The following is a 72,089-nucleotide window of genomic DNA, read 5'->3' as shown; positions in this document are numbered from 1 at the left end:
TAAAACCGAAGAGTCAGCAACAAACGGTTTGAAGGAGGTACAGTATTATTACTAAAATATTGATGAATTTTACATTAAATAATAACAATTAACAAATTAGTTACGTCATGGATGGAGGTTTTATTACATCTTCTATTTGATTGAAAAGGTGATGAAAAATTTTTTCGAGAGACGAAATCTCGTCATAAATTCAACATCTGACTGAATATTTAAATGTTAATTATTAATAGTTTTTTATTTAAGTTTATATTACTTTTCTTATTTTAACTAAAATAGTAAAACGCTCGAATTTGTGACGTCAGTATAAATTCTATTTGAGGTTACTTATCCGCAGTTATCTCTTAGATAGCAACTTATCCGATACCTAATCCACGGGTTACAGATATTTCAAAAGTTATCCCTTGGATAGCGGTATCTATAAGATAAATACAGTGGTAGTAACCAATTTTTAAGCTATCCGATAGATAACGCTATCAGAGACTTTAATTATGAGTGGTAGTAGTGGGCCTAAGATCTATCTATCGGATAAATTTATCAAGAGGTGGTCAAAGTGGTTCTAAGTAAGTCTAAACATAACATTAATAGTGTGAAATTATTGATTGGATTTGGTGATGATACTCTTATAAATAAGTATAAGAGCAGGTGAACGGTTGGACATGAGAGAATTTAAAACGTCGTCGGATAAACTGGTTTTAGGAATACGGGCGCCACCGTGTTGCGATTTTTCCGGCACGCAAATTAAGATCTACAGCTCAACCGGTACGTCCAACGTAAATTGCCGCATTACGTCGTGCAAGTTGTAGTACGTACCTGAGGAGCCCAGGTACCACCAGTGTGATTTACAAGTCCCAATCAGGAAGCTGTAAATTCTATTGCGTTCCGTACGTTCGGTTCGGTCCTTCAAGTTTCAAGTTTTCCTTTTTTTCTCTTGTAAAAGACCCGCATGCATCAACCTTAATGGTTTTCTGGTCGTGTTTACAAAGCGATTATTATCTATCATTACCGGATCATTAACTAAACGTTTTTTTTGCTTATTAACTATTAAATACATTTCGGTTCTTGTATCCATTAACTTTCACCAAACTAAATATATCTTTAATTTCAGTCTAATGAATAACAATTTCTCTATAATTAAAAAAAAATCTTATTTATACAAGTTCAAGAGGTTTTAAGATTCCACCGGAAAAGTTACCACAACCTCAATTAAAATGAGGTGATTTGAAATGATATAGAGTCATAAATAAGACTTTTATACTGAGGCAATGAAGTTTTGTCTTTAATGGGCGATACAGTTCAATTGAGACTATTAATCGAGGCACCTACTTTTATTTTTGATGGATAATAAGGATGGTAGCCGAGGTCGTTTGCGATCAAGGAAGTGTATTGAAATGGATATACTATATTTTGAACAGGTGAGAGGGATAGAAACCGAGGCAGTAGAATAAGACGATTTATACTCATATATTTTAATAGGTGATAAAGATAGTAGTTGAGGTTGCTTGCGATCGAGGCAGAGCAATTGTGATGATTGTTACTCATATAAATAACTATTAAACACTGATGAAACAAGGTTGTAACTTAAATGGGCAACAGAGCTAGTTGTCAAGGTCGCTTGAGGCTGAGGCAGTACAATTGTGACATTTATATTAACACAAATATCTGCTAAGTACCGAGACAACCTAGTTTTATCTCTGATGGGGGATAGAGATAACAGCCGAGGTAGCTTGCGACCGAGGAAGAGCAATTGTGATGATTGTTACTCATATAAAAACTATTAAACACTGATGAAACAAGGTTGTAACGTAAATGGGCAACAGAGCTAGATGCTGAGGTCGCTTGAGGCCGAGGTAGTACAATTGAGACCATTTATATTAACACAAATAGCTGTTAATTACTGAGGCAACCCAGTTTTATCGTTGAAGGGGGATAGAAATAGCAGCCGAGGCAGTGCAATAAGACGATTTATACTCGTATATTTTAATAGGTGATAAAGATAGTAGTTGAGGTTGCTTGCGATCGAGGCAGAGCAATTGTGATGATTGTTACTCATATAAATAACTATTAAACACTGATGAAACAGGGTTGTAACTTAAATGGGCAACAGAGCTAGTTGTCAAGGTCGCTTGAGGCTGAGGCAGTACAATTGTGACATTTATATTAACACAAATATCTGCTAAGTACCGAGATAACCTAGTTTTATCTCTGATGGGGGATAGAGATAACAGCCGAAGTAGCTTGCGACCGAGGAAGAGCAATTGTGATGATTGTTACTCATATAAAAACTATTAAACACTGATGAAATAAGGTTGTAACGTAAATGAGCAACAGAGCTAGATGCTGAGGTCGCTTGAGGCCGAGGTAGTACAATTGAGACCATTTATATTAACACAAATAGCTGTTAATTATTGAGGCAACCCAGTTTTATCGTTGAAGGGGGATAGAAATAGCAGCCGAGGCAGTGCAATAAGACGATTTATACTCATATATTTTAATAGGTCATAAAGATAGTAGTTGAGGTTGCTTGCGATCGAGGCAGAGCAATTGTTATGATTGTTACTCATATAAATAACTATTAAACACTGATGAAACAAGGTTGTAACTTAAATGGGCAACAGAGCTAGTTGTCAAGGTCGCTTGAGGCCGAGGCAGTACAATTGTGACATTTATATTAACACAAATATCTGCTAAGTACCGAGATAACCTAGTTTTATCTCTGATGGGGGATAGAGATAACAGCCGAGGTAGCTTGCGACCGAGGAAGAGCAATTGTGATGATTGTTACTCATATAAAAACTATTAAACACTGATGAAATACGGTTGTAACGTAAATGGGCAACAGAGCTAGATGCTGAGGTCGCTTGAGGCCGAGGTAGTACAATTGAGACCATTTATATTAACACAAATAGCTGTTAATTACTGAGGCAACCCAGTTTTATCGTTGAAGAGGGATAGAAATAGCAGCCGAGGCAGTGCAATAAGACGATTTATTCTCATATATTTTAATAGGTGATAAAGATAGTAGTTGAGGTTGCTTGCGATCGAGGCAGAGCAATTGTGATGATTGTTACTCATATAAATAACTATTAAACACTGATGATACAAGGTTGTAACTTAAATGGGCTACAGAGCTAGTTGTCAAGGTCGCTTGAGGCCGAGGCAGTACAATTGTGACATTTATATTAACACAAATATCTGCTAAGTACCGAGACAACTTAGTTTTATCTCTGATGGGGGATAGAGATAACAGCCGAGGTAGCTTGCGACCGAGCAAGAGCAATTGTGATGATTGTTACTCATATAAAAACTATTAAACACTGATGAAATAAGGTTGTAACGTAAATAGGCAACAGAGCTAGATGCTGAGGTCGCTTGAGGCCGAGGTAGTACAATTGAGACCATTTATATTAACACAAATAGCTGTTAATTACTGAGGCAACCCAGTTTTATCGTTGAAGGGGGATAGAAATAGCAGTCGAGGCAGTGCAATAAGACGATTTATACTCATATATTTTAATAGGTGATAAAGATAGTAGTTGAGGTTGCTTGCGATCGAGGCAGAGCAATTGTGATGATTGTTACTCATATAAATAACTATTAAACACTGATGAAACAAGGTTGTAACTTAAATGGGCAATAGAGCTAGTTGTCAAGGTCGCTTGAGGCCGAGGCAGTACAATTGTGACATTTATATTAACACAAATATCTGCTAAGTACCGAGATAACCTAGTTTTATCTCTGATGGGGGATAGAGATGACAGCCGAGGTAGCTTGCGACCGAGGAAGAGCAATTATGATGATTGTTACTCATATAAAAACTATTAAACACTGATGAAATAAGGTTGTAACGTAAATGGGCAACAGAGCTAGATGCTGAGGTCGCTTGAGGCCGAGGTAGTACAATTGAGACCATTTATATTAACACAAATAGCTGTTAATTACAGAGGCAACCCAGTTTTATCGTTGAAGAGGGATAGAAATAGCAGCCGAGGCAGTGCAATAAGACGATTTATACTCATATATTTTAATAGATGATAAAGATAGTAGTTGAGGTTGCTTGCGATCGAGGCAGAGCAATTGTGATGATTGTTACTCATATAAATAACTATTAAACACTGATGAAACAAGGTTGTAACTTAAATGGGCAACAGAGCTAGTTGTCAAGGTCGCTTGAGGCCGAGGCAGTACAATTGTGACATTTATATTAACACAAATATCTGCTAAGTACCGAGATAACCTAGTTTTATCTCTGATGGGGGATAGAGATGACAGCCGAGGTAGCTTGCGACCGAGGAAGAGCAATTATGATGATTGTTACTCATATAAAAACTATTAAACACTGATGAAATAAGGTTGTAACGTAAATGGGCAACAGAGCTAGATGCTGAGGTCGCTTGAGGCCGAGGTAGTACAATTGAGACCATTTATATTAACACAAATAGCTGTTAATTACAGAGGCAACCCAGTTTTATCGTTGAAGAGGGATAGAAATAGCAGCCGAGGCAGTGCAATAAGACGATTTATACTCATATATTTTAATAGATGATAAAGATAGTAGTTGAGGTTGCTTGCGATCGAGGCAGAGCAATTGTGATGATTGTTACTCATATAAATAACTATTAAACACTGATGAAACAAGGTTGTAACTTAAATGGGCAACAGAGCTAGTTGTCAAGGTCGCTTGAGGCCGAGGCAGTACAATTGTGACATTTATATTAACACAAATATCTGCTAAGTACCGAGATAACCTAGTTTTATCTCTGATGGGGGATAGAGATAACAGCCGAGGTAGCTTGCGACCGAGGAAGAGCAATTGTGATGATTGTTACTCATATAAAAACTATTAAACACTGATGAAACAAGGTTGTAACGTAAATGGGCAGCAGAGCTAGATGCTGAGGTCGCTTGAGGCCGAGGTAGTACAATTGAGACCATTTATATTAACACAAATAGCTGTTAATTACTGAGGCAACCCAGTTTTATCGTTGAAGGGGGATAGAAATAGCAGTCGAGGCAGTGCAATAAGACGATTTATACTCATATATTTTAATAGGTGATAAAGATAGTAGTTGAGGTTGCTTGCGATCGAGGCAGAGCAATTGTGATGATTGTTACTCATATAAATAACTATTAAACACTGATGAAACAAGGTTGTAACTTAAATGGGCAATAGAGCTAGTTGTCAAGGTCGCTTGAGGCCGAGGCAGTACAATTGTGACATTTATATTAACACAAATATCTGCTAAGTACCGAGATAACCTAGTTTTATCTCTGATGGGGGATAGAGATAACAGCCGAGGTAGCTTGCGACCGAGGAAGAGCAATTGTGATGATTGTTACTCATATAAAAACTATTAAACACTGATGAAATAAGGTTGTAACGTAAATGGGCAACAGAGCTAGATGCTGAGGTCGCTTGAGGCCGAGGTAGTACAATTGAGACCATTTATATTAACACAAATAGCTGTTAATTACTGAGGCAACCCAGTTTTATCGTTGAAGAGGGATAGAAATAGCAGCCGAGGCAGTGCAATAAGACGATTTATACTCATATATTTTAATAGATGATAAAGATAGTAGTTGAGGTTGCTTGCGATCGAGGCAGAGCAATTGTGATGATTGTTACTCATATAAATAACTATTAAACACTGATGAAACAAGGTTGTAACTTAAATGGGCAACAGAGCTAGTTGTCAAGGTCGCTTGAGGCCGAGGCAGTACAATTGTGACATTTATATTAACACAAATATCTGCTAAGTACCGAGATAACCTAGTTTTATCTCTGATGGGGGATAGAGATAACAGCCGAGGTAGCTTGCGACCGAGGAAGAGCAATTGTGATGATTGTTACTCATATAAAAACTATTAAACACTGATGAAATAAGGTTGTAACGTAAATGGGCAACAGAGCTAGATGCTGAGGTCGCTTGAGGCCGAGGTAGTACAATTGAGACCATTTATATTAACACAAATAGCTGTTAATTACTGAGGCAACCCAGTTTTATCGTTGAAGGGGGATAGAAATAGCAGCCGAGGCAGTGCAATAAGACGATTTATACTCATATATTTTAATAGGTGATAAAGATAGTAGTTGAGGTTGCTTGCGATCGAGGCAGAGCAATTGTGATGATTGTTACTCATATAAATAACTATTAAACACTGATGAAACAAGGTTGTAACTTAAATGGGCAACAGAGCTAGTTGTCAAGGTCGCTTGAGGCCGAGGCAGTACAATTGTGACATTTATATTAACACAAATATCTGCTAAGTACCGAGATAACCTAGTTTTATCTCTGATGGGGGATAGAGATAACAGCCGAAGTAGCTTGCGACCGAGGAAGAGCAATTGTGATGATTGTTACTCATATAAAAACTATTAAACACTGATGAAATAAGGTTGTAACGTAAATGGGCAACAGAGCTAGATGCTGAGGTCGCTTGAGGCCGAGGTAGTACAATTGAGACCATTTATATTAACACAAATAGCTGTTAATTACTGAGGCAACCCAGTTTTATCGTTGAAGGGGGATAGAAATAGCAGCCGAGGCAGTGCAATAAGACGATTTATACTCATATATTTTAATAGGTGATAAAGATAGTAGTTGAGGTTGCTTGCGATCGAGGCAGAGCAATTGTGATGATTGTTACTCATATAAATAACTATTAAACACTGATGAAACAAGGTTGTAACTTAAATGGGCAACAGAGCTAGTTGTCAAGGTCGCTTGAGGCCGAGGCAGTACAATTGTGACATTTATATTAACACAAATATCTGCTAAGTACCGAGATAACCTAGTTTTATCTCTGATGGGGGATAGAGATAACAGCCGAAGTAGCTTGCGACCGAGGAAGAGCAATTGTGATGATTGTTACTCATATAAAAACTATTAAACACTGATGAAATAAGGTTGTAACGTAAATGAGCAACAGAGCTAGATGCTGAGGTCGCTTGAGGCCGAGGTAGTACAATTGAGACCATTTATATTAACACAAATAGCTGTTAATTACTGAGGCAACCCAGTTTTATCGTTGAAGGGGGATAGAAATAGCAGCCGAGGCAGTGCAATAAGACGATTTATACTCATATATTTTAATAGGTCATAAAGATAGTAGTTGAGGTTGCTTGCGATCGAGGCAGAGCACGTCTGAAGACGCACGGCTAAACCCGAAACTTTCTAGTTCTAGGTCTAGTGTTAGTTCTAGTTTTAATTGTTACTAAGTGTTAAATTGTTGTCTATTTTTACTGAAATAGAACTAACATTAGACCTAGGACTAGAATCATTCAGGTTTAGCCGCACGTCTTTAAAGACGGCAAAAATTTTCTGATATAAGAGTACTAAAATGTTACGTCATCGTAAAGAGAAAAAAATTTCTATCAAAGGAGCCTAACGAAAGGATACATTGCCATTTAAAAAACTTCAACTGTTATTCGTTGCTCATTTGTTTTCTGAAATAAAAACAATTGAATGCCTTATTATGGCAAACAAAATATTAAACAACTTTTGCATAAATTGTTTTTTTATAAAGTTGATACTTACCAAGATATATACTATATTCCATACATAGTGGGCACTCTGTATATTATATTATACTTTTCTTCCAATGACGTCACGTTTCCTACCTCACTTTGTCAACGTCAATTTATTCGACTTGGATAACAACGGACCTTGGTACCCACGACCCTGTTATCTACGAGATAAATTATTGTATCTTATAGATAGCTTAACTGACAGATAGCATTGGTTTGGTAGCAACGGGCCTTAGCCAATGAGAGCGCTTAAAACCGCTGTAACCATGGTAATTATCAATCGGTTAAATTTTTCAAGAGGTGGTAAAAATGGACTCATTTATAAAGAAAAATATTGGTCACTGTGTACAACCGGAACCGTTACGTCAATTAGTACAAATCGAATACGAAAGGATCAAAGAAGACCCCATGGGGACTTGGGTAATGGAATGGGGAACCCTTCACCATCAAAACAACAAAAACCGTAGGTGGAGAAGACATGTGCGGAACGGGTTGAAGCCTTTAGAGGTCAGACGGACACCGCTGGATGTCCCAATGGGATCTTCCGAGTTCCATTCCAGTTATTATTGCCGTCATTATGTCCATTTTTCATTTCCGCCCAACACAAAGACTCCATTTAACCGTTACACGTACATAAATAAAGACATTTGGTGATGATTATTCAAATAAAAAAAAATTTATTCGAATACAAATAGATATTTTACGTGCTTGTCTTAAATGACTTTCTGGACGTTCACCATTCACTCAATAACTTCGTTTGTTGTAAGTATACCTTCGGTAGTAAAACGAATATAAACCTCCACAATGTGGTGAAAGAAAACGTGGCCTTACAATAAACGTTACAATTTATTTAACCCGTCTCTATTTGCGTACACTTGTTGCCACGTGTGCTTGATGTATGTCTCATCATTTTAAAGCATTCAAATTAAAGTAGGAAAGAAACGTTAAAATGCACAAACGGTTTTGTTAGAAAACCGCACGCAGAATTCGAAATAATCGTTGAACATGAATCATTCTAATAGACAAAGAACAATAACAACAAAAAAAACGCCAGCAGAGGTTCTCGTTTATGGTGATGGACGCATGGGTGCATGCATAACAGTCGCGTTAATCACACCTGTTTGCATTCAGCGATGAGTAACAGAACGATAATTGGTTCGTACACCTCAATCTCTTTGTTATATCGAGGCTATTAACAATCAATTTTGTTTTATATGGGTAACGCCTATTGTTTTTAAATTCATAAAATGATTCATGTGGTTGTTCGTAATAAAAATCATAATCCTTTTATAATTAAATTAATCATTGTGTGTTCAAATCGGAATTCGATGTGAATCATTTTAATTTTTACTCATAAATGTATTCAAAATATAAACATAAATTCGCATCTATATTTACACCGATTTCATACCACGGGAATCATCTTCAAGATTTTTTTTAATGATATACAATTAACATTTCTTATTTTAATTAGAACCTAGAATTTTAACCTTGGTCTTTATCTATTACAGGGCTCTCACTGCATTTGAAGTCTCTACCGCTTCATCCGATAGAAATTGATTCAATCGTGCTTCACTAATTAATAGCAAATAGGTAAGTCTTCTTACTACTGTTATTGTATAATGCCAAAAGGGTAAATAAGTGTCTAAATATGTCAAAATTGTGCAAAAAGTATCAAACAGTAAGATACTGTAAAAAGGAGGTGATAAAAACTGTTAGATTAGACAAAATGAAATTTCCCAGAACGAGTTTTACCATTTTAAGGTTCAAGTTTTCTTTTATGCTTTGTAAACATTACATAAAAATTTTCCAAGAACTTGATTTTTGACAAATTGATAAATTAATTGAAGTAAATCGTTAACATCAGAAAATTGCAATCAACTTAAAATAATTGAAAGTCAAAAACTAAATGAGATTTCCCGAAACGAATTTTCCCATTTTAAAGCTCAGGTTTTCTTTTATAAGTTGTAAATATTACAGAAAAATTTTCCAAAAATTCGATTTTTGACGAATTTTTAAAATAATTAAAGTAAATCGTTAACAACAGAAAATTGCAATCAACCTCAAACTTTTGTAAATTAAAAACTAAATGATACTTCCCAAAACGGGCTTTACCATTTTAAAGCTCAGATTTTCTTTTATGATTTCTAAATAATACAGAAAGATTTTCTAAGAAATTGATTTTTCACGAATTTATAAATTAATTGAAGTAAAGCGTTAACAACAGAAAATTGCAATCAACTTAAAATAATTGTAAGTCAAAAACTAAATGAGATTTCCCGAAACGAATTTTCCCATTTTAAAGCTCAGGTTTTCTTTTATAAGTTGTAAATATTACAGAAAAATTTTCTAAGAATTCAATTTTTGACGAATTTTTAAAATAATTAAAGTAAATCGTTAACAACAGAAAATTGCAATCAACCTCAAACATTTGTAAATTAAAAATTAAATGATATTTCCCAAAACGGGTTTTACCATTTTAAAGCTCAGATTTTCTTTTATGATTTCTAAATAATACAGAAAGATTTTCTAAGAAATTGATTTTTGACGAATTTTTAAAATAATTAAAGTAAATCGTTAACAACAGAAAATTGCAATCAACCTCAAACGTTTGTAAATCAAAAACTAAGTGATATTTCCCAAAACGGGTTTTACCATTTTAAAGCTCAGGTTTTCTTTTATGATTTGTGAATATTACAGAAAAATTTTCCAAGAACTTGATTTTTGATAAATTTATAAATTAATTGAAGTAAATCGTTAACAACAGAAAATTGCAATCAACTTAAAATAATTGTAAGTCAGAAACTAAATGAGATTTCCCAAAACAAGTTTTCCCATTTTAAAGCTCTGGTTTTCTTTTATGATTTGTGAATATTACAGAAAAATTTTCCAAGAAATTAATTTTTGACGAATTTTTAAATTAATTGAAGTAAATCGTTAACAACAGAAAATTGCAATCAACCTCAAACATTTGTAAATCAAAAACTAAATGATATTTCCCAAAACGGGCTTTACCATTCTAAAGCTTAAGTTTTCTTTTATGATTTGTGAATATTACAGAAAAATTTTCCAAGAAATCGATTTTTCACGAATTTTAGAAAAAATTGACGTATATCGTTAACAACAAAATTGCAATCAACTTCCAACATTTGTAAATCAAAAACTAAATGATATTTCCCAAAACGAGTTTTACCATTTTAAAGTTCAGGTTTTCTTTTATCATTTTTGAACTTTACAGACAAATTTTCCAAGAAATTAATTTTTTGGCGAATTTTTAAAATCATTGAAGTGAACCGTTTACAAGAAAAAATTGTAATCAACCTCAATCATTTGTAAAGCAAAAACTTAATGATATTTTCTAAAACGGGCTTTACCATTTTAAAGTTCAGGTTTTCTTTTATGATTTTTGAACTTTACATAAATATTTTCCAGGAAAATTGATTTTTAGCGAATTTTTAAATTAATTGAATTAAATCATTAACAAAAAATTGCAATCATCTTCAAATATTTGTAAGTCAAAAACTAAATGAGATTTCCCAAAACTAGTTTTTCCATTTTAAAGCTTAGGTTTTCTTTTATGATTTGTGAATGTTACAGAAAAATTTTCCAAGAATTTGATTTTTGACGAATTTTTAAAATAATTAAAGTAAATCGTTAACAACAGAAAATTGCAATCAACCTCAAACATTTGTAAATCAAAAACTCAATAATATTTCCCAAAACAGGTTTTACCATTTTAAAGCTTAAGTTTTCTTTTATGATTTGTGAATATTACAGAAAAATTTTCCAAGAAATCGATTTTTCACGAATTTATAAATTAATTGAAGTAAATCGTTAACAACAGAAAATTGCAATCAACTTAAAATAATTGTAAATCAAAAACTAAATGATATTTCCCAAAATGGGTTTTACCATTTTAAAGTTCAGGTTTTCTTTTATCATATTTGAACTTTACAGACAAATTTTTCAAGAAATTAATTGTTTGGCGAATTTTTAAAATCATTGAATTGAACCGTTTACAAGAAAAAAATGCAATCAACCTTAATCATTTGTAAGTCAAAAACTAAATGATATTTCCCAAAACGGGCTTTACCATTTTAAAGCTCAGGTTTTCTTTTATTATTTTTGAACTTTATAGAAAATTTTTCCAAATAATTGATTTTTGGCGAATTTTTAAATTAATTGAATTGAACCGTTGATAAGAAAAAAATTGCAAACAACCTCAAACATTTGTAAGTCAAAAACTAAATGATATTTCCCAAAACGGGCTTTACCATTTTAAAGTTCAGGTTTTGTTTTATCATATTTGAACTTTACAGACAAATTTTTCAAGAAATTAATTGTTTGGCGAATTTTTAAAATCATTGAATTGAACCGTTTACAAGAAAAAATTGCAATCAACCTTAATCATTTGTAAGTCAAAAACTAAATGATATTTCCCAAAACGGGCTTTACCATTTTAAAGCTCAGGTTTTCTTTTATGATTTTTGAACTTTATAGAAAAATTTTCCAAATAATTTATTTTTGGCGAATTTTTAAATTAATTGAATTGAATAGTTGATAAGAAAAAAATTGCAATCAACCTGAAACATTCGTAAATAAAAAACTAAATGATATTTCCCAAAACGGACTTTACCATTTTAAAGTTCAGGTTTTGTTTTATCATATTTGAACTTTACAGACAAATTTTTCAAGAAATTAATTTTTGGCGAATTTTTAAATTCGTTGAATTGAACCGGTGACAAGAAAAAATTGCAATCAACCTCAAACATTTGTAAATCAAAAACTAAATGCCATTTCCCAAAACGGGCTCTACCATTTTAAAGTTCAGGTTTTCTTTTATCATTTTTGAACTTTACAGACAAAATTTCCAATTAATTAATTTTTTGGCGAATTTTTAAAATCATTGAATTGAACCGTTTACAAGAAAAAATTGTAATCAACCTCAATTGTAAATCAAAAACATAATGATATTTTCCTAAACGGGCTTTACCATTTTAAAGTTCAGGTTTCCTTTTATGATTTTTGAACTTTATAAAAATATTTTCCAAGAAATTGATTTTTGGCGAACTTTTAAAATTATTTGAATTAAATCGTTAACAAAAAATTGCAATCATCTTCAAATATTTGTAAATCAAAAACTAAATGAGATTTCCCAAAATGGCTTTTAACATTTTAAAGTTCAAGTTTTCTTTTATGATTTGTGAATATTACAGAAAAATTTTCCAAGAAATTAATTTTTGACGAATTTTTAAATTAATTGAATTGAACCGTTGACAAGAAAAAATTGCAATCAACCTCAAACATTTGTAAGTCACAAACTAAATGATATTTCCCAAAACGGGCTTTCCTATTTTAAAGTTCAGGTTTTCTTTTATCATTTTTGAACTTTACAGACAAATTTTCCAACAAATTAATTTTTGACGAATTTTTAAAATAATTAAAGTAAATCGTTAACAACAGAAAATTGCAATCAACCTCAATCATTTGTAAATCAAAAACTTAATGATATTTTCCAAAACGGTCTTTACCATTTTAAATTCAGGTTTTCTTTTATGATTTTTGAACTTTACAGAAATATTTTCCAAGAAATCGATTTTTGGCGAATTTTTAAATTAACTGAATTGAACCGTTGACAAGAAAAAATTGCAATCAACCTCAAACATTTGTAAGTCACAAACTAAATGATATTTCCCAAAACGGGCTTTACCATTTTAAAGTTCAGGTTTTCTTTTATGATTTTTGAACTTTACAGAAATATTTTCCAAGAAATGGATTTTTGGCGAATTTTTAAATTAACTGAATTGAACCGTTTACAGGAAAAAATTGCAATCAACCGTAATCATTCGTAAATAAAAAACTAAATGATATTTCCCAAAACGGGCTTTGCCATTTTAAAGCTCAGGTTTTCTTTTGTGATTTTTGAACTTTACAGAAATATTTTCCAAGTAATTGATTTTTGGCGAATTTTTAAATTAATTGAATTGAACCGTTGATAAGAAAAAAATTGCAATCAACCTCAAACATTTGTAAGTCAAAAACTAAATGATATTTCCCAAAACGGGCTTTACCATTTTAAAGTTCAGGTTTTCTTTTATGATGTTTAAACTTTACAGAAATTTTTTCCAAGAAAATGATTTTTGGCGAATTTTTATATCCATTGAATTAAACCGTTAACAATAAACGGCCGTGAGCAACTTTAAATATTAATAAGTCAAGAACTAAACAAGATTTCCCAAAACGAGCTTTACCATTTTAAAGCTTAGGTTTTCTTTTATGATTTTTGAACTTTACAGACAAATTTTCCAAGAAATTGATTTTTGGCGAATTTTTAAATTCATTGAATTAAATCACTAACAATAAACGGCCGTGAGCAGCTTCAAATATTAATAACTCAAAAACTAAATGAGATTTCCCAAAACGAGCTTTACCATTTTAAACTTCAGGTTTTCTTTTATGATGTTTAAACTTTACAGAAATAGTTTCCAAGAAATTGATTTTTGGCGAATTTTTAAATTCCTTGAATTAAATCATTTATTATAAAAAAATTGCAAACATTTGTAAGTCAAGAATGAAATGAGATTTTCCAAAACGGTTTTCACCATTTTAAAGTTCAAGTTTTCTTTTATGATTGTGAACATTGCAGAAAAATTTTCCAAAAAATTGGTTTTTGGTGATTTTTTTCAGGAAATCGTATAAAATCTAATTCTTAATGAAACGTAATAAAATTATCACCATTTATAGAATTAACTATAAGCTTTTCAACAGAAAAGACCAATTTTGAAAATACCATATAGTTTTTGAGATATCAACGTTCAAAGTAAAACTTTTTTCAGGTTATATTTAATTCTCGATCACTTTTAAAAAATCGCGAAAAATCGATTATTTAAGATATCACAACGCAAATTTCAGCAATTATAGAAAAAAGTGTCAGCTTTTCAATGAAGAGAATAAAATTTCCAAAAACCTTTTAGTTCTTGAAATAAAACACAACACTTTTTTGTCACTTTTAGGGTAACAATTATTTTCAAAAAATCGTATAAAATCTAATTCTCAATGAAACAAAATGAAGTTCTCACCATTTATAGAGTTAACTATAAGCTTTTCAACAAAAATGATCGTTTTTGAAAATATTATTTAGTTTTTGAGATATCAATGTTTAAAGCAATCTTAGTTCAACTCATCATATTTGTGTTTAACACTTCTTTCTTAGTTATGAAACTGCTTAAATTTAATGTCATCGTTATTTTTACAGATATTATTATCTTATTATAATTAATTTGATAATAATTGGTATAAAATTTAAAATTATTATTAATGAGCGTTTAAAAATTGAACGTTTAATAATCTTTATCGCAATCACAGTGTAAATTGTGAAACTATATAGACGTTAATTGCGGATACATAGAGGAAACGTCCGTAACTAATGAGGAACATCAGTTGTACTGTACACAATTTACTCGAGTCGCGTGTTTACATAATTATTAATCTTACATTCCCGAATAAATTGCCGTGTAATATGCAAAGGTAGGAGTACGTAATTATAATTACGGGAGAACTGAGATGATTTCTTAAGGAACGAGTAAGAAGAAAAAGGTGCGGAAGGAAAAATGTACGTTGCTACTTAAAGTACGTGATTTCAATTACAGGGATCACGATCTTTCTCTTTTGGTTATGGCTTGGCGTGGAATTACGTGGTATTACCGGGGATGTAATTTTAACGGTTTTCCCTTTTAAATTATGCACAACGTCGAGCCATCATCGTCCCAACAATCATTTTATTTATCGCAAATGAAACAAATAAATCTTTTCGTTAATTAATTAGAATTTCACGACAAATTAGTTACATCCGACGTCATGCCATCAATTCAATTTGGTCTTCGGTTGACATTATCACCCACCCCCGTATAAAAGGGGCCTAAACACGTGATTCCGGCAAATTGAAAATGGCTGTACATGCAAATGAGGCTTGGGCACAAGCGTAATCCCGAGAACCCCGACCGTTTCATGCCTAATTAAGAAGGATTGCCGTATTTGCCGTCTCTGCCAATAGAATCCAAATGAGATCCAAGAAGATTTAAGTCCTATTTCGATGGATTTACTTTTATTTAGACAACACAATTTTGGTTATTTGGAAATAAAAGTGACTTATTTCTTTTTGTGTAATCGAGCAGGTAGAATTTTTGCAAATTCACGTATCCGAAGGTCGAAAAACCCCCCTGCAAAGTCCCCATCAAAACACAATAACGACCAAAACAGACAGGTAGATTGCTCGATTACCGTATATGGTGAACCGAAAAAACGAAATACACACCTGTATCTCCGTTTTTTCGTTTGGCGAAAATATCACAAAAGACCCTTCGAGATGACGTTAATGGTTTGTTTGGGTGTCAGGTAACTTTTAAAGAATCAAAATTGACATTAAACTTAAAACATTATTTTGGTGTATTGAATCTTTATTAGATTTGCTTTAAAATGTTTCTTATTTTATTGCGATATCTCAATTAGTTTTTGAGATACTATGTTTTTTTTCAATCAAACTTCTATAATTATAAAGGCAGAGTTGTATTCAAAAAATTATAACGTCGAGATTTATGGGAGCAAAGAAATGATTTTTAACACATTAAATATGAATTAAATTTGATTCAAAATGATGTTTATTTTATGATGATATCTCATCTTGTTTTTAAGATACGATTATTTAAAGATTGATTATTACAAGATAATCTTAAGTATGCAGAGTCAAATTTAAAATATTGTTACAACTAAATTTATGGGAATGAAAGAATAATTTTTGGTGTGTTGAATCATTATTAGATTTGCTTTAAAATGCTTCTTATTTTATCTTGATATCTCAATTAGTTTTTGAGATACAATGTTTTAAAATTCGTTCTTTTTTAACCAAGCTTCTATAATTATATAAAAAGAGTTGTGTTCAAAAATGTATAACATCGAGATTTATATGAGTAAAGAAATGATTTTTAGCGCATTAAATATTAATTAAAATTGCTTCAAAATGATGTTTATTTCATGATGATATCTCATTTTGTTTTTAAGATACGATTATTTAAAGATCGATTATTACAAGATAATCTTAATTATGCAGCATCAAATTTAAAATATTGTTACAACTGTATTTATAGGAATGAAACAATAATTTTTGATGTATTGAATCATTATTAGATTTGCTTTAAAATGTTTCTTATTTTAGCTCGATATCTCGATTAATTTTCGAGATACGATTTCTTAAAAATCGTTTTTTTTTTTCAATTAAACTTTTATAATTGTAAAGACAGAGTTGTATTCAAAAAATTATAACATCGAGATTTACGGGAGGAAAAAAAGGTTTTCCATCACGTTAAATATTAATTAAATTTGCTTCAAAATGATTTTTATTTCATACGCTTCTTATTTTATTTCGATATCTCAATTCATTTTTGAGATACGTCTTTTAAAAATCGTTCTTTTTCAGTCAAATGTCTATAAGTATATAAACAGAGTTGTATTCGAAAAATCATAACATCGAGATTTATGGGAGCAAAGAAATAATTTTTAACATATTAAATACTAATTAAATATGCTTCAAAATGGTTTCTATTTCATGATGATATCTCATTTCATTCTTAAGATACGACTTTTTAAAGATCGATTATTACAAGAAAATCTTAATTATGCATTGTCAAATTTGAAATATTGTTACAACTAAATTTATAGGAATGAAAGAATAATTTTTGGTGTGTTGAATCATTATTAGGTTTGCTTTAAAACGCTTCTTATTTTATCTCAATATCTTAATAAATTTTTGAGATACGACTTTTAAAAATTGTTCTTTTTCAATCAAACTTCTATAATTATATAAACAGAGTTGTATTCAAAAAATCATAACATCGAGATTTATGGGAGCAAAGAAATAATTTTTAACACATTAGGGGAAGGTGGGGCTACTTCGTACACGTTTTACTTATTGGGACATAAAAATGAAATGAGTTATTTTTTTAAATTGACACAGATATGAATGGATAGGTAGTGTATTTGGCTTAAAAATTCGATAGTTACGTTTTAAGTATGATGTAGCACTTCAGACTTATAAGCGATTTACCAAAACATGGAAATTGTGCGAATGTACCCCACGCGTGGGGTACATTCGTACATATGGTGGGGCACATTCATTCGCAGTGGGAAACATTGGTACACAGTAAAAAATAAACACAAAAATCACCGAAAATAATAATTTATTTACTAAAAATGCACTCTTAGTAAACAGTCATAGTCATATTTGACATATTATATTTATTTGTTAATATACTTATCTCTCAATTCAGACTTTATGAGATGAATTAATAACGACATTACAGTAATCAGCCTCAAAATCAAATAGAAAACTTAAAATCTAAAAACAAAGCTTAGGCACACATTCGCATTCTAAATAATAAGAACACTTTTATTACAATAATTTATATCATATGATATAATCTAGTTAAACTTTTTATGAAAACAAAAACCTAACGACCCTCCGTCTAACGAAAAAAAAAAGCCATCTCCTTATTATGTAAGCAACAAATTATTAAAAAAGAAGAAATCAAACTTAAACATTACGCAACTATTGGATATTGTATGGCGAAAAATCTTTTCCAAAGTTAAAAATACGGGCCGTCCTCGCTGTGGCAGCAGTTTTGGATTTTGGCAGTATAAGAATGATATCTGAAATAAGAACAGATCCTTCATCTTTCGTATTTGGATACACAAAATTCCAAGAACCGGCCTTTCCCTGCTTTTTTCTTAAAAATGAGATTTTATATTCTGATGGACTATATTTTTCAACGATTTCTCCAACGTAATGTAAAACTGACTTCTTTTTATCAAATTTCACTACAACAAAACTCCCTTTCTTAATGTTGTGAATCAAAACAGGTGTTTCTGTTTCTAATTCTTCACAGATGTCTTCAACCGGAGAAGCAGAACTTTCTCTCAAGCTCATATCAGTGTTAGTCTCACTCTCAGACTCTAAATCCTTCTTTTGTTTTTTTGACTTATCAACTTCGGTCGATACTAATTTCAGCGCACGTTTCACCTCCTTCACTCTATTTTTTCGTTCTTTCTCAATTTTCTTCGTTTCTTTTGCTCGTGCAATGTCTTCAAGTCTATTTTTTTCAGGTGTGTCGGTATATATTCTTGATTTGCCAATTTTTCTTTTCTTAGCTGTTGCAGACGTAGTTTTATGTATTTTAGGATAGGGTCGGATCATCTCTGGAGTTACTATTCCTAAAGATGTCGATGGTGAAGCCATTGCGTAACTGGACGATGAACAAACTACAGGCAACACAGGAGATGCAGGTGGTGAAGTTTGCGGAGCCTCTTGAGGCGCAGCTTCATCATTGGTTGCTTCGGCATTAGTCACAGATGGTTCTGGCGCAGAGTCGTTGTGGTACACTTGCACTGGAGCAAAATCTTCGTCGCTGAAAACAAGTTTGTTGAATGGCCATATACCGGTCTTCTCGAAAGCAGCAGTAATATTCTTACCATTGAAAGACTGAAAATAGGCTAATTTAGCCAGTTTTGGAATGCTGTAGATGTTAAGAGATTTCCCTGGATGAGACACATGCCAGTCGTTGAATGCAGTTTTCAGCTTTGATTTGAATGGGCCAAAGACTCCAACATCCAACGGTTGGAGACGGTGCGTGGTATGTGGAGGGAATGACAGATAAATAATTCCATTCTCACGTGCATAATTTATTGCATCAATGGTCACGTGGCTTTCGTGATTGTCACACAGAAGTAAAATTGGGTTTTCTTTTGAGCACACCGTATGTCTCTGCATATGTTTCAGGACATCTAAAAAAATGACTGAGTTAATCCAACCGCTCTTCGTAGCCACTCCCAAACTTCCTTCTGGTGCACCATCAATGAAATGGTCCTTGTAATGCACCCTTGGAAACACAAATAAAGGTGGGATAGTATTTCCGTTTGCGCAAATAAAGCCCCCAAAGGTAACTAGCTCCCCTCTTTCAGCGGACACGAGTTGACCCACTTGTTTTTGAGTTTTTTCAGCTAAAACTCTGGGCGTATTTAATACTGTGGAAATACCAGACTCGTCAAAATTGTAAATACGATCTCCAGTAAATTTGTGCTTCTGTAAGACTTGTTCCAGGTTCTCAAAAAATTCGCCAACAGCTGACTTATTAAATCCAAATGACCTAGCTGCACTAGTATTCTCGGGTTTTCGTAAACTTAAATTGGCGTTTCGTTTACGATAGCAGGCCAACCAATCTTTACCGGCCATTTTGTTTTCATCCCAGCTGGGCGGGTATCGAAAGTTATTCAATTTTGCAAATTGGTAGGAAAGTTTCCTAATTTGTTCCAGTGTTAAACCGTAGTGCCTCTTGGAACTGATTATGATATACTCATTTAGCATATCTTCTTCTTCTTTGGTAAAAACTTGATTGGCAGTATACTTTGAGTTAAACAATCGATTAGATGTAGTAGGTTCTCCAGATTTGGCTTTACGAATTTTATTAATACGAGTTTCAAGGGTTGATGGCTTTATACCATATTTATTTGCAGACTTTCTAGTAGATAGGTTTTTATTTAGGACCTCCTTAATTGCTGATGTCATAGCCTCTTCATCCACTATACCGCTTCTGGTATTCTTCCGTTTGTAGTTGCGCACCATCTGAAAAGAATTATGATAAGCTTGCTAATTAGATTAAGATTTCGTAAGGGGTACATTCGTACAGTACGAATGTGCCCCACGTATTAGTGAACGAACGTACCCCAACCAACATAAAAGTAACATTTTATAACCTAGAAAAAAAACCATTGAGAAGATGGTAAAACTAATGAAAAACACATAAAACCAATACATTTTCAGTGATTATGACAAATAACCAAAACATCTGTGACGTTATCACGAGAGTTAAATGAGTTTAAGTTAACAAGAAAAAAATACTTACGGTGACGAAAAACACGTTGCGGCTTGCCCCGATGCCGGCGACGCTCGCACTGCCTCTTCACTCCGCGAGCCGAGTGTCCGTAAGTGTGCGCATTACGCACTCAAAGCTGAATTCTCTAGCACTATCTATAGGCTATATATAGCTAGTGTCCGAAAGTGCCCCGCGAACGAAATAGCCCCCCCTTCCCCTAAACACTAATTAAATTTGCTTCAAAATGGTTTCTATTTCATGATATCTCATTTTATTCTTAAGATACGATTATTTAAAGATCGATTATTACAAGATAATCTTAATTGTGCAGAATCAAATTTAAAATATTGTTACAACTAAATTTATAGTAATGAAAGATAAATTTTTTTAGCTTATTAGATTTGCTTTAAAACGCTTTTTATATTATCTCGATATCTCAATTAATTTTTGAGATACGATTCTTTACAATTCGTTCTTTTCCAATCCAACATCTATAATTATACAGACAGAGTTGTATTCAAAAAACCATAACATCGAGATTTAATGGAGTAAAGAAATGATTTTCAACACGTTAAATATTAATTAATTCATTCATGATGATATCTCATTTTATTCTTAAGATACGATTATTTAAAGATCGATTATTACAAGATAATCTTAATTATGCAGAGTCAAATTTAAAATATTGTTACAACTAAATTTATAGGAATGAAAGAATAATTTTTAGTGTGTTGAATCATTATTAGATTTGCTTTAAAATGCTTCTTATTTTATCTCGATATCTCAATTAGTTTTTGAGATACAATGTTTTAAAATTCGTTCTTTTTTAACCAAGCTTCTATAATTATATAAAAAGAGTTGTGTTCAAAAATGTATAACATCGAGATTTATATGAGTAAAGAAATGATTTTTAGCGCATTAAATATTAATTAAAATTGCTTCAAAATGATGTTTATTTCATGATGATATCTCATTTTGTTTTTAAGATACGATTATTTAAAGATCGATTATTACAAGATAATCTTAATTATGCAGCATCAAATTTAAAATATTGTTACAACTGTATTTATAGGAATGAAACAATAATTTTTGATGTATTGAATCATTATTAGATTTGCTTTAAAATGTTTCTTATTTTAGCTCGATATCTCGATTAATTTTCGAGATACGATTTCTTAAAAATCGTTTTTTTTTTTCAATTAAACTTTTATAATTGTAAAGACAGAGTTGTATTCAAAAAATTATAACATCGAGATTTACGGGAGGAAAAAAAGGTTTTCCATCACGTTAAATATTAATTAAATTTGCTTCAAAATGATTTTTATTTCATACGCTTCTTATTTTATTTCGATATCTCAATTCATTTTTGAGATACGTCTTTTAAAAATCGTTCTTTTTCAGTCAAATGTCTATAAGTATATAAACAGAGTTGTATTCGAAAAATCATAACATCGAGATTTATGGGAGCAAAGAAATAATTTTTAACATATTAAATACTAATTAAATATGCTTCAAAATGGTTTCTATTTCATGATGATATCTCATTTCATTCTTAAGATACGACTTTTTAAAGATCGATTATTACAAGAAAATCTTAATTATGCATTGTCAAATTTGAAATATTGTTACAACTAAATTTATAGGAATGAAAGAATAATTTTTGGTGTGTTGAATCATTATTAGGTTTGCTTTAAAACGCTTCTTATTTTATCTCAATATCTTAATAAATTTTTGAGATACGACTTTTAAAAATTGTTCTTTTTCAATCAAACTTCTATAATTATATAAACAGAGTTGTATTCAAAAAATCATAACATCGAGATTTATGGGAGCAAAGAAATAATTTTTAACACATTAAACACTAATTAAATTTGCTTCAAAATGGTTTCTATTTCATGATATCTCATTTTATTCTTAAGATACGATTATTTAAAGATCGATTATTACAAGATAATCTTAATTGTGCAGAATCAAATTTAAAATATTGTTACAACTAAATTTATAGTAATGAAAGATAAATTTTTTTAGCTTATTAGATTTGCTTTAAAACGCTTTTTATATTATCTCGATATCTCAATTAATTTTTGAGATACGATTCTTTACAATTCGTTCTTTTCCAATCCAACATCTATAATTATACAGACAGAGTTGTATTCAAAAAACCATAACATCGAGATTTAATGGAGTAAAGAAATGATTTTCAACACGTTAAATATTAATTAATTCATTCATGATGATATCTCATTTTATTCTTAAGATACGATTATTTAAAGATCGATTATTACAAGATAATCTTAATTATGCAGAGTCAAATTTAAAATATTGTTACAACTAAATTTATAGGAATGAAAGAATAATTTTTAGTGTGTTGAATCATTATTAGATTTGCTTTAAAATGCTTCTTATTTTATCTCGATATCTCAATTAGTTTTTGAGATACAATGTTTTAAAATTCGTTCTTTTTTAACCAAGCTTCTATAATTATATAAAAAGAGTTGTGTTCAAAAATGTATAACATCGAGATTTATATGAGTAAAGAAATGATTTTTAGCGCATTAAATATTAATTAAAATTGCTTCAAAATGATGTTTATTTCATGATGATATCTCATTTTGTTTTTAAGATACGATTATTTAAAGATCGATTATTACAAGATAATCTTAATTATGCAGCATCAAATTTAAAATATTGTTACAACTGTATTTATAGGAATGAAACAATAATTTTTGATGTATTGAATCATTATTAGATTTGCTTTAAAATGTTTCTTATTTTAGCTCGATATCTCGATTAATTTTCGAGATACGATTTCTTAAAAATCGTTTTTTTTTTCAATTAAACTTTTATAATTGTAAAGACAGAGTTGTATTCAAAAAATTATAACATCGAGATTTACGGGAGGAAAAAAAGGTTTTCCATCACGTTAAATATTAATTAAATTTGCTTCAAAATGATTTTTATTTCATACGCTTCTTATTTTATTTCGATATCTCAATTCATTTTTGAGATACGTCTTTTAAAAATCGTTCTTTTTCAGTCAAATGTCTATAAGTATATAAACAGAGTTGTATTCGAAAAATCATAACATCGAGATTTATGGGAGCAAAGAAATAATTTTTAACATATTAAATACTAATTAAATATGCTTCAAAATGGTTTCTATTTCATGATGATATCTCATTTCATTCTTAAAATACGACTTTTTAAAGATCGATTATTACAAGAAAATCTTAATTATGCATTGTCAAATTTGAAATATTGTTACAACTAAATTTATAGGAATGAAAGAATAATTTTTGGTGTGTTGAATCATTATTAGGTTTGCTTTAAAACGCTTCTTATTTTATTTCTATATCTCAATTAATTTCTGAGATACGATTTCTTAAAAAATCGTTCTTTACCAATCAAACTTCTATAATTATATAAACAGAGTTGTATTCAAAAAATCATAACGTCGAGATTTATGGGCGTAAAGAAATAAGTTTTAACACATTAAATATTAATTAAATTTGCTTCAAAATGATGTGTATTTCATGATGATATCTCATTTCGTTCTTAAGATACGGTTATTTAAAGATCGGTTATTACAAGATAGTCTTAATTATGCAGAGTCAAATTTAAAATATTGTTACAACTAAATTTATATGAATAAAAGAATAATTTTTGGTGTGTTGAATCATTATTAGGTTTGCTTTAAAATGCAGTATATTTTATCGCGATATCTCAATTAATTTTTGAGATATAATTCTTCAAAATTCGTTCTTTTGCAATCCAACATCTATAATTATAAAGACAGAGTTGTATTCAAAAAACCATAACATCGAGATTTAATGGAGTAAAGAAATGATTTTCAATACGTTAAATATTAATTAAATTTGCTTCAAAATGATTTTTATTTCATGACGATATCTCATTTTATTCTTAAGATACGATTATTTAAAAATCGATTATTAAAAGATAATCTTAATTATGCTGAATCAAATTTAAAATATTGTTACAACTAAATTTATATGAATAAAAGAATAATTTTTGGTGTGTTGAATCATTATTAGGTTTGCTTTAAAATGCTGCTTATTTTATCGCGATATCTCAATTAATTTTTGAGATACAATTCTTCAAAATTCGTTCTTTTCCAATCCAACATCTATACTTATACAGACAGAGTTGTATTCAAAAAATCATAACATCGAGATTTATGGGAGGAAAGAAATGTTTTTCATCACGTTAATAATTAATTAAATTTCCTTTAAAATGATTTTTATTTCATGATGATATCTCATTTCGTTCTTAAGATACGATTATTTAAAGATCGATTATTACAAGATAATCTTAATTATACAGAGTCAAATTTAAAATATTATTACAACAAAGTTTATAGTAATGAAAGAATAATTTTTTTGGCTTATTAGATTTGCTTTAAAACGCTTTTTATATTATCTCGATATCTCAATTAATTTTTGACATACGACTTTTAAAAATCGTTCTTTTTTAATCAAACTTCTATAATTATATAAACAGAATTGTATTCAAAAAATCATAACATCGAGATTTATGGGAGCAAAGAAATAATTTTTAATACATTAAATATTAATTAAATTTGCTTCAAAATGGTTTTTATTTTATGATGATATCTCATTTCGTTCTCAAGATACCATTATTTAAAGATCGATTATTACAAGATAATCTTAATTATTCAGAGTCAAATTTAAAATATTGTTACAACTAAATTTATAGGAATGAAAGAATAATTTTTGGTGTGTTGAATCATTATTAGGTTTGCTTTAAAATGCTGCTTATTTTATCGCGATATCTCAACTAATTTTTGAGATACACTTCTTCAAAATTCGTTCTTTTCCAATCCAACATCTATAATTATACAGACAGAGTTGTATTCAAAAAATCATAACATCGAGATTTATGGGAGGAAAGAAATGTTTTCCATCACGTTAAATATTAATTAAATTTGCTTCAAAATGATTTTTATTTCATGATGATATCTCATTTCATTCTTAAGATACGATTATTTAAAGATCGATTATTACAAGATAGTCTTAATTATGCAGAATCAAATTTAAAATATTATTACAACAAAATTTATAGTAATGAAAGAATAATTTTTTTCGCTTATTAGATTTGCTTTAAAACGCTTTTTATATTATCCCGATATCTCAATTAATTTTTGAGATACGATTCTTCAAAATTCGTTCTTTTCCAATCCAACCTCTATAAGTCGATTATTTAAAGATCGATTGTTACAAGATAATCTTAATTATGCAGAGTCAAATTTAAAATATTGTTACAACTAAATTTATATGAATAAAAGAATAATTTTAGGTGTGTTGAATCATTATTAGATTTGCTTTAAAACGCTTCTTATTTTATTTCGATATCTCAATTAATTTTTGAGATACGACTTTTAAAAATCGTTCTTTTTCAGTCAAACTTCTATAAGTATATAAACAGAGTTGTATTCGAAAAATCATAACATCGAGATTTATGGGAGCAAAGAAATAATTTTTAACACATTAAATATTAATTAAATTTGCTTCAAAATGAGGTGTATTTCATGATGATATCTCATTTCGTTCTTAAGATACGATTATTTAAAGATCGATTATAACAAAATAATCTTAATTATGCAGAGTCAAATTTAAAATATTGTTACAACTAAATTTATAGGAATGAAAGAATAATTTTTGGTGTGTTGAATCATTATTAGATTTGCTTTAAAACGCTTCCTATTTTATCTTAATATCTCAATTAATTCTTAAGATACGACTTTCAAAAATCGTTCTTTTTCAATCCAACTTCTATAATTATAGAAACAGAGTTGTATTCAAAAAATCATAACATCGAGATTTATGGGAGCAAAGAAATAATTTGTAACACATTAAACACTAATTAAATTTGCTTCAAAATGGTTTCTATTTCATGATGATATCTCATTTTATTCTTAAGATACGATTATTTAAAGATCGGTTATTCCAAGATAATCTTAATTATGCAGAATCAAATTTAAAATATTGTTACAACTAAATTTATAGGAATGAAAGAATAATTTTTGGTGTGTTGAATCATTATTAGATTTGCTTTAAAACGCTTCTTATTTTATTTCGATATCTCAATTAATTTTTGAGATACGACTTTTAAAAATCGTTCTTTTTCAGTTAAACGTCTATAAGTATATAAACAGAGTTGTATTCGAAAAATCATAACACCGAGATTTATGGGAGCAAAGAAATAATTTTTAACACATTAAATATTAATTAAATTTGCTTCAAAATGATTTTTATTTCATGATGATATCTCATTTCGTTCTTAAGATACGATTGTTTAAAGATCGATTATTACAAGATAGTTTTAATTATGCAGAATCAAATTTAAAATATTATTACAACAAAATTTATAGTAATGAAAGAATATTTTTTTTAGCTTATTAGATTTGCTTTAAAACGCTTTTTATATTATCCCGATATCTCAATTAATTTTTGAGATACGATTCTTCAAAATTCGTTCTTTTCCAATCCAACCTCTATAAGTATACAGACAGAGTTGTATTCAAAAAACCATAACATCGAGATTTAATGGAGTAAACAAATGATTTTCAACACGTTAAATATTAATTAATTCATTCATGATGATATCTCATTTTATTCTTAAGATACGATTATTTAAAGATTATTACAAGATAATCTTAATTATGCAGAGTCAAATTTAAAATATTGTTGCAACTAAATTTATGGGAATAAAAGAATAATTTTTGGTGTGTTGAATCATTATTAGATTTGCTTTAAAACGCTTCTTATTTTATTTCGATATCTCAATTAATTTTTGAGATACGACTTTTAAAAATCGTTCTTTTTCAGTCAAACGTCTATAAGTATATAAACAGAGTTGTATTCGAAAAATCATAACATCGAGATTTATGGGAGCAAAGAAATAATTTTTAACACATTAAATATTAATTAAATTTGCTTCAAAATGATTTTTATTTCATGATGATATCTCATTTCGTTCTTAAGATACGATTGTTTAAAGATCGATTATTACAAGATAGTTTTAATTATGCAGAATCAAATTTAAAATATTATTACAACAAAATTTATAGTATTGAAAGAATATTTTTTTTAGCTTATTAGATTTGCTTTAAAACGCTTTTTATATTATCCCGATATCTCAATTAATTTTTGAGATACGATTCTTCAAAATTCGTTCTTTTCCAATCCAACCTCTATAAGTATACAGACAGAGTTGTATTCAAAAAACCATAACATCGAGATTTAATGGAGTAAAGAAATGATTTTCAACACGTTAAATATTAATTAATTCATTCATGATGATATCTCATTTTATTCTTAAGATACGATTATTTAAAAATCGATTATTACAAGATAATTTTAATTATGCAGAGTCAAATTTAAAATATTGTTACAACTAAATTTACAGGAATGACACAATAATTTTTGGTACGTTGAATCATTGTTAGGTTTGCTTAAAAACGCTTCTTATTTTACCCTGATATCTCAATAAATTTTTGAGATACGATTTCTTAAAAATTGTTTTATTCAATCAAACTTCTATTATTATAAATACAGAGTTGTAATCAAAAAATCATATCATCGAGATTTATGGGAGCAAAGAAATAATTTTTAACACATTAAATATTAATTAAATTTGCTTCAAAATGGTTTCTATTTCATGATGATATCTCATTTCGTTCTTAAGATACGGTTATTTAAAGATCAATTATTACAAGATAATCTTAATTATGCAGAGTCAAATTTAAAATACTGTTACAACTAAATTTATATGAATAAAAGAATAATTTTTGGTGTGTTGAATCATTATTAGGTTTGCTTTAAAATGCTGCTTATTTTATCGCGATATCTCAATTAATTTTTGAGATACAATTCTTCAAAATTCGTTCTTTTCCAATCCAACATCTATAATTATACAGACAGAGTTGTATTCAAAAAACCATAACATCGAGATTTAATGGAGTAAAGAAATGATTTTCAACACGTTAAATATTAATTAAGTTTTCTTCAAAATGATTTTTATTTCATGATGATATCTCATTTCATTCTTAAGATACGATTATTTAAAGATCGATTATTACAAGATAATCTTAATTATGCAGAATCAAATTTAAAATATTATTACAACTAAATCTATAGGAATGAAAGAATAATTTTTGGTGCCTTGAATCATTGTAAGATTTGCTTTAAACCGCTTCTTATTTTATTTCGATATCTCAATTCATTTTTGAGATACGACTTTTAAAAATCGTTCTTTTTCAGTCAAACTTCTATAAGTATATAAACAGAGTTGTATTCAAAAAATCATAACATCGAGATTTATGGGAGCAAAGAAATAATTTTTAACACATTAAATATTAATTAAATTTGCTTCAAAATGATGTGTATTTCATGATGATATCTCATTTCGTTCTTAAGATACGATTATTTAAAGATCGATTATTACAAGAAAATCTTAATTATGCATTGTCAAATTTTACAACTAAATTTATAGGAATGAAGGAATAATTTTTAGTGTGTTCTTTGAGTAATTCCGTATCGTTATTTATGTATCATAATTTTCCGATTGCAATTCTGTACCATTATACAATCAACGACAACATACACGTCCCCATTTGTCTTCTACATTGCGGACCGGCTAATCACAACAAATCCTTGTTTAAATTTATAGCCGCGGCCGTAAGCATTTGATTTATTAATTTGAGAGCATTGAGCCGAAGATTCCGCAGCTCGCTTCGTCGGAATGCGGTTAAAACGTTAATTGAAACGATTACTTTAACTTCAAAAAATTTATTAAATCGATCGATACTTTGTAAAGTTGAAATGGATCCGTTCTTTTTAACACGGCGCGGTTTAAACGTGTGTGTGACCTTTTTATACTTGGATTTTTTTTTTAAACTGCGTGCACTTTTGGACGTGACCGTATGCAATTAAAATTTGCATACCAACGGATCGACAACGTGGTATTAATCCGTCAGTGTGAGTGCTGATTCTGGTCTGTGTTCGTTTTCACAAGTCTCTACTTTAAACGACGGTTTAATTGACGATATCCTTTTTTGAATTTGATACGGTAATCGTTCTTTCTCAGTAGTTATCGTTTTCTCTTTTTGTATATGTTTTAAATCGAAACGGAAACACCTTTTCAATTATTATTTTTTAATTATTTTCAATTCAATTATTAATTATTAAAAATTAAAAAACATTAAGTTCGTCCCTGGCTACAAAAAAAAAGAAGTGTTAAAGGTGTTATGACCAACCCACAAAGAGATACACAGAAAAAGAGGACCAAGTCTCACAGGTGCACAATGGGCTCGTCTCATGTTGAAAAGACCACTCGAAAGGTGTCAAAAGCTAATTTCGTAAAATTGACCCATTACATTTCGGACGACGACGACTTCGACGTCCTACGAAAGCACACAATATAGAAAAGACATCTGTCAATTGTGAGAGAGTTTTCTTATAGCAGGTAGAAAGAGAAACTTTTCGGTTGGTTTGAAAGCGGTTTCAAAGTCGACAATAATAATAGTATAGTGTTATAGTAAGTTTGCGGTTTGGTTAAAAGGCTCTAACAATAGACGAACAAAGGCGGCGTTCCGCAAATAGCATTATTCTAAAATTGCGTGCGTTGACGATGAGCAGCACCACAAAAGCGGTCAACCTCTCTCGACTAGTTGTTTACTATACCCGGCTTGTAGTAACCCGTGCGTAAATACGAAACTTTTGAACCGGAGCCAACTCGCGTGATTTATCGTGCGATATTTTAACGATTCGGCTATAACAGACGCGCGTATATCATACGGGACGAAGGCTGTTTAATCGTTTTTGTTGTTGCTGTTTTCCTGTTTGTTTATTTTTTTTTTATTTGGAAAATACGGTGTCTGTTTACAATTCGACGTGGTTTCCAATCTTCATTTTTCAGTAAATAAAAGCCTAAATACACTATTAAGGCCCACTACTACCACTCATAGTTAAAGTCTCTGATAGCGTTATCTATCGGATAGCTTAAAAATTGGTTACTACCACTGTATTTATCTTATAGATACCGCTATCCAAGGGATAACTTTTGAAATATCTGTAACCCGTGGATTGGGTGTCGGATAAGTTGCTATCTAAGGGATAAATGATAGTAATTAGATAAGATCAATTCTAGTTTTAAAGTAATGCTGTTTGCTTTCTTTTTATTTTTATTTCTAATTCCTGCAATTCCATTTTCTTTTCATGCCCTTCTTTCGCTTGTTTAATAAGCAATTCAGTTAATTCCAGTCTCTTTTCATTCAAGTGGTTATATCCATCATGGATAGATTTGTTTGCGGTTTCTGTAAACAAGTATACATATGTATTAAAGTAATATTACATACAAGAATCTAACTTACTTGGCTTTGAACCCACATCCAACACACGACAAGTGTGACAAATTTCCTTTTCCTAAGGTTTTGTGGGTTCTATATGGTCCAATTGTTGTTAACTTCTGTTGGTTTATGTAATTCAACTGATTGATTTTTGACAATTTCTTGTTGTAGTTGTTGTACGAGTTCTTCTTCCTCTATAACTAATTGTACATCCACTGGTGTAGAAGACAACACTTTATTATCTAAGGAAACTGGTGTAGAGAGTGGTTCTTCTACATCAGCATTTAAAATAAATTTTACCTTTGATTCTTTCTTCAATAGATGTGAGCACTATTTCTTTTTGAGGCCCACCACCAGTTCTCATCGCGTTTTGTCGAATTTGAACACATTTACTTCTCACTTGTTTCTTTAACATATCATACTTGGATTTAACGCCTTTTGCATCCCGGCAAATCAGATCTTTCAAAAGAATTGACATAAATATATTGTTTATCATCACATTTTAACATACAATAATAGAGATATACATACTTTTTGCTTTCTTTGCCATGTAACTGCATCACTTTTTTTGTTTTCTATTACATTTTGATGTTTGATAACAAATTCAACAAGATGTTCGCATTCTTCTTTTGTGAAATTGGTGGTTCGTCGCCTTTTGTCAGTCTCCATTTTCAAATTTAAATTTTAAGGTTAGAACAGGTTAAAATATCGTCAAAATACCTAATAGTAGGTCTTTTGACCACATAAAGCTGTCAATTTAACATAATAGGCAAAAAATCCCTAGATTTCTTGGTTATTTCAAGGATTTCTTAACTATGAGATAAATGGAGGTGGTAGTACGCACGACCCTGTTATCTACGAGATAAATTGTATCTTATAGATAGCTTAACTAATAGATAGCATTGGTTTGGTAGTAACGAGCCTTAGGTCCATTACTACCATCTTCCGGTTAAGCTATCTAAGGGATTATTACCACGGTTACGGCTATTTTACGCGCTCTGATTGGCTAGTAGATGGGTTTATCTATAAGATAAATTTAACTAAAAGATGGTAGTAATGGACCTAAGCGGTTATTTCTGAAAATAATAGTAAAAACAATTATCTGAATCGTATCTCAAGAACTAATTGAGATATCGGAGTAACATAAGAAACGTTTATGAGACAAAAATATATTTCCATAGAAACCACAGCTTACTTTGACCACACATAAAATACAACATGTCAATAGAATTTAACATTACAGTACAACCTCGATTTTACGGATCAATATCTGGACTGGAACGCAGTGTCCGTTATAGTTCAATAAAAATATATAACAATTTAGCGCTGAATAACAAATAAAACTAGAACTAACACTAGACCTGCTTCTAGTTCTAGACCTACTTCAATAAACTTAGAACTAGAAAGTCTTCCGAGTTTTTTTTCTTTACACCCATAAATCTCGACGTTATGATTTTTTGAATACAACTCTATTTATACAGTGCATAAAACAGGATTCTTTTCTGAATTTGGTACAGACAAATTTAATATCAGTTAGATAAGAAAATTTTCGAGAAAAATTGCCTTAAAGTTTCATGATTTCAGATTCATTTGAGGTAAAAAATAGCAATAGCCATGCGTAACCATGGCAACCAGTTGTTTTTAGATATTTTATTAAGCCAATGATTAATTTTTGATATAGTAGAAACCACGAGAGCTGGCAGTGAGTCATATGGACGTACGACTTTGATTAGTTCACCACATACATTTAAATGTAGGTTATGTTAGTAATGGAAGTTATATGTCAAACATTGTCAAAGATAGGAGAGGTTAACCAGTGAAAAGGCGTTAATATTATTTTATAATAAAGTTTATGTAATTATTAGATTCTACAGCAGACATATTAAACTAATACTATCTCTTTCTAACACACATTACTCTCTAGCGGTTTGTGAATTTTGATTGACTACGTATGGTATTTGTAAGAGCGAAAAACGATGATTCAGTGCCACCTTTCGTGGTTTCTACTATATCTGAAACAGTTGGTTGCCATGGTTACGCATAGCTACTGTTATTTTTCTATCTCAAAGGAATGGAAAATCATGAAATTTTAAGATAATTTTTCTCCAAAATTTTCTTATGTAACCAATATTGACTTTTGATTCCATTGACTGTAGTAGATTCAGAAAAAAATCAAATCGGGCATTGCTATTTGAAAAAAATATCGATGACGTCATTACTTGTTTAAAAATGGCAGAAAAAATTTCAAATCTATACCAAACAATTTCAAAAAATTTAAATCTTAAAAACTGTTCTTAATTGTTTTAACGAATTTATCCGTTACTTTTGGGATACGCTGTATAATTATAGAAGTTTGATTGGAGAAGAACGATTTTTAAGACATCGTATCTCAAAAATTAATTGAGATATCGAAATAAAATAAGAAGAGTTTTAAAATAAATCTAATAAGGATTCAACACATCAAAAATTGTTGTTTCATTCCTATAAATTTAGTTGTAACAATATTTTAAATTTGACTCTTCATAATTAAGATTTTCTTGTAATAACCAATCTTTAAATAATCGTATCTTAAGAACGAAATGAGATATCATCATGAAATAAACATCATTTTGAAGCAATTTTAATTAATATTTCGCTAAAAATCCGGATTTCCGTATGTTGCTGTTAAAAAATTACGAGCAAGCAGACTCAGGCAGCGTTTCTGCCAAAAAGTTGCGATACACCACACCAGTAAGTCTTTCTGCTAGAAATACCAGTCCAATTAGATAATCATCCACAATTCCAACCCAAACATTCAAGGAGAATTAACCCTACAGAGAATACGTGATTTTAATGTTACAGTAAAACACATAAGGCATAGGCCTGCCAGGCCCAACGTATTCACTGTAGGGTTAATGTTGAAAATGGTCTTCACATACCTCATGCTGAAAAAATTCCTTGTTGTATTTCTCTGTGAAAAAAAGAAAAGAATCTGTGTCAGGAATAGAGGAATGCGAACTAATGCTTGCAATATCCATTGACATAATGCAATACGTGGAGCAGGTAGTAGTGCTTGAACGCGTTGAATGTGGTATGGATACAACAAATTGTCCTTAAGAATTTTTCAAACTGTCCGATGACTTACTTTCAAAGTATTTGCAATTCTTCGCGTAGAACTACAAGGCACTAGACCTAGAACAAGAAACAGTCGGGTTTGGCCGTAAATAGTTAACAACAGAAAATTGCAATCAACTTAAAATAATTGTAAGTTAAAAACTAAATGAGATTTACAGAAACAGTCGAGTTTAGCCGTGCGTCTCTTAAGACAGAAACTCAGAGTTATCATAAGCACGTCATCTTTGCCAAGCAAAATTTTTCCTTTGCAAAATTACCCAATACCTGTGCTATTAAGCTATGTTGCATTTTATGTGGGACAGTGCAAGAGCATATAGTAGTTTCGTAACTATAGTTACATCAAATATTGCGAGTTATATGAAATTCCAGGTAGATAAAATGCAATCAAGGTTCAAATAATTCTAGTATGTTTCTGACTTTGATCATAATTTATGATAGACTTATGATGGGCAAAGTCATTCCGCGACTTACTGCAAACTTTTTCATGTAGACATTAAAAATGAGATACCAATTGATTAGGCAGTCCAATTCTGTACATAGTTGTAAACAGTTTGCTAACAAAGATTAGGAATTAGTAGGTTCTTACAGTTAAGCTACTTCTTTCTGGAATGCTGTTAATTTCAAATCCAGGTTATAACCTTGCTTAACTAACAATTTTTTGTAGTAAACAAGAAAAGTTTTTGTGTATTATCATAAATCAGTCAAATCGGCAGTACCAATTATATCTGTATATAGTTATTAGAACTTTTATGTGTAGCGTTAGCGTGATAACTGTCATAGCAAATATCAACCTCAGCTATTCTTTGAATTCGTAAAACATCCAATCTACTTTCTAGGAATGATGAACTTTCTATAAGAAACTGCACTGACTGCAATTACATGGAACCACTCAATCCTTTCAAAAATTACCCCGCAATTTTTCTGACACAGTCATACTTTGTAGTGAACTATCTATAACTGGATGTTCTATGACAGTGTTTTTTCTAATGTTTAAAAAAAATTTTTCTTTTTCACAGCGTGAGCATAATACGTGTAAAATTTCTTAAAGGACTTCACATATCTTTGATAAATATATCGCTTGAATCAGAATAACTATGTCATTGGCATACGCGATGTTACCTTGCTCATAGCTTCTATAGTTACAATCAGATCATCAATCATTGCTCTGTGCCAAAAGTAGATCTTGTAATGGTTTGCATTTTTCAAACCATTTCAATTCACCTTCCACTATCTAATTAGAAGCGCTGTGATTAATCCTAAATTTGATTCTGCAAATCCCACAAATTACTGCGCTGCATCAACAAAGATATGTCTTAGAAGCTCTTTTGGTAACTTATACTAAATATTAAAAAAAATTCTTGATACTCACAATTCGTGTGAGTACGAACTACGATATTCACAGTAAGTCGAGCAAGTGATTCATGATCAACTCAAACATAATCAAGTATCTGCTTAAACAAATTCTTTTACTGTCAGTAAAAATCATAAATAGCTTCTTAAAGTTGATATGGCTACTTGACGATAATGCCCAACCTATGCATATGACTTAGGTCAGATTCTAACAATTTTTAAGCTAAACCCATCCGTGCAGAAATTTAGGGCTTATAATTAGTTATCTCCTACACCTATAAAATTGCGAAAATTATTATGCACAATTGATGCATGAATGAAGGAGAAATGCTTGCAGAGATTAAGGACACTAAGTTTTGAAAATTATCTTCTTAACAACATTTAAAATCTTATAAGGACGTGAATTTCTGTAAAACTCATCTATGGCTATTGAATGTAATAAAACCTGATGAATCTGAACTGGTGCTTATTGAGCAATGTATATTTAGGAACTGCTAAAATTCTATCTTTGATAGAGTAGTGAATAGGGATCATTGATTCTATCATATGATGTGTCTATTTTGTTATGGTATGCAATTAATTCATCAACTCTGGACTTAACACAAATTTCAATTCTGCATTACTTAATCTAAATAAAGTCTTAGGAACTCAAGTATACTACAATAATTCTTAACCTTAAGCATAAGTTCCAGAATTCATAAGTTTAACAGTTCTTAATCTTTATTTAGTCATGCCATAACAGAAGAGTTTTTGGTTGAATCATTCTAAAACTAAGCATAAACTGAAATCTTTTCTTGCATTAAGGTCCACGAGATATTTCCAAATAGTAAGATTAATCTTAAAAAATTCTTCCTTTATATCAGCAAGATGTGTTATCAGATTTAGTTTAACTCTAGAATAACAATCCTAATGAAAACAAAGAGAAATAAGCAAATATAGATATAATAAAACAATAGTGTTACACAAAAACATACAAAATTCAAAAAAATTATATTTATACATATTTGAAAGCTTTAAACTTTCCTTCTTAGATGTCACCACCTTTTGAGCCAACCCTAAAAACTCACCCCTCGCGTATTAAGAAACGACTTACGTTAAATTTAGCAAAGTTTCGAACCAAAAGGCACTCCGTTTAAGATTGTAATACGGCGCTTTGATACAAAGAGGTCGCCACGTACCCAGTTTTCACTTGTTCCTCTTCGTTCTCCCACCAACGTTCTCTATTCCCCTTCGCTATTCTAGGACGATAGGCGTGTCTAAAAAAGTGTTGCCGATTTTTTCTGTTGGTCTATCGTCAAGGCGGAGTTTTGCCGACGCACCCCAAGCACATGCGTTGTAAAAATGCGCGCATGTACACCAACTGTTAACATAAAAAAATAAAATTACAAAAAAAAATTATTAGAATTTGAGAATTAAATAATTTTAAATTAATACTACTATAATATAACAAATATATATATATAATTTGTGTTATTATTTTTGATTCATTAAAAATTGATTTTGTTTAAATAATTTATTTGTGATTAATTAATGTTGGTAAATTTTTGGAAATGAATGTTTTCGAATTTGTTTTGAATTCAATTGTCTTTGGGCAGGAAGGAGTCGAGTTGTGCCCCCCTCTCCCCACCACAACACATTGGGTGTCTTTCCCCACCACCGGAGGTTCTTCTCGCGCAAGTCCGGGGATATGGCCAAGGAGGAACAGCCAGTGAATTCTGCATTTCAGTGCTTAACGCGACTCCTAAGACAACGGTTCTCTATTTTAAAGTTAAAACTTACTTTTATAAAAGGCGGTCTTGGAAGACTTCATTGGATTTCACAGCGAGCATCTTTAGAAATAGAAGAGGAAGAACTTTATAAACTGACACAGTGGACTTTAAATTTAAAAACTAATTTTATTCTTATTCATCATAATTTTTCGATGGTGTGAAAATGAAATTTTGAAAATTTTTTTAGTGAAGTTGTGAATTTAAAAAGTGATTGATGAAGAAGTTTTTTTTTAAGTTTGTAAGTAAATTTTTATGTTATCTTTTTCGAAATTTTTTATTTCACGGTCAATCGTTGACCTTCAACTAAGTTCCTTATCAAATCGAATTTTTTTTAATAATAAAAAAAAAAATCAACCTATTGAAATTGAAACGAAGTCTGCATTGTCGCAAAAATTAAAATCAGCGGGGTTTCGATCCAAAAAATACTCGCTTGCATATTTTAACCCTTTTAAATTCACCGTCGATGATTTTGCATATTTCGAACCCTTTGAACAATGGGGGCAACTCTTTGATGTACAACCCCGGTGTGTCCCTTAACATCTGTGATAGCTCAAAAAGAGTTAAAGTTACCTGTCGTTGGATCCTCTTTTTGGCTTCACGCTGTCAACTCTTTTTTTCCCAATCCGTATTTTAATATGCGTAATGCACTCAAATGGGTTATTACCTGAGTTATAATCTGATTTATTATCGATATTACCATTTCAAACGGGAAGAGAAGTGTGAGAAGATATGTTTTGTCGTAACCCCAATACATAAAAAAGGATTTATTTTATGATGCGGAAAAGAAAAATTATTAATCGAACTTGAACATAATCTTATTATAGAATAATGATTCTTCATTTCAGGTAAGTCTTATAATTTACTTGAATGGATATTGCTGCCATAAAATGTTTGTAGACAACATCAAAATTATTTTTATCTTTGTGTTCATAATTTCTTATCATCGATAAATATAAATCATATTTTGTTATCAATTTAATTGCAAATTTCTTGCATAAACTTTACAGAAAAATTGGGAGAACGGAATAACTATTCCTATAATTTCGAGCAGCTATGTTTAAGTCCTTGAAATTTAATTTTTCAAAGAACTCGACTCCAACAAATTTCTCGAATTCATAAAACATCATCATTTTTGAATATCATTTAGTTTCTTTAATTAACTTATTTTGCATAAAAGCTAAAACATTTTTCAACAAAATTCGTGATATACTTCTTGAGATAACAGTTAGTGAAGAGGTCTAAGTTAAGAGTACGCCATGATCAGAATTGATCAAAAAATTAAGTGTAAAATTGGCAGCAACTTTATAAATGATGAATCAACCTAAGTTTTTACTGGAATACAATGACTTTGAATTAAACTAAAGAATCATCTATTTAGTGTGTGGTTTATGAGTGGGTGTGGTGATAGATAAGATAAGACGTCATAATTTTCGCAACCACTTCACTGTTAGAATTTGTCTTCGTTGAACCCGAAATCTTTTGGTGCTAACTAAAAATCCTGCGTTTTTGGTGTTTACAACTTGAATAATGTACTGCATATTTACTACGTCTTTTGAGATCTTACTTTATTATGACACTAAATTTTAGTGTGCGTGATTTAAATTTAGAAATACAAATATTTTCCAAGTCAAATTTATTTACTCGGTATTACGCTGTAAGACTTTCTCATACTGGAAAACCTAAGTTAATAGAATTTGATAAGAATACTAAGTAGTATGTTGTTTAGCAAAAATGAGATCTTCCTTTAAGCAAGGTATTGACATTAGACACACTTAAAGATGTTTTGACATCCTTTTTTGAAATCCTTAAGCTAAGCTCTTAGTCTCCTATAATGAGCCTAACTTAAATGCGTTGTTTAACATCCAGCGATTTATCGCATGTAGAGTCCAAGCAGTTTTAGCATGCTCTAAGAAAGTCCATCAAGCAGACCAAAGGACGCATTGTAATGTCGCGGCCGTCGGTGAATCATAATAAATTTGTCTAAATACTCCATCACCATCGGCGAAATACCTAGGCTGAGATCTTACCTCTTACACTAATCCAAACTTTTTCCAATTTGTAGACATTTACAATATGCCCCAAAATGTTACACGGCTTCTTTGAATTTAGGAACATTTGGTCATCCAACCACCCCAATAGTTAAAGAGACGTGGTACTATACGCTAGGATAAATCATGAATCTTTTGGCAGAACTGAATACAGAAAGCTGCATGATATTTAAAACACGAAAATCCTCGATTAATACCTAAAGTGTTAAAATTTCTGGATCACCTCAATTATTATTATCCTCATGCTCAAATTATGTCTCGCAAATACCAAACGAATTGAAAAATCTTGAAAGAATTTAAGATAATGTTTCCGGGAAGAGAATTCTTTAGGAATTATTATTTATTTTCTCCAATTTCATATTTCTCATCGTCGTTGATTATCGATCAGAAAATTCCAAACCTTTTTTGTTTGATTATTGATGCAGTTTTTAACCCTGGTGTTGTGTCACGATGTTGCCAATGGAACGAAAAAATCGTTACAACTACGGTAAACAAGGTCCAAAAAGATACTCAACTAACAAGGTTGTGGAATAATACAAAAACAGTGTCAACAAAACGCAAGAACACGCAATTTGCATAACCCAAATTATAAATAATAGGAACTGTTAGGTTTTCATTTTAAAAGAATCTTAAAAAATCGATTGTTTAAGATATCGCAATACAATTTTTAGCAATTATAGAATAAAGTATTACCTTTCCAATGATATAAACAGTTTTTGTAAATATCATTTAGTTCTTGAGATATCAATTTTTAAACTTTATCAATTTTTTAAATTAAACTCATTTTTAAAAAATCGTAAAAAATCGATTATTTAAGATACCGCAATACAATTTTTAGTGATTATAGAATGAAGTGTTAGCTTGCCAATAATGTAAGCAGTTGTTAAAAATATCATTTAGTTTTTGAGATATAATCTTTTAAGATCCACCAATTATTTTGTCGCGTTTTTGAGCCTTTATTATTTAAAAAAAAATCGATTATTTAAAATATTGCAATGTAATTTTCTACAATTATAGAATGAAGTGTTTCCTTTTCAATGAAACAAACACTTTTTAAAAATATTATTTAGTTTTTAAAATATCAATGTTTAAACTGCACCACTTTTTTATAACGTTTTTGAATTGAACTCAAATTAAAAAAATCGTGAGTGAATGATTATTTATGACATCGCAATTCAATTTTTAGCAATTATAGATAAAAGTGTTGGCTTTTCAACAAAACAAACTGTTTTTAAAAATATCGTTTAGTTTCCGAGATATTAATTTTTAAACTCCACCACTTTTTTTATATCGTTTTTACGTTGAATTTATTTTCAAAAAATCATAATAAATCGATTACTTAAGATATCGTAACATAAGTTTCACCAATAATAGTAAAAAGTGTTAGCTTTCCAATAATATAAACTATTTTTTGAAATATCATTTAGTTTTTGAGATATTAACTTTTAATCTCCATCAAATTTTTTTCACGTTTTTTAGTCGATCTTAAATTATGATCATTTACAAAAATTCGGGACAAATCGATTATTTAAGATATCGCAATACAATTTTCAGCAATTATAGAATAAAATATTAACTTTTCAACGAAATAAACAGTTCTTTAAAATATCATTTAGTTTTTGAGATATCTATTTTTAACCTTCAATACTTCTTCAAGTTAAATTTTAATCACGATTATTTTCAAAAAATCGATTATTAAAGATATCGCAATGCAATTTTCAGCACTTATAGAATAAAATATTAGCTTTCCAATGCAATAAACAGTTCTTTAAAATATCATTTAGTTTTTGAGATATCACTGTTTAAGCTTCACCACCTTTTCAAGTTAAATTTTAATCACTATTATTTTCAAAAAATCGCAAAAAATCGATTATTAAAGATGTCGCAATGCAGTTTTTAGCACTTATAGAATAAAGTATTAGCTTTCCAATGAAATAAACAGTTCTTTAAAATATCGTTTAGTTTTTGAGATATCACTGTTTAAGCTTCACCACCTTTTCAAGTTAAATTGTAATCACGATTATTTTCAAAAAATCGCAAAAAATCGATTATTAAAGATATCGCAATGCAATTTTTAGCACTTATAGAATAAAGTGTTAGCTTTTCAACGAAATAAACAGTTCTTTAAAATATCATTTCGTTTTTGAGATATCAATGTTTAAGTTTCACCACCTTTTCAAGTTAAATTTTAATTAAGATTATTTAAAAAAAATCGCGCAAAATCGATTATTAAAGATATCGCAATGCAATTTTCAGCACTTATAGAATAAAGTATTAGCTTTTCAACGAAATAAACAGTTCTTTAAAATATCGTTTAGTTTTTGAGATATCACTGTTTAAGCTTCACCACCTTTTCAAGTTAAATTTTAATCACGATTATTTTCAAAAAATCGCAAAAAATCGATTATTAAAGATATCGCAATGCAATTTTTAGCACTTATAGAATAAAGTATTAGCTTTTCAACGGAATAAACAGTTCTTTAGAATATCATTTAGTTTTTGAGATATCATTGTTTAAGCTTTACCACCTTTTCAAGTTAAATTTTAATCACGATTATTTTCAAAAAATCGCAAAAAATCGATTATTAAAGATATCGCAATGCAATTTTCCGCACTTATAGAATAAAATATTAGCTTTCCAATGAAATAAACAGTTCTTTAAAATATCATTTAGTTTTTGAGATATCACTGTTTAAGCTTTGCCACCTTTTCAAGTTAAATTTTAATCACGATTATTTTCAAAAAATCGCGAAAAATCGATTATTGGAGATATCGCAATGCAATTTTCAGCACTTATAGAATGAAGTATTAGCTTTCCAATGAAATAAACAGTTCTTTAAAATATCGTTTAGTTTTTGAGATATCACTGTTTAAGGTTCACCACCTTTTCAAGTTAAATTTTAATCACGATTATTTTCAAAAAATCGATTATTAAAGATATCGCAATGCAATTTTCAGCACTTATAGAATAAAGTATTAGCTTTTCAACGAAATAAACAGTTCTTTAAAATATCGTTTAGTTTTTGAGATTTCACTGTTTAAGCTTCACCACCTTTTCAAGTTAAATTTTAATCACGATTATTTTCAAAAAATCGCAAAAAATTGATTATTAAAGATATCCCAATGCAATTTTCAGCACTTATAGAATAAAGTATTAGCTTTCCAATGAAAGAAACAGTTCTTTAAAATATCGTTTAGTTTTTGAGATATCACTGTTTAAGCTTCACCACCTTTTCAAGTTAAATTTTAATCACAATTATATTCAAAAAATCGATTATTAAAGATATCGCAATGCAATTTTCAGCACTTATAGAAAAAAGTATTAGCTTTAGAAAGAAATAAACAGTTCTTTAAAATATCGTTTAGTTTTTGAGATATCACTGTTTAAGGTTCACCACCTTTTCAAGTTAAATTTTAATCACGATTATTTTCAAAAAATCGATTATTAAAGATATCGCAATGCAATTTTCAGCACTTATAGAATAAAGTATTAGCTTTTCAACGAAATAAACAGTTCTTTAAAATATCATTTCGTTTTTGAGATATCACTGTTTAAGCTTCACCACCTTTTCAAGTTAAATTTTAATCACAATTATATTCAAAAAATCGCAAAAAATCGATTATTAAAGATATCGCAATGCAATTTTCAGCACTTATAGAATAAAGTGCTAGCTTTAGAAAGAAATAAACAGTTCTTTAAAATATCGTTTAGTTTTTGAGATATCACTGTTTAAGGTTCACCACCTTTTCAAGTTAAATTTTAATCACGATTATTTTCAAAAAATCGATTATTAAAGATATCGCAATGCAATTTTCAGCACTTATAGAATAAAGTATTAGCTTTTCAACGAAATAAACAGTTCTTTAAAATATCATTTCGTTTTTGAGATATCACTGTTTAAGCTTCACCACCTTTTCAAGTTAAATTTTAATCACAATTATATTCAAAAAATCGCAAAAAATCGATTATTAAAGATATCGCAATGCAATTTTCAGCACTTATAGAATAAAGTGCTAGCTTTAGAAAGAAATAAACAGTTCTTTAAAATATCGTTTAGTTTTTGAGATATCACTGTTTAAGGTTCACCACCTTTTCAAGTTAAATTTTAATCACGATTATTTTCAAAAAATCGATTATTAAAGATATCGCAATGCAATTTTCAGCACTTATAGAATAAAGTATTAGCTTTTCAACGAAATAAACAGTTCTTTAAAATATCATTTCGTTTTTGAGATATCACTGTTTAAGCTTCACCACCTTTTCAAGTTAAATTTTAATCACAATTATATTCAAAAAATCGCAAAAAATCGATTATTAAAGATATCGCAATGCAATTTTCAGCACTTATAGAATAAAGTGCTAGCTTTAGAAAGAAATAAACAGTTCTTTAAAATATCGTTTAGTTTTTGAGATATCACTGTTTAAGGTTCACCACCTTTTCAAGTTAAATTTTAATTACGATTATTTAAAAAAAATCGCAAAAAATCGATTATTAAAGATATCGCAATGCAATTTTCAGCACTTATAGAATAAAGTATTAGCTTTTCAACGAAATAAACAGTTCTTTAAAATATCGTTTAGTTTTTGAGATATCACTGTTTAAGCTTCACCACCTTTTCAAATTAAATTTTAATCACTATTATTTTCAAAAAATCGCGAAAAATCGATTATTAAAGATATCGCAATGCAATTTTTAGCACTTATAGAATAAAGTATTAGCTTTCCAATGAAATAAACAGTTCTTTAAAATATCGTTTAGTTTTTGAGATATCACTGTTTAAGGTTCACCACCTTTTCAAGTTAAATTTTAATCACGATTATTTTCAAAAAATCGCAAAAAATCGATTATTAAAGATATCGCAATGCAATTTTTAGCACTTATAGAATAAAGTATTAGCTTTTCAACGAAATAAACAGTTCTTTCAAATATCATTTAGTTTTTGAGATATCACTGTTTAAGCTTCACCACCTTTTCAAGTTAAATTTTAATCACGATTATTTTCGAAAAATCGCAAAAAATCGATTATTAAAGATACGGCAATGCAATTTTCAGAAATTATAGAATAAAGTATTAGCTTTTCAACGAAATAGTCAGTTCTTTGAAATATCATTTCGTTTTTGAGGTATCACTATTTAAGCTTTACCACCTTTTCAAGTTAAATTTTAATCGTGATTATTTTCAAAAAATCGCATAAAATCGTTTATTAAAGATATCGCAATGCAATTTTCAGCAAGTATAGAATAAAGTATTAGCTTTTCAACGAAATAAACAGTTCTTTAAAATATCATTTAGTTTTTGAGATATCACTGTTTAAGGTTCACCACCTTTTCAAGTTAAATTTTAATCACGATTATTTTCAAAAAATCGCCAAAAATCGATTACTAAAGTTATCGCAATGCAATTTTCAGCAATAAATTATAGAAGAAAATGTTAGCTTTCCAATAAAACAACCAGTTTTTGAAAGTATCATTTAGTTTCTGAAATATCAATATTTAAACTACTAAGTTAACACCATTAAATGAGGAGGAAGATTTTTAACATCAATAATATCCAAATTACATGAAGTAATTACTTTTATAGTAAAAAGTAGACTCAAAATTTGACTGTTAATTGTAGTTATTTTTAAAATAATTCTTTTCCTGAGTCAGATTTAAAAAATGCGGTTCCCTAAAGCTTTTAGACAAAGATGATCCCTTGGGGATCTTAAAAAATACCTACTCCAGGTAGAAAACCACTAGGTATAAATCATAACCCACGACTTTATGACATATGGCCCAACAACAACACCTCTAATTATAATTTCCTTAATTTCTTCCCAAACAACTCGAAAAATCGATTTAAAAAAAAAAATCTTTTCCTCCATTTTTAATTTTAAACCCTCTCGTTGTTAACACAACGCGTTTAAATCCCGCGGATTTAAAGAACACATCTGCGGACGACCAAGATTTACAATTGACAAACTTTAATGTTTGTTTTATTCAAATCAATCGTTTGGGTCCCCCTCATAGCACATCACCTCAATTATCATCAGCAATCCGAATACTCTCCTTTTTTTTTTGATGGATCGACCCACGAAGTTCAAAATGGCGTATCACACACACACACGTATGTATTTTCTGTCTGTGTTGGGAGTTTATTCGGAGGGCCAAGGACAACTAATTGAAGACATCTCTTCCCCCTATTTTTTTCAACGAGGAAAAAGAGATGGAAACTAAAGGGGAACAAGATCGTTTTATTTTGTATATGGTTGACCACTAGCGAGGTATAGAGTTCCTACGTAATTTTAAGCTAGTAGGAACTTCATACCGTGCTCTTGGATCAATCAGTATAATCAGCAATTTATAAACTGAAAATTAATTCGTAATTTGTGTTAAAATGTGGTTGTAGTTTTAAGTGAGATGGCACGATTTTCTCTTTAGGTATAATTCTTGAATTTGTGGAGGATGAACATAAATGTTCCGTAATTACACAGTAAGTACGGGTTTTCGAGGGATAATCGAAGATATTTTCTTCCTCGCGGGTTTGAACGTCCACATTTACATTTAAATTAAACGCAAACGCATGATGCCCAACAGAAAAGATTATTAAAAGCCGTATCTTTATAAACCCCGCATCGATTATCTGAATTACAGTTATAACTATAAATATCAATGGGTTCTTGTCTATAAAAGGAGAAATCATCAGAAACAACTTTTTTTTTATTGCACTTTCTCTTTTAACTATTTTAATCATTCCAACCATTTTAACGATTTCAAGAGTTTAGTTAGTCGTAAATAAACAAAGTTTTAATCTTAAAGATAAAAAATGTTTTATAGTTTGTTACCCAACTTGTTTGAAAAGCTGTTATCATAAAAGATACTGAACCGAACTAAACTGATTAATTAATATTCAATTTTCCAAACTAATTCACATCATAACGAACATACGCGGAATTTATTTGCGGTGTTAATTGGAGCGGAGATAGGAAATTGGAAAAAAAAGGAAAAATCGAGATTTATATTTTCTTTCTTTTTCTTCGTATTACACAACCGTTCGTCACGTAACGGCTAATAACTATAATGATCCGCGTTATACCTCTAATTATACCATGCATATGTTATTGGGCAATTACGCTTATTAGCATTAAAACCTTGGTATGTACTATTTTTGTATAAATTTAGTATCAAAAACTTAATAATCGAGAAGAATTTTTTATAATAAACTGAAGAGATCAATTTTGTATAAAAAGAAGGCATGATTTGTAACACAAATTAAAGTTAAAACTGTCTATTTTGAGATGATGCATCATAATCTGTGTGTTGGATACACCATATTTTGAGATAAATAAATTACGTTATTTTTGAGAATTAAGTAATGATTTGTATATCAAATTAAAGCTTGAACTCTTTACTTTACGATGATGTATAATAATGTATGTGTTGTATGTATAAAATTTTGAGAAAATCAAAAAAAATGAAACCTCCGTTTTAGGACTTAAAATGTTTTCGTTAAAAAATGGTTGAAATTCAAAAAATTGCTCTCACTTTATTTTTAAGAACTGAATAATGATTTATACATCAAATTAAAGCCTGAACTCTCTACTTTAAGATGATGTGTAATAATGTATGTGTTGTATGTATACAATTTTGAGAAAATCAAAACAATTGAAAACTCTGTTTTAGGACTTGAAATGTTTTCGTTAAAAAATGGTTGAAATTCAAAAAATTACTCTCACTTTATTTTTAAGAACTGAATAATGATTTATACATCAAATTAAAGCCTGAACTCTCTACTTTAAGATGATGTGTAATAATGTATGTGTTGTATGTATACAATTTTGAGAAAATCAAAACAATTGAAAACTCTATTTTAGGACTTCAAATTTTTTTTATTAAAAAATAGTTGCAATTCAAAAAATCGGTTTTTAGTTTATTTATGAGAATTGAGTAATGACATATATCAAATTAAAGCCTGAACTCTTTACTTTAAGATGATATATAATAATGTATGTGTTGTATGTATAAAATTTTGAGAAAATCAAAAAAAATGAAACCTCCGTTTTAGGACTTAAAATGTTTTCGTTAAAAAATGGTTGAAATTCAAAAAATTGCTCTCACTTTATTTTTAAGAACTGAATAATGATTTATACATCAAATTAAAGCCTGAACTCTCTACTTTAAGATGATGTGTAATAATGTATGTGTTGTATGTATACAATTTTGAGAAAATCAAAACAATTGAAAACTCTGTTTTAGGACTTGAAATGTTTTCGTTAAAAAATGGTTGAAATTCAAAAAATTGCTCTCACTTTATTTTTAAGAACTGAATAATGATTTATACATCAAATTAAAGCCTGAACTCTCTACTTGAAGATGATGTGTAATAATATATGTGTTGTATGTATACAATTTTGAGAAAATCAAAACAATTGAAAATTCTGTTTTAGGACTTTAAATTTTTTAATTAAAAAATGGTTTTAATTCAAAAAATCGCTCTTGCTTTATTTATGAGAATTGAGTAATGATTTATATATCAAATTAAAGCTTGAACTCGCTACTTTAAGACCATGTATAATAATGTATGTGTTGTATGTATAAAATTTTGAGAAAATCAAAACAATTGAAAACTATTTTAGGAGTTAAAATTTTTTTTTATTAAGAAATGATTGCAATTCAAAAAATCGGTTTTTAGTTTATTTATGAGAATTGAGTAATGATTTATATATCAAATTAAAGCTTGAACTCTTTACTTTAAGATGATATATAATAATGTATGTATTGTATGTATACAATTTTGAGAAAATCAAAAAAAATGAAAGCTCTGTTTTAGGACTCAAAATGTTTTCGTTAAAAAATGGTTGAAATTCATAAAATTGGTCTCACTTTATTTTTAAGAACTGAATAATGATTTATACATCAAATTAAAGCCTGAACTCTCTACTTTAAGATGATGTGTAATAATGTATGTGTTGTATGTATACAATTTTGAGAAAATCAAAACAATTGAAAACTCTGTTTTAGGACTTGAAATTTTTTAATTAAAAAATGGTTGCAATTCAAAAAATCGCACTTACTTTATTTATGAGAATTGAGTAATGAGTTATATATCAAATTAAAGGTTGAACTCTCTACTTTAAGATGGCGTATAATAATGTATGTGTTGTATGTAAAAAAATGTGAGAAAATCCAAAAAAATGAAATCTCTATTTTAGGAATTAAAATGTTTTTCATTGAAAAATGGTTGAAATTAAAAAAATCGGTTTCACTTTATTTTTGAGAATTAAGTAATGATTTATATATCAAAATAAAGCTTAAACTCTCTACTTTAAGATGATGTATAATAATCTATGTGTTATATGTATAAAATTTTGAGAAAATCAAAAAAATTGATAACTACTTTAGGACTTAAAATTTTTTAATTAAAAAATGGTTACAATTCAAAAAATCACTTTTACTTTATTTATGAGAATTGAGTAATGAGTTATATATCAAATTAAAACTTGAACTCTCTATTTTAAAATGGCGTATAATAATGTATGTGTTGTATGTGAAAAAATTTGAGAAAATCCAAAATAATGAAATCTCTATTTTAGGAATTAAAATGTTTTTTATTGAAAAATGGTTGAAATTAAAAAAATCGGTTTCACTTTATTTTTGAAAATTAAGTAATGATTTATATATCAAATTAATGCTTGAACTCTCTACTTTAAGATCATGTATTACAATGTATGTGTTGTATGTATAGAATTTTGAGAAAATCAAAAAAAAATGAAAGCTCCGTTTTAGGACTTAAAATGTTTTGGTTAAAAAATGGTTGAAATTCAAAAAATTGCTCTCACTTTATTTTTAAGAACTGAATAATGATTTATACATCAAATTAAAGCCTGAACTCTCTACTTTAAGATGATGTGTAATAATATATGTGTTGTATGTATACAATTTTGAGAAAATCAAAACAATTGAAAACTCTGTTTTAGGACTTGAAATTTTTTAATTAAAAAATGGTTGCAATTCAAAAAATCGCACTTACTTTATTTATGAGAATTGAGTAATGAGTTATATATCAAATTAAAGCCTGAACTCTCTACTTTAAGATGATGTGTAATAATATATGTGTTGTATGTATACAATTTTGAGAAAATCAAAACAATTAAAAACTCTGTTTTAGGACTTGAAATGTTTTCGTTAAAAAATGGTTGAAATTCAAAAAATTGCTCTCACTTTATTTTTAAGAACTGAATAATGATTTATACATCAAATTAAAGCCGGAACTCTCTACTTTAAGATGATGTGTAATAATATATGTGTTGTATGTATACAATTTTGAGAAAATCAAAACAATTGAAAACTCTGTTTTAGGACTTGAAATTTTTTAATTAAAAAATGGTTGCAATTCAAAAAATCGCACTTACTTTATTTATGAGAATTGAGTAATGAGTTATATATCAAATTAAAGGTTGAACTCTCTACTTTAAGATGGCGTATAATAATGTATGTGTTGTATGTATAAAATTTTGAGAAAATAAAAAAAATTGATATCTATTTTAGGAGTTAAAATGTTTTTATTGAAAAATGGTTGAAATTCAAGAAATCGCTTTCACGTTATTTTTGAGAATTAAGTAATGATTTATATATCAAAATAAAGCTTAAACTCTCTACTTTAAGATGATGTATAATAATCTATGTGTTATATGTATAAAATTTTGAGAAAATCAAAAAAATTTATAACTACTTTAGGACTTAAAATTTTTTAATTAAAAAATGGTTGCAATTCAAAAAATCACTTTTACTTTATTTATGAGAATTGAGTAATGAGTTATATATCAAATGAAAACTTGAACTCTCTACTTTAAAATGGCGTATAATAATGTATGTGTTGTATATAAAAAATTTTGAGAAAATCCAAAAAAATGAAATCTCTATTTTAGGAATTAAAATGTTTTTTATTGAAAAATGGTTGAAATTAAAAAAATCGGTTTCACTTTATTTTTGAGAATTAAGTAATGATTTATATGTCAAATTAATGCTTGAACTCTCTACTTTAAGATGATGTATTACAATGTATGTGTTGTATGTATAGAATTTTGAGAAAATCAAAAAAAATGAAAACTCCGTTTTAGGACTTAAAATGTTTTGATTAAAAAATGGTTGAAATTCAAAAAATTGCTCTCACTTTATTTTTAAGAACTGAATAATGATTTATACATCAAATTAAAGCCTGAACTCTCTACTTTAAGATGATGTGTAATAATATATGTGTTGTATGTATATAATTTTGAGAAAGTCAAAACAATTGAAAACTCTGTTTTAGGACTTGAAATTTTTTAATTAAAATATGGTTGCAATTCAAAAAATCGCACTTTCTTTATTTATGAGAATTGAGTAATGAGTTATATATCAAATTAATGCTTGAACTCTCTACTTTAAGATGATGTATTACAATGTATGTGTTGTATGTATAGAATTTTGAGAAAATCAAAAAAAATGGAAACTCCGTTTTAGGACTTAAAATGTTTTGGTTAAAAAATGGTTGAAATTCAAAAAATTGCTCTCACTTTATTTTTAAGAACTGAATAATAATTTATACATCAAATTAAAGCCTGAACTCTCTACTTTAAGATGATGTATAATAATATATGTGTTATATGTATACAATTTTGAGAAAGTCAAAACAATTGAAAACTTTGTTTTAGGACTTAAAATTTTTTAATTAAAAAATGGTTGCAATTCAAAAAATCGCACTTACTTTATTTATGGGATTTGAGTAATGAGTTATATATCAAATTAAAGGCTGAACTCTCTACTTTAAGATGGCGTATAATAATGTATGTGTTGTATGTATAAAATTTTGAGAAAATCAAAAAAATTGATATCTATTTTAAGAATTAAAATGTTTTTTATTGAAAAATGGTTGAAATTCAAAAAATCGCTTTCACTTTATTTTTCAGAATTAAGTAATGATTTATATATCAAAATAAAGCTTAAACTCTCTACTTTAAGATGATGTGTAATAATATATGTGTTATATGTATACAATTTTGAGAAAGTCAAAACAGTTGAAAACTCTGTTTTAGGACTTCAAATTTTTTAATTAAAAAATGGTTGCAATTCAAGAAATTGGTTTCACTTTATTTTTGAGAATTAAGTAATGATTTATATACCAAATTAAAGCTTGAACTCTCTCTTTTAAGTTGATATATACTAATGTATGTGTTGTATGTATAAAATTTTGAGAAAATCAAAAAAATTTAAAACTCTATTTTAGGTCTTAAAATTTTTTAATTAAAAAATGGTTGCAATTCACAAAATCGCTTTTACTTTATTTATGAGAATTGAGTAATGAGTTATATATCGAATTAAAGCTTGAACTTTCTACTTTAAGTTGGTGTATCATAATGTATGTGTTGTATGTATAAAATTTTGAGAAAATCAAAAAAATTTAAAGCTCTCTTTTAGAACTTAGTTAAAAAATGGCTGCAATTCAAAAAATCGCTTTTAGTTTATTTATGAGAATTGAGTAATGAGTTATATATCAAAATAAAGCTGGAACTCTCTACTTTAAGATGGCGTATAATAATGTATGTGTTGTATGTATAAAATTTTGAGATAAATATGAATATCGAGAACGCTGTTTTAGGACTTGAAATGTTTTCGTTAAAAAATCATCAAAATTCAAAAATTTATATTTGCTTTATTTATAGGAGTTAACTCATGCTTTATAGCTCAAATTAAAGATAAAACTACCTGTTTTAAGATGATCCATAATTATCCATATGTTGTATGTATAAAAAATTGAGGTAAAAACGATAACTAAAACTCCATTGAGAATTCGCTCAAATTGAAGCTAAAACTAGATATTTTAATATGATACATAAAACTCTATATGTTGAATATATAAACTTTTAAGATTATTATAGATATAAAAAACTTTTACTCAATTTATATTTAAAAACCCAACAACTTCTTTTTACTTTGTGATTACTTTGTTCTCATTTTGAGGAAGGTACAGTTTTGAATGGTGTGAAACACCGAGAATTACACTATACAGTTAGCCTCCATATAATGAAATGATAGCCAGATACTCCGGGCTCCGGGGCCATTATGAAACGCGAGGTTTTCTCTGTCGCCGGTAATTTTCCTGCAACAGGTTTTTATCCTTTCAAGATCTTTTTTTTTTTCGTTTCCTTTTTTTTTTAACCAGCAAATTAGTTTTTGTTATAAAAATCTTCAAAAACAATTTCTTTAAAAAAAAATAAATAGATAAAAAAAAAGTAATAAGTTATAAATAGGGCAAAGTTTTTAAATAATTCCTGTCTACGTTTTGATTAGCGATAAGTTTTTAAAAACTTATTTCATAATCTTTAACGTTTTTATGCACGTTTATAATTGCTTTTAAAGAATGTTAAAGAGTACTAAATTGATGTTCTTTTTAGTACAAAAAACTGTTTTTTATTTATATCTTTTTTTTTACCCTTTTTTCCCCTTTGGGGTTCTTAAATAAAACACAAAATTGGAATTGTATTCGACTTGTCAGCACTTTTAAACTGTTTTTGTTCTTTCTTTGTGGTCGTTCCGTTCACATTAACTTCCATTTAATGAGTGTTTTTGCGTTTGCCGCCTTGCATTTTTAAAGGTTAATTGATAACGGAACTAATTAACGTCCGAACAGTCTCGTTACCTTTACATTTCAACAAGAAACGAAGAATTAAAAAAAAATAATGCATACTCCCAGGTGTTTTAATACTAATTAAGAATAATACCTTGTTATTATAATTCTTTTTTTTGAATCGATAATGTGATGGGGTTATTAAAAAATTTAACATCATAACTTATTAAGTGTTTTTCATAAAAACTTTTCTCGCCTAATATCGATTAGATTAAAAGGAAGTTTTGTTTTGTGGGATGACTTGAAAAGTTCATTAAAATAAAATTTTGTATTCGCGATGCAAATGAGTATTACCCGGTAAATTAACCGTAACGAAAAAATAAAAATAAAATTTCTCTTTATTATTCCGGCGTGAATAGTTTTCTGTTTGTAGTGGTGTAATTTCAGGCGCATATCTCACCGGGGCGTAATGAAAGAGCCTCAGCCGAAAGTCGTGACTACGGACAAAAACGAATTTATTGCTCTCCTAATCTTTACTGCACTCAAATCCGTTTGTTTTAGCGTGTCCCGTTAAATGGGAATAAATTCAACGAGCCTCGGGTACCGCATTGTAATTTCAAAAACAACAAATTAATGTCTACATTACGATTTAGACTTTAATAAAATCCATTTTGTTTTCGTGACGATACTTTTATTTTTATTTATTATTACTTATCATATTGCGCATAATGCAGATCTAATTGTAAGTGAAGAGATCTATTAAAATGAATTGGACCGCGTTATGCATCATATCATCATGATTTTCGTTTAAACGTTTAAAAATATAAAACTTCTCAGAATAGACAGGCTCAAACTATTGAAAATTGTTTAGTGCCTGTCCCATTTTTATCACAGAATACAAAAGCCGCTTGGTCACTCGTTTTACGATTATACAGGTTGTTTCTGTAAGTCGTGTCATAAATTTAATCACTAAAACTAGAGACAAAATGATGACGATTCGTGTAAAAATTTATGAAGAAAACAATCTAGAGTTTGATTTTGAACTTTTAAACTAGTTTTTATTTCATATAGAATTTAAGTCTAACCAGTTTCGGCCCTTGGCCATCTTCAGAGACTCTACAAATAGATTAACATCTCACATCTTATCCATTTTACAAACAAGTTTCTTAAATTTCTTTTTGTTTTGTTAAAAAAGATCACATATCAAAATCGAAATCATATTATTAGTTACTAATTTACAAAATTAAAGTTTAAAAAGTTGTAAAATGAAATTAAGGACGAAGTGTTACACGTTTACAGGTTAAAATTTAAGGACGCTCTTTTTTAACAAAAATCGACGATTGTTTTTAATCAATGTAAAATGACCCAAAAAACACGTTAAAAATAAAAAAAAAAGTGCGGAAAAGTGACTAACACTAGATTAACTTCAGTTATAAAACGTTTATTATATGATAACTAACTTAGGTTTAAAATGTCAACCTCCATTTTGACATATTAGTAATCTTTATTAAAAATCCTTTAAAATGAGTACAAACACGACATATTTATCTTCAATATTAAGGAAGTTATGGTCAACTTCCGGTTAAGAATGTCAACGTCAATTTTGACATATTTATAATCGTCGTGAAAAATCCTTTAAAATGAGTCCAAACATGATACGTTTAATTCCAATATCACTCGAGATATAAAAACTTCCGGTTTGAAATGTCAATGTCATTTTGACATATTCTTAATTTTTATAAAATGTCTTAATATTTGTCACAAAAACAAAAATAAAAAATTAAGGTTGGTATTAATATTTAAAAATTAAATTGCTATCTTCATTGTAGCTAACTTCGGGTTTAATGTTTTTTATTCTAACTTTTTTGTTTTTTGAGATAAGTGCGTCGAACTCATTTTAAAGGTTTTTTTAATAAAGAATACATCGTAAAAGAATACCATGAAGTTGTCCACTTGTCTATTATATGGTAACTAACTTCAGGTTTAAAATGTCAACTTCAATTTTGACATATTTGTAATCTTCATTAAAAATCCTTTAAAATAAGTACAAACACGACATATTTATCTTCAATATTAAGGAAGTTATGGTCAACTTCCGGTTAAGAGTGTCAACGTCAATTTTGACATATTTGTAATCGTCGTGAAAAATCATTTAAAATGAGTCCAAACATGATACGTTTAATTCTAATATCACTCGAGATATAAAAACTTCCGGTTTGAAATGTCAATGTCATTTTGACATATTCTTAATTTTTATAAAATGTCTTAATATTTGTCACAAAAATAAAAATATAATAAAAAAAAATCAAAAATTAAGGTTGGTATTAATATTTAAAAATTATATTGCTATCTTCATTGTAGCTAACTTCGGGTTTAATGTTTTTTATTCTAACTTTTTTGTTTTTTGAGATAACTGCGTCATCTTTGGACTCATTTTAAAGGTTTTTTAAATTAAGAATAGTAGTACATCATATAAGAACACCATGAAGTTGTCCACTTGTCTATTATATGGTAACTAACTTCAGGTTTAAAATGTCAACCTCAATTTTGACATATTTGTAATCTTTATTAAAAATCCTTTAAAATGAGTCTAAACATGATACATTTAATTCCAATATTACTCGAGATATAAAAACTTCCGGTTTGAAATGTCAATGTCATTTTGACATATTCTTAATTTTTATAAAAGGTCTTAACTTTTGTCACAAAAAAAAATATAATAAAAAAAATAAAACATTAAGGTTGGTATTAATATTTAAAAATTCTTCATTGTAGGTAACTTCGGGTTTCATGATTTTTATTCTAACTTTTTTGTTTTTTGAGATAAGTGCGTCATCTTTGGACTCATATTAAAGGTTTTTTAATGAAGATAACAAATATGTCAAAATTGACGTTGACGTTTCAAACCGGAAGTGATTGTATTCCCATTAATATTAAAGTTAAATATGTCGAGTTTGGACTCATTTTAAGGCATTTTTTATGAAGTTGATAAATATGTCAAAATTAAAAGTTAAAAGTTCGAACTTTTTGGGTTTTGAGATAAATGAGTCAAGTTTGAACTCACTTTAAAGGTAATTTTATGAAGATTACGAATATAATAATAAAATTAAAGTTGACATTGACAAATTGACAAACATCACTCTTACTTTATTTTTGAGAATTAAGTAATGATTTATATATCAAAATAAAGCTTGAACTCTCTACTTTAAGATGATAATCTATGTGTTATATGTATAAAATTCTGAGAAAATCAAAGAAATTGATAACTCTATTTTAGGACTTAAAATTTTTTAATTAAAAAATGGTTGCAATTCAAAAAATCACTTTTACTTTATTTATGAGATTTGAGTAATGAGTTATATATCAAATTAAAGCTTGAACTCTCTACTTTAAGATGATGTATATTAATGTATGTGTTGTATATATAAAATTTTGAGAAAATCAAAAAAATTGATAACTCTATTTTAGGACTTAAAATTTTTTAATTAAAAAATGGTTGCAATTCAAGAAATCACTTTTAGTTTATTTATGAGAATTGAGTAATGAGTTATGTATAAAATTAAAGCTTGAACTCTCTACTTTAAGATGATGTGTAATAATATATGTGTTGTATGTATACAATTTTGAGAAAATCAAAACAATTGAAAACTGTGGTTTAGGACTTCAAATTTTTTAATGAAAAAATGGTTTTAATTCAAAAAATCGCTCTTGCTTTATTTATGAGAATTGAGTAATGATTTATATATCAAATTAAAGCTTGAACTCGCTACTTTAAGACCATGTATAATAATGTATGTGTTGTATGTATAAAATTTTGAGAAAATTAAAACAATTGAAAACTCTATTTTAGGAGTTCAAATTCTTTTTTATTAAAAAATGGTTGCAATTCAAAAAATCGGTTTTTAGTTTATTTATGAGAATTGAGTAATGACCTATATATCAAATTAAAGCCTGAACTCTTTACTTTAAGATGATATATAATAATATATGTGTTGTATGTATAAAATTTTGAGAAAATCAAAAAAAAATGAAAACTCTGTTTTAGGACATAAAATGCTTTCGTTAAAAAATGGTTGAAATTCAAAAAATTGCTCTCACTTTATTTTTAAGAACTGAATAATGATTTATACATCAAATTAAAGCCTGAACTCTCTACTTTAAGGTGATGTATTACAATGTATGTGTTGTATATATAAAATTTTGAGAAAATCCAAACAATTGTAAACTCTATTTGAGGAGTTAAAATGTTTCTCATTTAAAAATGGTTGAAATTCAAAAAATCGCTTTCACTTTATTTTTGAGAATTAAGTAATGATTTATATATCAAAATAAAGCTTGAACTCTCTACTTTATGATGATGTATAATAATCTATGTATTATATGTATAAAATTTTGAGAAAATCAAAAAAATTGATAACTCTATTTTAGGACTTAAAATGTTTTAATTAAAAAATGGTTGCATTTCAAAAAATCACTTTTACTTTATTTATGAGATTTGAGTAATGAGTTATATATCAAATTAAAGCTTGAACTCTCTTCTTTAAGATGATGTATATTCATATATGTGTTGTATATATAAAATTTTGAGAAAACCAAAAAAGTTGAAAACTCTATTTTAGGACTTAAAATGTTTTAATTAAAAAATGGTTGAAATTCAAAAAATCGTTCTTATTTTATTTATGAGAATTGAATAATAAGTTATATATCAAATTAAAGCTTGAACTTACACACAGAAAGATAAGATGAGAGATGTTAATCTATTTGTAGAGTCTCTAAAGATGACCAAGGGCCGAAACTAATTAGACTTAAATTCTATATAAAATAAACGACACTGGCCCGAAATTGTAGGTTCATCTATTTTTTCTATTATAGAATTTTAGTTTTATGCTTTAAAACAAATAGTATTTTAGATCTTTCGGTATTCTGCATTTTTTCTAAGATAAGTTACACCTTTACCTACCAGACAGCATGAAAATCTCTAAAAACGATAAAATGTCGCTTAGTCAAGTGATGTATAACGCGGTCCAATTGTTATAAATAAAGAATGTTTTTTTTTTGTGGATTATTTTTTGTGAGTCACCGTATAACGTGCAATTTATTCGTATAGGTTTATTGGTGAAGGGTATTTTAGCCACACAGCACTAGAGGGGATTTGAATTGTTGGACCGGTCCAATAAAATATGCTCCCTCCTCCTTTTTTTTCTTTCCATACGTGACACTCATCCTGTCACGCAATCTGATCGTTGCAAAAAACTCGCACAATCGAAAAAAAACAAACTTGATTGATGCGAAAATATATTGAAAAATTTATAATACAAGATAAAAATAATTAAGTATTAATGTTCCCTACATTATCGACTTTTAGTCGATTTATTAACTTATTCAAATATATTTGCGCCATAAACTACTTGCGAATAATTTTGCGATAAGCTAAAATGTCAAACCAATCTGCGAAACGGATCTTAGCAAATTTGATGAAGAACACTAGATCGAAAATTCTAGTCAAGAATCGGTTAACTAAACTAATTAAGAAACCTGAAAATATGCTTCAATGTTGTGTCTTTCAGTTTAGCTGTGGTCGTTTGCGATCGAGGCGCTGCAATATGTGCTAAGTGCTGTATACAATGCGCTGAGTTGTAGCTGTAAAAGACCTAGGCTTAATTAAGCAAAATCATGCATAATCAGATAAGCTTAGCCGTACTTGCTTATATTTAGTTGATGAGTTATAATATGTTGACTACTTTTCTGTTCATATGGTGTTAATTGCAGAGCCTCGGTCGCGAATGACCTTGGTTTAATCAGACTACATCATACATTCTCCACCATAAGTATAACTGACGTAATACTTAGTAATAATACATAATATAATATTATGACATTGCTGTTGGTCAACATATGCAGCACATTGTAGTCAACACATTGTGATATTAATTGTAGATCCCCGGCCGCAAGAAACCATAGGCGAAACAATACGTTCTTCTCTCTAAGATAAGCTGAGGCCACTTACGGCCGAGGCGCTACAATGTGTTGGCCACTCCCAATTTCATATGATATTATTTACGCTGCAACAGATGTTGTTTAATTCAGTTTAACATTATTTCTTGAGATTAAACAAAAATGTTGCAGGTGAATTTTGAATATGAGCAGAATTTCTTGACATGTAGTATGGATGAAATGCTGCAAAGCTATTTATGCTGGTAGTAGAAGAGATACTGCTTGTAGAAGCCTAGATACTGTTTGCTGAAGATTAGATACTGCTCGTAGAAGACTAGGTTCTGATGATAGAATACTAGATACTGTTTGCAGAAGATTAGATACTGGTAATAAATACGATAAAACTCTAGTTATTGATAACAGAAATCTGGATTCTGCTGACAGTAGGTTACTTATAAATGATAGACTGGTATTTGCAGCAGGCTTAATACTTCTGGCAGGAGACTAGTCACTAAATATGTAAGACAATTCTAAAAATTTACATACTGCAGAATTATGTGCTGGAGTTGATGCTTCATCTGTTGTAAAGACGAAATCGTCCATCACATCATCGTCGTATTATCTGCGCCATTCATTAGCTAGTCCGATTCGTTGTTCACTCTTATTCTCCACATTCCAACACCATCTTGTATCGGTCCACACATCTTGCGCAAGATTCGGCTTTCAAACACTTTTAATTTGTTTTTTATCTCCTATTGATTCATATGATCCATGCATCGCATCTATGTATATGTTGTTCTTGTAATATTGCGATAGATCTTGAGTTTCGATTGCCTGCCTAGTAATTTCTTAAGTGATATTATTTGTTGTGTTTACTCATAATACCAAATAAATAAAAGTTATTTGTTCAAATAAGTAATTTCTTAAGTTGAGGCGCTCTGAGTCATGTTGAAAACATTTTTCTCTTAATTCGCAATAAATTTACAAATAATAAATAAAGAGAAAAGTGTTAGAGTGAGTTGAGTTAAGAAGATATTTATGGAGGGAGATTGGGGATGCTGTTGGAAAAGAATGGGGAGTAGCCGACATTATTGAGTTTGTAAGATAGGTATCAGAAATGAAAGAAGTGTAGGAAATCAACAGAAAGGAGAAAATTACTGAAATTTGACGCTAGACTGAAGATAATAGATGAGGAGAAGTCGGAGAAAGAAAGTTTCTATTCTTTACCTTTACACATCAGGAGTTTGATGCGGTTCGCAGATTGAGAAGACAGTGTTTTGGTCCGCAGAAGGCTTTGTTCGCTAGATTTACTCTCTAAATAAAAAAATAAAAGGTGTTAATCAGAAGCAGGAATTTTCAAAACGAAAACTACTTTTACATCATTGTTGCATCAGAATTAGTTTAGACATAGCTGACACAAAGACCAGATGTTGCTTGCAGAAGATTAGATACTGCTGGTAGAAGAGTAGTTACGAATGGCAGAAGATTATATACTGTTGGTTTATGTCTAGTACTGATGATAACACTAAATATTGCTTTTAAAATACCAGACACTGATTGCAAAATATTAGATACCAGTAATAAGATAGTAACACTAGCTACTAATGGCAAAAACCTTGATTCTGAGTACTTGAGACTATCAATCTTAGAAATATTAAACATTTCTTTGAAAATAATGAAGAAACTGAAAGTGATTGTAGAAGGCATTTTTCGAGTTACAGCATGCGAAGCCGTTGTCGTAATTTATCAATATCACTGACAGTTGGATTGATGGCAATTACGAATGATCGTAACATCATTTAATCGCTAGGAAAATATTAATTTAAAAGATTAGATACTGGTGATAGAAGGCGGGTTCCTAATTTTATTTATAATATTTTTATTTTATATTGGATATTGGTTATGGGTTAGATACTATATATAGAATACTAGATACTGTTTGCAGATAATTAGGTACTGCTAATAGAAGATTGGTTACTGATTGCAAAAGATTAAACTCCAATGGCAGAAGTCTAGATTTTGCAAGCATTTAAGTTGGATACTGCTTATAGAAGACTAGTTACTATTTGCAGAAGACTTGATATTGCCTGCAGAAAATTAGTTCTGTAATTCTGTCCGGTAATTCTAGAAGTGTTGGATAGCTCTTTGAAAACATTAGTGGTGGAATGGATATTTGGTAACTATCCGGTATCCGGCCGGATATTAAAAACCTATTACTTAGTACTCCACCATTCACAGGAATTAGTATCTCTTTTATGTGTTGGATACTCCAGATAATAATCAAGTTCAACCCCAATAGGACTTTCTTCATTGAATACAACTTTATTTATCATTAGCAACCTCATTGTAACAATCCTAATACGATATATAAAATCTCTTGTTGCAGTTTCGACTAGTTTTCTTCTCTTCGGTTATAATTCATCATCACATTCATTACTAACAGAACTGTCGTTGTTATCACTTTCGATTATTAATTAAAGTATCCTCTTTTTAATGCAAAAAGCCGTTTTGAAAAATCACTATTAGTGCTTGAGAAATAAATTTTTGAAATAATCGACAAGTTTTTCGAATTTTGCAATTTTCGCCGATTAAGTTTTAAAAATTCGTACAAAAGCGATTTCTTGAAATATGAGTATGAAAATTTCCCAAAGTGTTAATAAGAGTGTCCTCTTTCCAATAAACCAACCCGTTTTGAAAAATAACTTTTAGTTTTTGAGAAAACAATATTTGAAGTTTTCACAAAATTTTCGATGTTGCAATTTTTATCGATAACTTGCAAAATTCGCTATAAAATTAATTTCTTGAAGGATCGTTGTAGAAATATTACCAATTATTAATTAAAGTATCCTCTTTTTAATGCAAAAAGCCGTTTTGAAAAATCATTTTTAGTTTTTGAGAAAGAAATATTTGAAATGATCGACAATTTTTTCGATATTTGCAATTTTCACCGATTAAGTTTTTAAAATTCGTATAAAATCCATTTCTTGGAATATGAGTATGAAAATTTCCCAAAGTGTTAATAAAAGTGTCTTCTTTCCAATAAACCAACCCGTTTTGAAAAATAACTTTTAGTTTTTTAGAAAACAATATTTGAAGTTTTGACAAAATTTTTGAGGTTGCAATTTTCATCGATAATTTTCAAAATTCGGTATAAAATTAGTTTCTTGAAGGATCCTTGTGGAAATATCACAAGTTATTAATAAAAGTATCCTCTTTTTAATGCAAAAAGCCGTTTTGAAAAATCACTTTTAGTTCTTGAGAAAGAAATTTTTGAAATGATCGACAATTTTTTCGATATTTGCAATTTTCACCGATTAAGTTTTTAAAATTCGTATAAAATCCATTTCTTGGAATATGAGTATGAAAATTTCCCAAAGTGTTAATAAAAGTGTCTTCTTTCCAATAAACCAACCCGTTTTGAAAAATAACTTTTAGTTTTTTAGAAAACAATATTTGAAGTTTTGACAAAATTTTTGAGGTTGCAATTTTCATCGATAATTTTCAAAATTCGGTATAAAATTAGTTTCTTGAAGGATCCTTGTGGAAATATCACAAGTTATTAATAAAAGTATCCTCTTTTTAATGCAAAAAGCCGTTTTGAAAAATCACTTTTAGTTCTTGAGAAAGAAATTTTTGAAATGATCGACAATTTTTTCGATATTTGCAATTTTCACCGATTAAGTTTTTAAAATTCGTATAAAATCCATTTCTTGGAATATGAGTATGAAAATTTCCCAAAGTGTTAATAAAAGTGTCCTCTTTCCAATAAACCAACCCGTTTTGAAAAATAACTTTTAGTTTTTTAGAAAACAATATTTGAAGTTTTGATAAAATTTTTGAGGTTGCAATTTTCATCGATAATTTTCAAAATTCGGTATAAAATTAGTTTCTTGAAAGATCCTTGTGGAAATATCACAAGTTATTAATAAAAGTATCCTCTTTTTAATGCAAAAAGCCGTTTTGAAAAATTGCTTTTAGTTTTTGAGAAATAAATTTTTGAAGTTTTGATAAAATTTTCGATGTTGCAATTTTCATCGATAATTTTCAAAATTCGCTATAAAATTAATTTCTTGAAGGATCCTTGTGGATATATCACCAATTATTAATTAAAGTATCCTCTTTTTAATGCAAAAAGCCGTTTTGAAAAATCACTTTTAGTTCTTGAGAAAGAAATTTTTGAAATGATCGACAATTTTTTCGATATTTGCAATTTTCGCCGATTAAGTTTTTAAAATTCGTATAAAATCCATTTCTTGGAATATGAGTATGAAAATTTCCCAAAGTGTTAATAAAAGTGTCTTCTTTCCAATAAACCAACCCGTTTTGAAAAATAACTTTTAGTTTTTTAGAAAACAATATTTGAAGTTTTGATAAAATTTTTGAGGTTGCAATTTTCATCAATAATTTTCAAAATTCGGTATAAAATTAGTTTCTTGAAGGATCTTTGTGGAAATATCACAAGTTATTAATAAAAGTATCCTCTTTTTAATGCAAAAAGCCGTTTTGAAAAATCACTTTTAGTTTTTGAGAAATAAATTTTTGAAATGATCGACAATTTTTTCGATATTTGCAATTTTCACCGATTAAGTTTTTAAAATTCGTATAAAATCCATTTCTTGGAATATGAGTATGAAAATTTCCCAAAGTGTTAATAAAAGTGTCTTCTTTCCAATAAACCAACCCGTTTTGAAAAATAACTTTTAGTTTTTTAGAAAACAATATTTGAAGTTTTGATAAAATTTTCGATGTTGCAATTTTCATCGATAATTTTCAAAATTCGCTATAAAATTAATTTCTTGAAGGATCCTTGTGGATATATCACCAATTATTAATTAAAGTATCCTCTTTTTAATGCAAAAAGCCGTTTTGAAAAATCACTTTTAGTTCTTGAGAAAGAAATTTTTGAAATGATCGACAATTTTTTCGATATTTGCAATTTTCGCCGATTAAGTTTTTAAAATTCGTATAAAATCCATTTCTTGGAATATGAGTATGAAAATTTCCCAAAGTGTTAATAAAAGTGTCTTCTTTCCAATAAACCAACCCGTTTTGAAAAATAACTTTTAGTTTTTTAGAAAACAATATTTGAAGTTTTGACAAAATTTTTGAGGTTGCAATTTTCATCGATAATTTTCAAAATTCGGTATAAAATTAGTTTCTTGAAAGATCCTTGTGGAAATATCACAAGTTATTAATAAAAGTATCCTCTTTTTAATGCAAAAAGCCGTTTTGAAAAATTGCTTTTAGTTTTTGAGAAATAAATTTTTGAAGTTTTGATAAAATTTTCGATGTTGCAATTTTCATCGATAATTTTCAAAATTCGCTATAAAATTAATTTCTTGAAGGATCCTTGTGGATATGTCACCAATTATTAATTAAAGTATCCTCTTTTTAATGCAAAAAGCCGTTTTGAAAAATCACTTTTAGTTCTTGAGAAAGAAATTTTTGAAATGATCGACAATTTTTTCGATATTTGCAATTTTCGCCGATTAAGTTTTAAAAATTCGTATAAAATCCATTTCTTAGAATATGAATATGAAAATTTCTCAAAGTGTTAATAAGAGTGTCCTCTTTCCAATGAACCAATCCGTTTTGAAAAATAACTTTTAGTTTTTGAAAAAACAATAGTTGAAGTTTTGATAAAATTTTCGATATTGCAATTTTCATCGATAACTTTCAAAATTCGCTATAAAATTCATTTCTTGAAGAATCCTTGTGGAAATATCACCAATTATTAATTAAAGTATCCTCTTTTTAATGCATCAAGCCGTTTTGAAAAATCACTTTCAGTTTTTGAGAAAAAATTTTTGAAATGATCGACAATTTTTTCGAATTTTGCAATTTTTGCCGATTAAGTTTTAAAAATTCGTATAAAATCCATTTCGTGGAATATGAGTATGAAAATTTCCCAAAGTGTTAATAAAAGTGTCTTCTTTCCAATGAACCAACCCGTTTTGGAAAATAGCTTTTAGTTTTTTAGAAAACAATAATTGAAGTTTTGATAAAATTTTCGAGGTTGCTATTTTCACAGCGATAACTTGCAAATTTATTCTATAAAATTAATTTCTTGATGCTCCCTCTGTTGTAAAGACGAATTTGCAGTGTTTTCTGTTACATTCTTCTTCTTCCAGCACTATAGTTCTATGTAAATTTTAGCTTGTTTTACCTCGTTATACTATCCACGTGCTAGTCCAATCGAATTAATAGTAATAATTTAGAATCGTTCACTCTTAATTCTCCATCTTGCATCGGCCCATACAAAATCAGTCTTTCAAAATTCAGTCTCTTAGTGTCTCCCATTCTTCTTCTTTTCTATTCCATCTCCTTGTTTCATTTGTTGTTGTTTTCTAAATTTTTTGTGGTTTGAAGAAGATAGTAGATATATTAAAAATCTGAGAGGTAGCAGAAACTATTGTTTGAGTTAAAAAAACAACTTAAAACGAATTGTTTACCTCATTTCATTATTACAGTAATCATAAAAAATTACTATGGATGAATAAAGTGGAAATTTTATTCATCATCGATTTCCCGTATTTAAAATAAAAATAGCATACAAGTTATAAATATTCTCAGATTAATTTAAACAAAAAAAAAAAGAACTAGACTCGAGTTTGTTTAAAAAAAGTTAAAGTGTTGACCTTTATCTTATTCACTTTTGGGCTATCTGACGCATTCTTTTCGTATACGATAAACACGTTCCTTATCGAACGCAAATAATATCGCGAATACGAACGTGCCACGATTCAGCTATATGTTACGAAAATAAATTTAAACGAACAAAAAAAAAATTAAATAGAAAAAACGACGAAAAGGAAAAACGAACGGATGCAAATGCATCAGACGCTTTTAATAGAACATCGTAATCGGTGAATAATTTGCCGTTAAAATTGCATGTCGTTACGTTAGCTCAATATTTTTTTGTAATATTCTAGAAATAGATTAAGTTATCGAAAAGTTTTCTTATTCTAATTAATAATATTAATTAGAATTTCTTGTTTAATTTTTTTGTTTTTGCTTTTAGGAAATCTCGTAACACGATCTCTCATCTGCATATGTACACTGAAATCCTGTTATAACGATCGAGAGAGGGGTAAACATGAAATTCCCAAATAAACACTTATCGTCCGTTCGGTTAATTAACTCCGGTATTTTTAGACCGAGGCGATGCTGGTTGTTCGTTCGAACGGCGGCGGTGTAAAAATAAATAACTGCCGAGGAGAAAATCATCCTCTATGGGAAGCTGAAACCTTTCGAAATCTTCGAATTTCTGATGCTGCTTCGAATCCGAAGAACCAAACGAACCCCAGGCTAAGGTCAAGGCGAAAACAATTCAAATCGTTACGTAACTTTTTCTTTAGACTCTCAAAGATACAATTTCAATTTGTTAAAAAAATCATTTCTTGATTGAATTCTTTTTTTATTATATCAAACTACAAAGTATCAATATCCAATGATAAATAATTATTGTAATTTAATCTTTTACATTATTCATTTGGAATTTGTTATCTAAAACATTGTAAGGAGTTTCAAGGTAAAAATTAATTTTTATCAATCTATTTTTTGTATTTATTACAATTTATTACAACAAAGAAATTATACTTTAAGATCAAGAGAATGGTAGAAGGGGCAGGTGACAAATAAAATTACCCATATCTACTTATGGTAAACACGAAAATGGTCACGAAACCGGCATGCTATTAGTATTATTTTCCTGGAAACACAAAAAAATTGCTTTTAATTGTCTTTCTCAGGTCCAATTTAGCATCAAGGTGAAGCAGTTTTTCTAAACTTACTTCAATAATTACTCGACAACCCATTACGAAATTTAAAAATAAACCGAAAATTCTTTTACTTTTTCGAATTCATTCAGTTTTAATCGTCGTCGTGCGATGACATAAAAATAAAGAAACTTAAAGTGGTGGAAAAACGCGTTTTCTCAGGTTAAACCACGCGAGGTCGTTGTCGTAATTTTTCAATATCGCTGACAGTTTGATTGAGTGCAACTGCGAATGTTCGTGACATCATTTAATCGTCAGCGAAATATCAATTTACTTATATGTACGTGTTTCAGTACAATGTAAACTTCTTGGGAGAGCGAAAAGATTGCGTTTAAATTATCAATATCGTTATGTAAATTCCGTTTCTTTAACACTTAGCTACATCCATAAAGATAATTATTAAATTTTTAATATACTCGTGTCTTTAGTTAAGGTAAACTTTTAAACATCTTTAGATTTATAGGGTTTTTATAGAGTGTTATGGTGGTAATAATAAAGATTACATGAAAATTGTGGCATAATTTTATTAAAAAAGCAAATATGTTATAGAAACTTTAAACAATCTAAACATCTTCTCCATAATCTTAATATTGGTGATTAAAATCAAAAATAACTCAGAAACTAAAACCGATGGAGAGAAGTATTTAATACATAAATTGTTTATAATGAACTAAGATTACATAATTGATAACCAGATCTAGCTTAATTATTAACATCTCTTAGCTAGTAAGTAGAAATCGTTAAAATATTAAAAATGGTGTTACGAAACTCGATCATAACTCAGGAATCAAAGTGATGGAGGGAATTATTTTGTACATAAATTGTTTATAATAAACCAAGAATATGTAATCCATAACCAGATCTAGCTTAATTATTGCTATGTCTTACTTAGAAGGTGGAAATAGCTAAAACATCAAAATTGATGATTTTCGCTATCAAAATCAAAAATAACTCACAAAATAAAAGCGATGGACTAAAATATTTCGTACATAAATTGTTTATAATAAAACAAGAATACATAATCCATAAACAAATCTAGTTTAATTGTTACTATGTTTTAGCTAGAAAGTAGATATCGTCAAAATGTCAAAAATGTTGTTTTTGTCGATGATAAGTCAGGAATTAAAAGTGATGGATTAAAATACTTTGTACATAAATTGTTTGTAATAAAACTAGAATACATAACCCATAACCAGATTTAACTTAATTATTTCTATGTCTTAGCTAGATAGTAGAAGTCGTCAAAAATATGTAAAGTGGTGATTTTTGTTATTAAAATCGAACATAACTGAGGAATTAAAAGTGATAGAGTAAAATTTTTTGTACATAAATTGTTTATAAGGAACCAAGAATACATAATCCATAACCGCGTCTAGCTTAATTATCACCATGTCTTAGCTAGGAAGTAGAAATCGTCAAAAATATGAAAAGTGGTGATTTTTGTTATTGAAGTTGAACATAACTCAGGAATTAAAAGTGATGGAAGAAAATATTTTGTACATAAATTGTTTATAATAAACCAAGAATATGTAATCCATAACCACATCTAGCTTAATTATTGCTATATTTTACTTAGAAGGTAGAAATCGTCAAAACATCAAAATTGATGATTTTCGCTACTAAAATTTAAAATAACTCACAAACTAAAAGCGATAGAGTAAAATTTTTTGTACATAAATTGTTAATAAGAAACCAAGAATACATAATCCATAACCGTGTCTAGCTTAATTATCTCCATATCTTACAATTAGCTAGGAAGTAGAAATCGTCAAAATGTCAAAATTGATGATTTTCGCTATTAAAATCTAAAATAACTCACAAACTAAAAGCGATAGAGTAAAATTTTTTGTACATAAATTGTTTATAAGGAACCAAGAATACATAATCCATAACCGCGTCTAGCTTAATTATCACCATGTCTTAGCTAGGAAGTAGAAATCGTCAAAATGTCAAAAATGGTTATTTTTGTAACTAAAGTCGCTCATAAGTCAGGAATTAAAAGTGATGGAAGAAAATATTTTGCACATAAATTGTTTATAATAAACCAAGAATATATAATCCATAAGTAGATCTAGCTTAATTATTACCTATGTCTTAGTTAGAAACTAGAAATCGTTAAAAATATGAAAAGTGGTGATTTTTGTTATTGAAGTTGAACATAACTCAGGAATTAAAAGTGATGGAAGAAAATATTTTATACATAAATTGTTTATAATAAACCAAGAATATGTAATCCATAACCACATGTAGCTTAATTATTGCTATATCTTACTTAGAAGGTAGAAATCGTCAAAAAAAAAATTGTTGATTTTCGCTACTAAAATCTAAAATAACTCACAAACTAAAAGCGATAGAGTAAAATTTTTTGTACATAAATTGTTAATAAGAAACCAAGAATACATAATCCATAACCGGGTCTAGCTTAATTATCACCATGTCTTAGCTAGGAAGTAGAAATCGTCAAAATGTCAAAAATGGTTATTTTTGTAACTAAAGTCGCTCATAAGTCAGGAATTATAAGTGATGAAAGAAAATATTGTGCACATAAATTGTTTATAATAAAACAAGAATACATGATACATAACCAGATCTAGCTTAATTATTACTATGTCTTAGTTAGAAACTAGAAATCGTCAAAAATATGAAAAGTGGTGATTTTTGTTACTAAAGTTGAACATAGCTCTGAAACTAAAGGTAATAGAGGAAAACATTTTGTAGGTAAATTGTTTATAATGATGCGATAACACATAATCTATAACCAAATCTTGCTTAATTATTACCATTTCTTAGCTAGAAAGTAGAAATCGTCAAAATGTCCAAAATGATAAATGTTGTTACTAAAGTCAATCATAACTCAGAAATTAAAAGTGATGGAGGAAAATGTTGTTCATATAAATTGTTTATAATTATCTAGAAAGACATAATGCATAATTAAATCTAGACTAGTTATGGCTGTATTCTTGGTAGAAAGTCGAAATCCTTAAAATATCAAAATTGATGATTTTTATTATTAAAATCAATAATAACTGAGGAACTAAAAGCGATAGAGAAAAATATTTTGTACATAAATTGTTTATAATAAACCAAGAATACATAATCCTTAATCAGATACTGTTTAATTATTACTATGTCTTAGCGAGAAAGTCGAAATCTTCAAAATGTCAAAGTTGATGATTTTTATTATTAAAATCAATAATAATTCTGAAACTAAAAGCGATGGAAAAAAATATTTTGTATATAAATTGTTTGTAATGAACCTAAAGTACGTAATCCATAACCAGATCTAGCTTAATTATTACCATGTCTTAGCTAACTAGAAATCGTCAAAATATCAAAAATGGTGATTTTGTTACTAAAGTTGATATCTTAAAAATTAAAAGTGATGGGGGAAAATATTATGTACATAAATTGTTTATAGTAAACCAAGAATATATAATCCATAATTAGATACAGTTTAATTATTACTATGTCTTAGCTAGAAAGTAGAAATCGTCAAAATGTAAAAATGATAAATTTTGTCACTAAAGTCAATCATAATCCACAAATTAAAAGTGATGGAGGAAAATGTTGTTCATATAAATTGTTTATAATTATCTAAAAAGACATAATTCCTGATTAAATGTAGACTAGTTATAGCTGCATTCTTGGTAGAAAGTCAAAATCCCCAAAATATCAAAATTGATGATTGTTATTATTAAAATCAATAACAACTGAGGAACTAAAAGCGATAGAGAAAAATATTTTGTACATAAATTGTTTATAATAAACCAAGAATACATAATCCTTAATCAGATACTGTTTAATTATTACTATGTCTTAGCGAGAAAGTCGAAATCTTCAAAATGTCAAAATTGATGATTTTTATTATTAAAATCAATAATAATTCAGAAACTAAAAGCGATGGAAAAAAATATTTTGTATATAAATTGTTTGTAATGAACCAAAAATACGTAACCCATAACCAGATCTAGCTTAATTAGTACTATGTCTTAGCTAGAAAGTAGAAATCGTCAAAATGTCCAAAATGATAAATTTTGTTACTAAAGTCAATCATAACTCAGAAATTAAAAGTGATGGAGGAAAATGTTGTTCAGATAAATTGTTTATAATTATCTAGAAAGACATAATGCATAATTAAATGTAGACTAGTTATGGCTGTATTCTTGGTAGAAAGTCGAAATCCTTAAAATATCAAAATTGATGATTTTTATTATTAAAATCAATAATAACTGAGGAACTAAAAGCGATAGAGAAAAATATTTTGTACATAAATTGTTTATAATAAACCAAGAATACATAATCCTTAATCAGATATTGTTTAATTATTACTATGTCTTAGCGAGAAAGTCGAAATCTTCAAAATGTCAAAGTTGATGATTTTTATTATTAAAATCCATAATAATTCTGAAACTAAAAGCGATGGAAAAAAATATTTTGTACATAAATTGTTTGTAATGAACCTAAAATACGTAATCCATAACCAGATCTAGCCTAATTATTACCATAGATATAGTCTTAGCTAATTAGAAATCGTCAAAATATCTAAAATGGTGAATTTGTTACTTAAGTTGATATCTTAAAAATTAAAAGTGATGGGGGAAAATATTTTGTACATAAATTGTTTATAATAAACCAAGAATATATAATCTATAATCAGATACAGTTTAATTATTACTATGTCTTAGCTAGAAAGTCGAAATCATCAAAATGTCAAAATTGATGATTTTTATTATTAAAATCAATAATAATTCAGAAACTAAAAGCGATGGAAAAAAATATTTTGTACATAAATAGTTTGTAATGAACCTAAAATACGTAATCCATAACCAGATCTGGCTTAATTATTACTGTCTTAGCTAGAAAGTAGAAATCGTCAAAATGTTAATAATAGTGATTTTTGTTACTTAAGTCAATCATATCTCAAAAATTAAAAGTGAATTGTTTATAACTAATCAAGAATATGTAATTCATATCCAGATTTAGCTCAATTATAACCATGTCTTAGCTAAAAAGTTAATATAAACTAACTTATTTTCCAATGTGATTAAGAAATTCATTTTATATAGAATCTTTACAAAATTTTCAGGAATTATAAATGAAAGTATCAGCATTTTATTCCAACAATCCAAAATATCTTTTAGTTATTGAGATAAAAATTTTATGTAAAATCGAAGACTAAATTTGTCAGAAAGAAAACAATTTAATAAATATCTTAAATAAGGAGACATTTTCCTTTTTATATTTAAACTACTGACGGGTTGATGTTATTGTTATTATCTAAGAATTTTTAAATTGCCACCCCTCTTCCGTATAGTCAGGTTTGTTCGGATGGAATTTTTATGCGGTGCTCCTTCGGCTGGCGTAGAGTTCAAAATTATCGTGACTCTCCGTTGCCGAGGAGTGGCTAATTGCAGTGAGCCCGGGAATCGTGTGATATTTCGTCTTGACTTCTTGCGACTCACTCGCGCCTTTCTTAGAATCGCTAAGAAAAAGAAAAGAACTTATCTCTACACGTCTTCTATTTTTCTCTCATCTACAATATTATTACATATTATATATTAGATTTTTTTAGTTTTTACTTACAGGGTGTGATTCGATTCAAAGCACGCTTTAAATTCATTTGCATACTTCCTTAAGTAAAAGAGAATTGTTCACTATGAACAATGTCAGATAGAATG

At 28.8% G+C, this 72,089-nt stretch overlaps 1 protein-coding gene and 1 long non-coding RNA gene across 2 annotated transcripts; one reads left to right on the top strand and one right to left on the bottom strand.

The window, feature by feature from the left end:
• Positions 1–17,909: 17,909 nt before the first annotated feature.
• On the bottom strand, positions 17,910–20,566 carry LOC139432641 (uncharacterized). The gene is made up of 2 exons (XM_071201382.1): positions 20,476–20,566; positions 17,910–20,195 (listed from the first exon to the last, which is right to left on the bottom strand). The coding sequence occupies exon 2, from the start codon at positions 20,193–20,195 to the stop codon at positions 18,126–18,128; it is 2,070 nt and encodes a 689-aa protein (XP_071057483.1). The 5' UTR covers positions 20,476–20,566; the 3' UTR covers positions 17,910–18,125.
• A 16,350-nt stretch (positions 20,567–36,916) lies between these two features.
• On the top strand, positions 36,917–66,858 carry LOC139432625 (uncharacterized). Its single transcript, XR_011642367.1, has 3 exons — positions 36,917–37,303; positions 65,655–65,723; positions 65,789–66,858. It is a non-coding gene; the product is annotated as an uncharacterized lncRNA (long non-coding RNA).
• The last annotated feature ends 5,231 nt before the right edge of the window (positions 66,859–72,089 follow it).

This window comes from Onthophagus taurus, chromosome 1, assembly GCF_036711975.1.
Source record: "Onthophagus taurus isolate NC chromosome 1, IU_Otau_3.0, whole genome shotgun sequence".
NCBI lineage: Eukaryota > Metazoa > Arthropoda > Insecta > Coleoptera > Scarabaeidae > Onthophagus > Onthophagus taurus.
This window is presented reverse-complemented; position numbering and strand designations above follow the sequence as displayed.

Coding starts and splice junctions, on each gene's coding strand:
- LOC139432641 (XM_071201382.1), bottom strand. CDS start 20,195: ATGGTGCGCAACTACAAACGGAAGAATACCAGAAGCGGTATAGTGGAT.